At 39.6% G+C, this 72,089-nt stretch overlaps 2 protein-coding genes across 2 annotated transcripts; one reads left to right on the top strand and one right to left on the bottom strand.

Moving 5' to 3' along the window:
* The first annotated feature begins 3,636 nt into the window (after positions 1-3,636).
* Positions 3,637-54,644, top strand: fmnl1b (formin-like 1b). The gene is given in 28 exon segments (XM_039789282.1): positions 3,637-4,349; positions 4,352-4,470; positions 19,207-19,290; positions 20,157-20,240; positions 22,070-22,143; positions 24,168-24,251; positions 24,412-24,555; positions 26,740-26,827; positions 27,569-27,645; positions 28,728-28,821; positions 32,884-32,958; positions 34,119-34,229; positions 34,386-34,535; positions 34,848-34,949; positions 36,363-36,606; positions 38,539-38,715; positions 39,309-39,419; positions 40,372-40,496; positions 41,362-41,564; positions 42,098-42,332; positions 42,973-43,041; positions 44,949-45,029; positions 45,202-45,331; positions 46,296-46,459; positions 49,182-49,283; positions 49,446-49,538; positions 51,123-51,237; positions 52,979-54,644. Coding segments are annotated over 28 exon segments (3,267 nt in total). The 5' UTR covers positions 3,637-4,318; the 3' UTR covers positions 53,080-54,644.
* An 11,076-nt stretch (positions 54,645-65,720) lies between these two features.
* Positions 65,721-68,487, bottom strand: LOC120551475. The gene is made up of 2 exons (XM_039788940.1): positions 68,378-68,487; positions 65,721-67,165 (listed from the first exon to the last, which is right to left on the bottom strand). The coding sequence occupies exon 2, from the start codon at positions 66,994-66,996 to the stop codon at positions 66,004-66,006; it is 993 nt and encodes a 330-aa protein (XP_039644874.1). The 5' UTR covers positions 66,997-67,165; positions 68,378-68,487; the 3' UTR covers positions 65,721-66,003.
* Positions 68,488-72,089: the final 3,602 nt, after the last annotated feature.

Consider the following 72,089-nt stretch of genomic DNA (forward strand, 5'->3'; position numbering starts at 1 on the left):
GTTGAGTCTTCAAGGACAGACAGTGCAGTTATCTCCCTGCCAGTGTGCAGTGTGTTTAAAAATACATTGTATTCAATGGAGAAAAACAGGTGTTTTTATTTCAAAAGAATACATTTTAAAACTGTAATTGTAATAACTGAAGGTTATTATACCATCCGAATCTTATACCGACCCATGCCTAATGGATATATGTGTACATGTTTGTTTGCATCCGGTCCTTTCTTCTCTTGTGGTAGTTTTTGGAAGCACCACTCAAACTTGTCTCAAGTTCAGTTTGTCCCAGTATCTGTTAGAAACCTCACACCACATGAACTTCTCATCACTTGTATCCAACTTACTGTTAACCCGGTGAGCACAGTTCCTCCCCTGAATGTGTCAAACTTCATTATGTGCCCTGTGTGCTGCTGACCGGTTGTTGCCAGACACACAGGTATCAGTGTGACGCTCATTATTTATTAGCGTCTGCGTCCACCCTTCCAGTAACACTCACCTCACATTCTGTAACCAACAACATGCTTACTAACCAGAGTCCTTTGGCCCACTGTGTCATCGCTGCTACACAACTTATGATTGAGATTAAGTGTGTGATCCTCTTTAGCGGCCACGCTACAGCTGTGGTCTGTTAGTACGCAGGGTGTTAGGAGTTTCTGATGACGCATGTTGGTATGAATGAGGCTTTGATCACACAGGGATCTGGTTCTGTGAGCTGCCAACCTTTGGCTGTTTGTTTGTAACCTGTTTGCTTTTGGAAAGACGCCTGCTGCTGCTGCTGCTGCTGCTGCTGTTGCTTTCATTTACAGTTTGGAACTCCAACTTGATGCTTTTCATAATTAGTTTAAATGAGAGCTCACGTCCTGTACTTTAGAGCTGCAAAGATGAATCGATAAGTTGTCAACTATTAAATTAATCACCAAGGATTTTGATAATCGATTAATCGATTGAAAGGTGCAATATGTTATATATTTACTGTATTATTTAGAGGTTATATCAGAATAGTATCACATGGTTTCATTTTCAAGAAACACCATATTTTTGTTGTACTGCACATTGCTGCAGCTCCTCTTTTCACCCTGTGTTTTGAGCTCTCTGTTTTAGCTACAGAGTGAGACCTCTCACTGCTGTTCTATCGTTGTTGGGATTCGCACATGCGCAGTAGCTAGGTAAGGACTACTAGCCAGTCAGAAGCAGAGTATGAGGGCATGCCCTGACAGTACCTAGGTAAGGACTACTAGCCAGTCAGAAGCAGAGTATGAGGGTGTGCCCTGACAGTACCTAGGTAAGGACTACTAGCCAGTCAGAAGCAGAGTATGAGGGTGTGCCCTGACAGTAGCTAGGTAAGGACTACTAGCCAGTCAGAAGCAGAGTATGAGGGTGTGCCCTGACAGTAGCTAGGTAAGGACTACTAGCCAGTCAGAAGCACAGTATGAGGGTGTGCCCTGACAGTACCTAGGTAAGGACTACTAGCCAGTCAGAAGCAGAGTATGAGGGCTTGCCCTGACAGTACCTAGGTAAGGACTACTAGCCAGTCAGGAGCAGAGTATGAGGAGGGCGTGCCATGCTAGCAGCTAGGCGAGCATTATAACGTGTGTTCCAAAGTGACCATGTTTGTCTCTGAAGTAAAGGCTGGACTACAATAGAGCTGTTTGGAGCAGTTGGTGAACAGTGTTTTCTGTTGGAGATGGTAAGTCCCTTTGGGGGGGACTTTGGGCTTTTTCACTTTGTAAACCTATAACATGCACAAAAAAGATATATAACACAATAAAGGAAATGGAAAAAGCCAAAAATCATAATATGAGCACTTTAAGGAAATATGCTAAGTTGAAATACTATGTTTTCTAACAATGCTAAAGCCAGTATTTTCTTCTTTTGAAATTTCCGTTCCATGACGCAATGTGTGTTTGTGTTTTGGCCTGTGTGTTGTTGGCTAAATATTGGAGATGCTTTAAAATTTGGAGACATCTTAGAGCCGAAAAAGACACACAGTTGACTAATGTCCTCCTAAACAGGTAAGCGTTGAACTTCATTAATTTATGTCACAGCTAACGTAGGGATAGACATTTTCAGTCAACATTCATGTGCTCACATTAAATTATATAGAGTAACGCTACGCTGAAGTGTTCCTGACTGGTGCAAACGCCGCTATGCTAATACACGCTAACTGCTAACGTAGGATCCATGACATATGCCAGAAACCACAAGTTTGACTTCCTCATAATGGAAACATGCAATGTAACTTTGGCAAAACACCCCGTAGCCTGAATTGTTGGATTGGGACACCGTGTTCTTAGCTAACGTTATGTTATTGTGGCTAACGTTACCATCGCCAGCTTCACGGTTATATGTTGGACAGTAAGAGGATTCCCACTTTCTTACAAACTGGCATGCAACCATAATGTGTAATGTACTGACTGTACAGTGACAAGCTGTATAACGGGGTCTGGAAGTAGTAGTAGCGACTATCTCCTCCCTCCCGAAATAGTTTCCCCGCGTCTGTTCAGCGGGCGTAGCCCACAGACAGTAACTGTGCCCTGGGTAGAGACGACCGTGAGGTCGCGGTCTTTTTAGCGACTGTTGCAGTGATGTTAAGCCCAGAAAAGGTGGCTGTCAGTCGCGCACAAAGCTCCGCAAGGTCGCGGTCTTTTTAGCGGTCATTGTTGTTACAGTTAGTCGATAAAAAGTCACTGTCAGCCGCGTACAGAGCTCGCGAGAGCACAGGCTTTTATCAGCGTCAACATAGCAGCATCTAGCAACTCCGCTGCACTGTGGAGTAATGTCTGGCAATGCGAGACTAGCATCAAGCTAACGTTGACATTGTGTGACGTTGGGTTTAGCGTTCTCAACACCTGGCAACCCCCTTGAACTTCGACGCTGGGGAGGAGGGGCCGGGGGGGAGACGACTTTTTCAGTATTTAGAATTTGCAGTAACCATTTTAAACGCTAGGTGTCAGTATTACATATTGCACCTTTAAGTCATATTTTATGAAAAGAAAAGTCAAAACTTCTCTGATCTCAGCTTGTTAAATGTGAATATTTGGTAACACTTTACTTGAAGGTATCTACATAAGAGTGACATGACAGTGTCATGTGTTCATAACACTGTCATGTTTCTGACATTTTATAGACCAAACAACTAATCCATTAATCGGGAAAATAATCTACAGATTAATCGTGAATGAAAAATAATCGTTAGTTACATCCCCACTTTCTTTTAAATCATCAGTGCTGCAAATATATATACAATATATAACAAAAGAGGTGTCTGTATTCGCTCCAGAGCTAGTCACTGTCTCCCTTGCTCTGACCGTTTTATCTAACAAAATTACTCAAACTTTTTAATCGATTTATAAAAATAGTTGAAAATTAATTTAACTTAAATGTAATTAAACTAATCGATTACTCTTTGCAGCTCGTATCAGCATCTGGACATCGTGCTCAGAAATTGTGTCAGAAATATAGATTTTTGTATGTCACTGAATACATGTTTGCCTTCTTGTACATGGAGGCTTTAGGACCCAGAAGGCTCAGCTCTCTCCGTGCTCTCCGCTGTTAGGACTAATGCCACTGCTGCTGGCTTTCTGTCTCTCTCTCTCTGTCCCTGTTTCGGATAGACAGAGTGGCTGCCTGCTGGATCTCTGCCCTTCCCTCTTTTCCTCTTTTTTTTTTTTTCCTCCGGACATGGAGATCAAAGGCCCAGAGACTCCCAGCATCCAACAGCAGATGGAGGGCTGCCACAGACTACCAGCAAGCCAAACTAAGTCTCATTCCCCGAAAGCACTGCAGCTGTCGGAGTAGTTTCCTCCCGAGTTTTCTGCCCACCTGTGCAGAGGGGAAACACAGAAGTGATACCTTTTTCCTGGTTAATCTCAATGTTTTCTTCTGATCGCAGCCTCGTCCCTGCGCCCAGAGCTCCAGGCTCTGAACTCTGAGTCTCCTCCCCCTTTTTCTCTTTCACTCGTTCAGCTGTCACTCTGTCTGTCACCCTCAGGATATCCCCTTCCCTCTTTCTAGGGTTTCATAATGCATCGGGATCTCATTCAAAGGCACGGGTGGATTTCATCCCCCTGCTTTCTCCTTGTTTGAGAATATGGACGAGTATTGAGTGTTACTTCAGCATGAATCAACAGACTGGGGTCATGGCAATAAGCGAAAGGTCACAGGCCGGTGCCTCACACAGCCTCGAACTTAACTTTGAATAACTAGATACAGAAATATTGTTTTATTTTTGTCATTTTTTTGGCACTGTTTTTTAAGCTGAGTTCAGTTTTTTTTCGGAAGCAGTTTTGTATGTGTGTTTCTTGGATCTATCACATTTACAATCATGGGAAATGCAGCAGGCAGCATGGAGGTATCCCAGGGAAGGAGGGCAAGGCGGTGTCGGCCCCCCCAGGTTCCACGGGCTCCCAGAAACGAACCGCGAAACTCCCGATGCCACCTGAGGAAGAACTGGAGCGACGCTTCGGTGCAGTGCTGGTGAGTTGTGACTTTCTGTGTATGTCAGCTCTCAACGTAGAGAAGAAAAAGAGCACAAGGCACATGTCAGAACGAAACAAAAAGAATTCGGAATATGTAGGAAATGTACACGTTCTCAGGACAAGCTTATCACAGTGCCAGGTACACAATGCCACTGTGGAAAGGTACATAAGAGGTCCTTTATACTGGAGCTTGCTGCAGCAATAGGGCTTACTGCATGGTCTGCTGGAGAAAGAATGATCTGTTTACAATTTAATAAAAAAGCTGCAACTACTTTTCCTTCATCACAGTCAGAATCAAATTCAGTTCATAAAGAATCCCTCTTATATTGCATTAGTCTTTTAGAGAAGGTTAAATGTTACAAAGAGTTGTTTACATGGCTAAAAGTATGTGGACACCATGACGACACATTTTGGGTGCACTTAGTTTGGTCTAAGCCTCTTATTACCCAATCGAGAGAAATCCTAATCCTACAGTATACAGTGACATTCCAGCCAATTGTGGGCTTTCAATTTTGAGTGTTTGTCCCTTTGCTGTTTCAATGTCAATCAATAAGCACTTAGTCTATATGCTCGATGTTCCACTTCCGGGATTGCTCCGTTGCAGACGAAAATTTCGCCGGATTTCACTCATTTAGGCCGGATGTCCTTTGCCTTGGGTTTCCTTTGTGTTGGCGTTCTAACCTCCGGTGGATTTGTGAGGACTATGGTTAACTGCTCCTCAGATCTCTGCAGGGTAAATCCAGACAGCTAGCTAGACCATCTGTCCAATCTGAGTTTTCTCTCGCGCGACTAAAACAACTTTTGAACGTACACACGTTCCACCAAAACAAGTTCCTTCCCTAGGCTATTTTGCAGAGGCACCATTGCTCCGTACAGCGCTTAGACGACTGTGATTGGTTTGAAGAAATGCCAATAAACCAGAGCACGTTTTTCTCCCATCCCGGAATGCTGTGTGCAATAGCCAGACCCTCCTCCGCAGCGCTGCGGTTGAGGAAGGTCTGGCAAAGCGAGACTACTAAGCACTAAGCCTATTGAAATGCTTTATTCCAGTGTGGTGTGAAAGAACTTGACTGGTCTGCTCAGAGGCCTGACCTTAACCCCATCCAACACCGATTGTGAGCCAGACCTTATTTCCCTAAATCAGTGCCCCAACGAAAGGTCCTCCAAACTAAAATGAGAAAATAATATTAATTTCTGATTGTCACGAGTATTTTCTGATGTGAGGCCACTGCTGGCAGGATGACATGGTGTGTTTGTGCCTTCCTGTCACACATTCTTTGTATCTACTTTTGTTTCGATACAATTTACAGGTACTAGAAAGATCATGTCTACACCAACAGAAGAAGAGTTTTCTTTTCTGTTCTTTTCGTGCTGAAATTTGGATGAAATCTTTGTCTTCTTTTTCCGTTTTCAAAATGTTTTTTATCAACATCTGGTGGAAAGCCTAAGACACCAGAGGAGTGGCTGTTACAGCAGCAGATTAACGCCCCTGTTTTGGGAATGACATATCCAACAAACGCGTGGTGTTTTCTTGATGTGTCCACATACTTTTGGCCAAGTCCTGTAACTGGAGACATGAACTTACTGTAGTGTGTTGTGGACACAAGTCCGTATGAATTCAACCCTGTTTTAAGTAAAACACATTTGCGATGTCATGGAGAAGTACTGTACTACATGCAATCCTAAGCGTAACGGTGACATCTGTGATTGGTGGAGCTGGCTGTTACAATGGAAATGTTTATTGCACCTGCGAACTGGCTAATGAGCTTCTGCCACTGAAGTCTATGATTGTTTCTCTGTACGCAACCTTGTACCTTTGCCTTTTTTTGCCGTTTTCAAAGTGTTCTTTTGCACCGAATCAAATGTTTTATGGTCGCAATTCATCTCGTACCTTGGCTTGGTTCCAGGCTTAAAACTCCTTATTGAATGGAAGCATTTTCTAAAACGTCAATTGAGATACCGAATGAGGCTGTTCAAAAAGTGAGCCGTCCAATATTAACTCTATTCTGTGTGTGTCCTTGCGTTGAATGCATTTGTATTCATCATAAAACACTTGCAAGGCTTAGCGAGAAGTCTCTTTCTTCACTGGCTTCGCTGGTGCATAACAGCCACCTGTAGATGAGTGGAATAGTGTGACACCATTGGCTCCATAGCCAGGTTCAACGTCTAGTGGAAAGCCTAAGACACCAGAGGAGTGGCTGTTAACAGCAGCATATTAACGCCCCCCCCCCCCGGTTTGAGAATGACATATTCAACCAACGTGGTGTTTTGTTGATGTGTCCACATGCTTTCGGCCAAGTCCTGTAACTGGAGACGTTAACTTACTTCAGCTGATTGGCCTCGTGGTCAGTAGCAGTGGGCTGTGGTTGTACTTATTGTAAATCACTCACGCTGAGCCATTTAACCAATTCGTGAAGAGGGGGGGGGGGTGGACATAGGGGAGCTTCTACAGAGGGAAAATGTTGGACATGGCGTATGACTTGCTAGTGGTACCATGGTTCTGTGAATATGATCCTGTCATATACACTGAACAATGGTAATTGTAATTTTGCTTTCTGTTAGTTTTTTTTGTCTCTCATAGTATAAGAGTTGTGTTTGTTGTGGGTTGGGTCAGGGGGGAGGGACTTGTCAAATGGAAGTTTTATCATAAGCAAACCTAAATCAATAAAGACATTGTTTAAAAAGAAAAGATAATCATTTAATCCTTGGTTTTGTTCATTGAAGGAGGGCTTCAGGTTTTTGTAATAAAGTATACAAACATGCTAGATGTAAATTCTACTGTTTTATTGCCTGGCTTTCTACGACTCAAAGTAGTCGGGGGCGACCTCTAGCTCACCCAGTAAGAGCGTGCGCCCCATAGGCCGAGTCCTTTGCAGCGGCCCGGGTTTGAGTCCGACCTGCGGCCCTTTTCTGCGTGTCATCCCCCCATCTCTCTCTCTCCCACCTTTCCTGTCTATCCACTGTCACTATCAAATAAAGGGAAAAACCCCAAAAGAGAACATTAAAAAAAATGTTGTCGTATGCTACAAGCATTCCTCAACCGTAACTTGATTTTCTCTTCATTGCTTCCTTCCCTGAGCTGTTGGTTGACATCATGTGCGACTGGCCTCATGCCTCCGTGGTGACAGTCAGAAGAAAAACAAGGGCGAGCCAGATTTGAGTCTGACAACGCAGCTATGTTCAACTTGTGGCCGGGCCACTTCCTCCGTGATGGACTGCATTCCTTTTGTCATTCGTCTCCGAGCCTCTGAGGTGCATGATGGTATGTGAAATCATGTCGAGCGCTGATCTGTGATTTGATGTGAGCAATGAAACGTAAACAAACAGGCCTGAGGTTTATTGTCGGCGAGCGTACTTAACAGGAAACAGCCTCCCACTTACCCTCCTGAAGGTGAATGGCAATCAATTAAAGCCCTGATTAATGCTGCTCCCTTCCACTGAGGCAGTTCAATCAATGAGTGGGAGCATAAAACACTCCCTGTTAGCGCAGAACCCAAAACTCTCATTATCTCTGCTGAAGAGCTAATAGGGTGGGGTTTTTTTTCAATAGGAAATCTCTGAACCATACACTGTGAAAGCCTGACATTTTCTGATGATTTAAATTTGGTTAAATTCACCCATTCAATTATATTTTCAATCATATTATATTCCTACCCATTCTGGCCCCCTAAAAATGAACAGGCGTGTCATCTAAAGCTGAAATACATGACAGTACATGGCCAAAAGTATGTGGACGCCTGAACTGTGCATCCATATGTGGTAGGTGAACATCTCATTTCATTACTCTGTACACAGTGTTCCAGTTCATCCCAAAGGTGTTGGATGGTGTTGAGGTCATAGCTCTGTGCAGACCATTTAAGTCATTCGTGGTCTATCGGTGGATTTCTGAGGACTATGGTTAACTGCTCCTCAGATCTCTGCAGGGTAAATCCAGACAGCTAGCTAGACTATCTGTCCAATCTGAGTTTTCTGTTGCACGACTAAAACTACTTTTGTACGCACACGTTCCACCAAAACAAGTTCCTTCCCGAGGCTATTTTGCAGAGGTACAGTAGCGCCTCCGGCGCTTAGCACCGCCCACGACAATTGTGATTGGTTTATAGACGAGCCAATAAACCAGAGCGTGTTCTTCTCCCATCCTGGACTCACCAGACTTTCCTCCGTCAAACCATTTCTTTATGGAGCTGGCTTTGTGCAACGAGAGCGCTGTCATGTTGAAACATGAAAGAAGAACACAAACCGTTGCCACAAAGTTTGAAGCTGAACTTTGAACTAAGGAGTGAGGACCAAACCAAGTACAGTACACCCAAAGTGTGTCGTCAGTAGTGTCTACATACTTTTGGGCATACCGTATAGTGTATAACTCTGTAACGTTTAACCTTCTCTAAAAACAATCTAATGACATATAAAAGTGATTCTTTATAAACATGGTATTCTAAGCTGATGCATTTATCTTTTTATGCTGTAGCATTAAGATTTACCATCACTAGAACTGAGAGGGCCCAAACCATGAAAAACAGACCCACATGAAAAGAAATTTACAACAAAACGAATGTGGATCAGGGTCTACTCATCCTTCTGGCCACATAATGCAGTGCAGTAGCACAGAGGTTCCCAAACTTTTTCTGCACGGCCCTCCTTTGGTAGTACAGATATTTTCAAGACTGATTCTAGTTGAAACAGCCTGTTTGTTCACATAATGTTGATATGATATCTATCTCCTCATCTAATACAGATAATATTCCTGTCTCCTGTTTTGCATGGAGAAAGGTGTTTACATATGTTTGTTTACTTGCAGTGCATATCCATATTTTACATAATAATTGGAATTGGAATATGTGTTGCAGCGGACCGGTGTGTGTGTGTGTGTGTGTGTGTGTGTGTGTGTGTGGAGGTGTTTGTGGGGTCATGGGATGGCCGCTGCAATGAATTAATGTGACAACTGCATACCTCTGGTGCCAACTGCTGCAGGTTTTTCTGCTTTCAGCATGTGTGTGGCTGCATTGGTGTGTGTTTGTATGAGTGTGCGGCCTTTTTATGCGCAAGGGGGGGAAAAAAAAAACAACGGCGTCACTCTGCAGCAGTTTAACTGCACACTGCATCTGAAATCATTTCTCCTCCCCACCCTGTGCTGAACACATTCCCAGCGAGCTTTTTGCTACATCACTATTGTATCCCACCAAATATATACAGTAAGATGATCTTCCTCAACAACCCCCCTCCCCCTCATCCAGTCGCCCCTCCATCTTCTGCTGAGTCTGCAGGGCAAATCTCCTCTGTTAAATGGAGAAGATACTCTGTCTGCATACAAACCAGCCGTGTGTGTGTGTGTGTGTGTGTGTGTGTGTGTGTGTGTGTGTGTGTGTGAGAGAGAGAGAGAGGAATTAAAAAAAATAACTTTTTCTTAATCATGAGTATAATGGACACTGTTGATTTTTATTCATTTTGAACATGCAAGAACTAAAGAAGCCCCCTTATATAAGCATTTTCTGAAATGTGTGTGTGTGAGAGGAAGTAAAAGTGAGGGATGCCGCAAACTGTCACTGGTTTCATCCTGCAGAGGCTCAAAGGGACAAGAGAGAGAGAGAGAGAGAGAGAGAGAGAAAGTGGCAGACTTCCCTCTGAGGTTTAGATCTGGAGGGTGGAGGATAGTGTGTGTGATTGCTGGCACATTTGCATGTATCTGCAGTGTCTATGTGCGGTAGAAGCCAGTGGGTTTCATTTGTGAGCAGCTTCGGTTGATGCTTTATTGATATTGAATATTGAATGCGTCTTGATGCCACTGCAGTGTTTTCAAACTGAGAGAACCAAAACCTAAATCTGCTCAGTACTGGACATGAGTCCGATAACTAACGTGTTCAAAGGCTTCGGTCACATCCAAATTTACATGGAGCCCTTTTCCCTCAGTGTTTTACATAACACTTTGCATATTTCCCAACAGGGAATGCGGCAGTGGGTGGAATTGTAAATGTACATCTGTGTACTATTTGTGTAGTGTATTTACAGACTGAGACAGAAAGAAAAAGGACAGAACGTTGAATCACTTTTAGCTGGTTAAGAAGTTGAGATATTTTAATATAGTGATGGTGTGATAAGTGATAAAGTTACTATATGTAACTTTTAAATGTTTCTGAAACTGTGTAATGGTCCATCTGATGATCATAAATGACCTGTAACAGCAAACGAGACTAACAGTGAAAAGAAGAATATAGTTTTTTATTAGTGCCTCTGCCCGGGTCCGATTTTTCCTGCAAAGTCACAAAATAATCTACGGCAGGTAGACGGCGCTAAAGTAACACATTCTGAAGGGTCACAGATTTTGTCTGAACACCGGAGAAGCCTGTAAATCCAGCCAGGTAAAAGGTAGCAGGAGATGTCTTTATTTAGTCCTAATTGTATTTTAATTTCATTTTAGAAGTTATCTGTTGTAGTTATGGCTGATACTGGGGCAGGGCCATCGCAGAAAAGAATGAAATTTAATGAACCACTAAAAGGTAAAGTGAAAGAGGATGGCCAAAACCGAGTCAATCAGGTCAGGCTTTGAGCAGATGGAGACAATTACGGGATTGTAAATGATTCAAAAACGTCCCAGAATTGGCCCTTAGGTATCATATGTCTATTCCATTCATAAAATAACTTTACAATGCGCGATGAGGTTGTACGTCAGTAGCCGACATTAAATGACGTCCCCCCTTCCTTTTAAAGCGGACCTTTTAGTCCGTGTTTGTGTTGGCTTACTGTTTCCTTGTCCCTTGTCTCCCTGTACTTGTGTAAAGTCAATGGGTTCAATGAAATGCGCTATATAAGTTATTACTGCGTTGGTTGCTACAACAATCTCTTAAAGGAAAAATCCGTTCGTCGCTCGACTGATCGTGACTGTTTTCCCAAGATGGCGCCTGCCTGTATACGTGAACGGTACTGTCTTTATAAACTATCTTTTTAATAAACTGTCTGTACACTTATAAAGTTACCGTGGAGGTGCGGTGCTATTTGAGCCTTGATAGTTGTATAGAAATAGCGATTTCTTTTTACTTTATCCGTGCCTCGACGACTAGCGCTATAAGCTAATTAGCGGTTTGAGCTAAAACTGGTCACATTCGATTAGCATGAAAACAAATCCCAGAGAACGGTCGACTCGGTACACATGTGTTATTAACCCCTAGGGTCATTTTGCGCCGGATTTGTCCTTTAATGCTTTGGTTCGTGACAGTGATAACGTTAACCGGTTTCTCTCACGATACATCCAAATTAGGCTAAGTTACCGTATGACGCACAGAAATGCAACGATGCGTCTGTAACTTATTCTCTTATTGTAAATTAATGATTTTCTGTTTGACCAATACATTCATTGTGACTATGACTTCTCGGTAACGCTAACTCAGTACTGTACAGTGCTCAATACAGCACCTTTACCACAGCAGGTGTGGTAAAAACTAGCGATGCACCAAATCCAGATTTTTGGGGCCAAATACTGAATCCACTGGTTAAGATTTTGCCGAAGCCGAATACCAAATCCTCCTCCCATCCTCAGTCCATGAACCCATTAACACATGAATGAAGTCAACAGGGACTGTCCTTCCTTTGCCGTACCTGAAGTTGCTGCATTCTGGCTGCTGTCTGGAGATTCCTTCGTGCACAACTCGTATTCTTTCAGATGTTTCAGACCAGATGTTGTAACAGCGGCCATGTTGTGTATAGTTTAGGGTCCTCGCCACCACCAGACCAATCAGCATTGAACAGATTGAACATGTAGCTGGACTTGAACGGTCTTCTTTTGACTGAAAGTTCTGCCAAACAACAACTTTTTCTGCTCACCAGTTCCATGTCCACTTTCTCACAGCCTGCTGCATTGAACGCTCCACCTACGTAAACACCTTCCCGTAATCAAGGAAGCATAGGGTTCGGTTCGGTGGAAAAAAATTCTAAGGTTCAGCAGAGACCGAACCACGCCAAAATGCCCAACATTCAGCCGAAGCTGAATCCTGGATTCGGTGCATCCCTAGTAAAAACACTATCACTTTTGTCCAAAGCGGCCGCTAGAATCAACACAAGCTGAAAGTTATATATAGCCACTTTAACTCGTCTGAATGAACAGAATGTTGGAGACATTATCTCTACAAATGAGTTTGAAGCCGATCTTGGCTTACACCTTTTACATTTCATTTGCTAAGAAATCAATTAGCAGGATTACGCCTACACCTGATAAAGAAATATGTCTGAAAGAAAAAATAGGGAGTGCTGCACTGGATCAAGTTTGGAAGAGGATTAGGTGCCAATGTGAAAAAAAAAAAAGTAGTTTAAAGAGTTTAAAGTGCTCATATTATACTCATTTTCAGGTTCATAATTGTATTTAGAGGTTGTATCAGAATAGGTTATATATATATATATCTCTTGTATGAAGTGAATTTGGATTTCTTTTTTTAAAGATAATTTTTTTGGGCTTTTCTCGCCTTTAATGGACAGGACAGCTAGGTGAGAGAGAGGAAGACATGCAGGAAATTGTCACAGGTCGGACTCGAACTCTGAACCTCTGTCTCGAGGCATAAACCCCTATGTGCGCCTGCTCTACCCACTGAGCCAACCTGACCACAGAAATTTTGATTTATTTTTCTATGTCTATATTGTTTTCGATATGGCACACCGCATGGCCAAAAGTCTGTATAAATGTCTGTTCTGTCACCATGTCTCTCTGAAGAACTGAACAAAGAATAGAGCCACTTTTTATTTATTTTTTAGATGATGAAACTTCAAAACAAGTGAGATCCCAAAACACAGCTGTGATTACAACTTATTGCCATAGCTGTCGCCTAAGAGAACAAAACGGTGATCTTTGAGATTTTAATTTTAAGCTTGTCTCGTTCTCCATCTCTAAATCCCCTGGCATTTTCTTAAATGTATATTACAGTGCATTCAGCAATGATGGGAACATATAACTCCGAGCTATTTCCTGCCAAATAAACATATTGATCGAGAAATGTGTTTTAATGCGATTTTAATGTGATCCATTGGAATCAGATTACATGCGAAACCGACACAGCCGTATGCTGCATGAGACGGGAGGAAGAGGGAGAGGAAGGAGAGCCCAGATTTAGCAGTAATTATTCAGCCACTGCTGCAAACGCAGCTTGTTTTCTGTTCACATGATAATTCCATTGACCCGTCAGCACGTTTAGGTATTCAGGAATGCATCACTGTGCATCGACAAAACCGTCCCACTTCTGTCTGCTGAATCCAACACATTGTCTCCCTGCTGCCAGTTTTGAGCCTCATGTTCTGTTTTCAGTGTTGTTTTAACCCTTGTGTTGTCTTCCCATCGACCACGTAACTTTTAGTTTTGTTTGGAGTCAAAATTTTAAATGAAAACTTTTCTTTCAACATTTTGTTGTTCTTTTTAGAAACTTGTCACTTTACCCGATGTTGTTGATTTTTTTTTTCCAGGTTTTTTTGTCACTATTTCCAACGTTTTTGTCGGATTTTTTTTCCAGCAATTATTTTGATTTTTCTTTGGGATGTTTTTGTTGATTTCTTTTTTTTTTCAGTGATTTTTTTTTTGTTAGATTTTTATTCCAGGTTTTTTGTCACTATTTCCGATGTTTTTTTCAATTTTTTTCCAGAATTTTTCTGATATTTCTGTCGATTTTTATTTATTTTTTTCAGGAATTTTTTTAATATTTTTGTAGATTTTTTTTCCAGCAACTTTTGGGATATTTTTTTCTCACGTTTTTGAAGCTTCTTCCAAAAAATTTTCAACCTTCTTTTTCAAATACGACAAAATTAAATAAAACACCCAAATTCAATAAAAGTAGTGAACTGATAATTTATTTTACTTGTGAAGAGTAATGGTTGTATGGAACCATCCACGTTATTTTCTCTGACAATTTGGTTGAAAGAAACCCCAAATTTCTGAAATGGAAACACTTTATTTTTTTTAAATGGGTCAAATTTGACCGGAGGACAAGAGGAGGGTTAACCTGTGCTAAATAGACTTGGCATACATGTTAACAGCAGGTGTAAAGGTCCCTGGCTTTTTAAATGCCACTTAAATCAGCATCGTTGAGAAGCAGAGTTGGATGGATTTGTAAGCCTGGAACACACTGAGGCAATTACTGTGCAGGTTGTCACGGAGAGTTGACACGCAATTTGAGCGTGACAACATGCTTTCACACTTATGGTGTGTGTGTAAAACGATCCCACGGCTGTCAGTGATGAAAATTAGACTCATTCAAATATGAAACGTGATCGTTGGGTTCCCTCACAGGTGGTATTTTGCATTTCTGACCCCACTAGAGCAGAGTGGCTTCACCTTCTCCACCAGGGACTGATGGGGTCATCTGGTCAGATGCTGACGTGCACTCCTATTGGTGCTTTGTTTGCGTGATTGGTTATGAGAAAAGCAGCTTGGATATTTTATATACCTAAAATGTCCCTGTCAGTTTAAGTGTACGCTGTATTTAGAATATTTTCAGCGCCTTACCTTGCTGCTCTCTTCAGACCCACCAGACTCCTTTAACAACAGCAACTAGCTTTTTGTTCTCACTTTACCGGTCTGGCAAGTAAAAAGAAAATGATCTACTTGCCTGAAGTCAATCTTTACTTGCCCCTGTACAATTTTGTTTTTTCTAGAGTAAAAACATTTTAAAAAACAAGGGGGAAAACCCATCAAAAAAGCTTACCGTGTTGGTACTCCTGCCAACACAGATCCAAAACTGATCCCCTTTTTCAAAAGATGATAGTCCCTTTTGTACTCATAATTATTTAATGTCATAAAGAAATACTTGAATGCAAGTTTCAGCGGCTTTAAACCTTTTCCCTTAAAGTACCAGAGTGAACTTACATAGTTTTTCTGTGATGTAACCAGCACGTATTGACCCACCCGGCTCGATTCATCAGACCTGATTTATCAGATTCACATCCAGCCTCACAACACCATTGATTTACTGTGCTAGTTGGGATTATGCAGTGCCCCTGTTTTTCAGCGCGGCACGTGTGGTGTCCACACAGTAGCTTTCTATGTGTTCCAGTATTAAGACGGCCTCGTTCATTCAGAAATAGATAACATGAATGTCTCTTTATCTCAAAAAAGTGTTTGATTGTTACAGCTGCACCTAACAATTATTTCCACTGGCGATTAATCTGTGGTTTGGTCTCTGAAATGTTAGAAAATGGTGAAAAATGTGGATCGGTGTTTGCCAAAAGCCCAAGATGACGTCCTCAAATGTCTTGTTTTGTCCACAACTCAAAAGATATTCAGTTTCCTGTCACAGAGGAGGGAAGAAACTAGAAACATATTCACATTTAACAAGCTGGAATCAGAGAAGTTTGACTTTTTCTTTTCATATAAAATGACTCAAACCGATCTTTGTTGGAAATGTCAAATAGCTAAAGGTACTTTGATGCATGCCCTTTGGGATTGTCCGGTGATCTCTGTTTTTTGGTGCAGTGTTTTAAGTTACATGCAGGGTTGGTTATCCTATAATCTGCCCAAATCACCTAGACTATGTTTACTCGGAGACAAAAGAGAAGTGCCAATGTTAAATAAACATACTTTTAGAGCGTTAAATACTGCTTTGGTAACATGCTCCCGACTCATTTTGAAATTTTGGAAGAACTCTCATGCCCCAACACTTGCAAGCAATGCTGCGTGCGAAAAGATGCTGGGAAGACTACATTGTACGAATGAAACCATGAAGGAACAATGGGACAATTTCTGCACCTACTTGTCTGCAATGTAATTTGAACAGAAATCAGCTGTTTTCAGAGATTTACATTGAACCTCACTGTTGTTGTGTTTTTGTTTTTTTTTGTTGCTGTTTCTTTGTTATAAAATAAAAAACTCAATAAATATTTGAATTATAAAAAAATAAAAAAATTACTCAAACCGTTTAATCGATTATTAAAATAGTTGGTGATTAATTTCAAGGGGAACTATGCAGTTATTTTAGCTTGGTTTAACTTAACTGAACAGCTTCGGAGTCATTGGAATGGTTATAGGACTTTTTTTTCGGCTTGAATGGTGGTCGTCTCGCTCCCCCCTAGAGTCTGTGAGCGGAAAAACCAGCCTGGCAACTTTCGGTCGGCGTCCGGAAGTATCACATGATATCAGGTCTAACAGATTGCTTCACGGCACCGCACACATACGCCCATTCAGGAACCGGCCAACAAGGTAGCAATGGAGTTTTTCACACTATCATCATGGCTGAGCCGGCAAAAAAGAAGCGAGTTTTTACGACAGCGTTGCCAAATATCTATTCCGAAGCTGTAGGGGGAGCTCCATAGAGAAACCTGCCAGCAAAAAGTGAGAAAACAGCAAAGAAACAGAAATGGCCAAAACTGCATAGCGCCCCTTTAATAGTGCACAACTAATCGTTTAAGCTCTGCAGCTCTAATGATTGTGTAATTATTTCATCTTATAAAAGACCAACTCCCATTTAACATCAGGTTATGTGGTTCAGCTGGGGCTTTTCTCTGAGGCCCGGAGGGTAAAGTAAAAGTAACCAAACGGCCGGACATTCCTCAGCTGACTACGTGAGTCCGATGGAGTCGCTCAGCTTCAGCTTAGAGAGCAGGAGGGGAACAGGAGGAACAGAAGATATGAGGAGGATATGTAACGTTTCAGCAAAGTGAGGAGATAGCTGACTGTGTGCCGTCCTTGAGTGGGTGTCTCTCGTCGACTAGCCCAGTTTGGGGGGGGTGTGTGTGAGTGTGTGAGGGAGAAAGGAATTAAAAAAATGACTTTTTCTTAATCATGAGTATAATGGACACTGTTGATTTTGATTCATTTTGAACATGTAACAACTAAAGAAGCCCCCTTATATAAGCATTTTCTGAAAATGTGTGTGTGTGTGTGTGCGTCTGTGTGTGTGTGTGTGTGTGTGTGTGTTATAATTAGTACAGCTGATGTGTGCTGGAATCTGTTATATGGTAAATCACAAGTCTTATACGATATGATACAACTTTGTCAGTTTACACTGAAATTCATTTTGCGTTCCCGAGCAGCTATGCTCAAAAAAAGAAAAGAAAAGTAGACACGAGTCAGACAACAATTACACATAGAATTTAGTAGAAAATATATATATATATGTATATATATGATTTTGATTAAATTCAGGCCGCCTGGGAATCGATTTGAGACAATATCTTTTGCTCATTTAACACAATCACTTACTGTTATATCAAAGTGTGATTTGGCACTTGTATTACTGAGCTCTTCCAGACATTTGTATGAAAAACAAACAATTATTTTTAATAAAATAATGAATTTCAAAATAAAGGCGCATCTTAAAGATGATAATGTTTCGATATGTTCACATTGAATCCATGACGCTGGATCTTTGATCATTGAATCAATGTATCGATCCAGATTGATCAGCTACACCCTGGAGTGTGTGTGTGTGTGTGTGTGTGTGTGTGTGTGTGTGTGTGTGTGTGTGTGTGTGTGTGTGTGTGTGTGTGTGTGTGTGTGTGTGTGTGTGTGTGGTGAGAGTCTTCCATCACAACTTCTCAGAAACTAAGTGAAGAATACCAAGGATGAAACTTTATCCAAGGTTTTTTTTATTTTATTTTTTTTTAAATGTATCATCCAGATAAACGGAGTTGTCGTTGACCACATCAGCTGACACAAGCATTTACTTTACTCGTGAATTGAATTATGGTCTCTTTGATCTTTGACTCCAAATTGTATATCTCACCCACCTACATTACAGGGGCATGTGGGTTTTGCTACGGCTTGGTTGAAACTGTTTGCAACAGGCTTTGAGATATGTTTTCTCTCATTTGGTGGGTGTGTCTCTCGTTTATTGGCACAGAGTGATTGACTTTTTTTATTTTTATTTTATTCAACCTTTATTTATTCAGGGAAGGTTCACTGGGAGGCAGCCTCTCTTTTGCAGGAACGCCCTGATCACATTCACACAGTTACACATTCCTACCTGGAAGCTGCCCGGTACAACCACAGTCTGACCTGCTGGCCACTGAGCAGCTCCACTGGAGCAGGTGGAGGTTAAGGGCCTTGCTCAGGGGCACCTCAGCGCTGCTCTTTCATTTCCCCACCCAGATTTTATCCTGTCGGTCTGGGGATTGAACAGACGACCTCCCGGTCACAAGCTCTCTTCTCTAACCTTTACCCAGAGCATCAGAAACATGTATGTAAACTCTTGGTAATAAACGGGCCTAGGGCGTTTTGTCGGGGCTGAAACGTGGCCCAGGACTGTGTCTGCTTAGTTTGAGGATAACGTGAGAGTTTATGGGTGCAGTATTATACCTGTCTTTGAAAATCTGAAAAATATTTCGAGAAGGCATACTAACTGTTATGTGGGAACAGTTTGTTTTAGATACTATTTACCAAAAAATGCACGTTTCCTTTTCTTCTACAGCATACATACAGTATGTGCTTTGTAAGTGACGGGTCCACAAAAGGTAGACATTTATGTTGTGGGTTTTTGTTAATACATTGCTTTATGTTTGTGTATTATTCAGGATGTCGTTGATTCTCTGTTTACGTACACATAGACTTCTTTGCATATAACTGATCAAATCATGTAAAAATGCTTAAAGCAGCAGTAGTTACCTTTCTATCATTGGCTAACTTAAGTTTAGGATTCATATCAGGCCTTCAGGCATTCATATCTAAACAATTAGTGTAAATAATGTCCATTATAAAAATATTTCCCGCTATGCAGCACGTTTACGTTTTCCGACATATTCTGCACCTTTTTCTCTCTCTCTGTGTTTTCAGAACACAATGAATCTTCCTCCAGACAAGGTGAAGATCCTCAGTCAGTATGACAACGAGAAGAAGTGGGACCTGATCTGTGACCAGGTGGGTCTGCTCTCTAGATTCACTGGCCAGTCTGTCATCATGCTCTTCTCTCTGCTTCCTTTAAAAAAATAAATTAAAAAAAGCCATTTTAAGGCACATGTTTTGTGGGCGGTGGACAGACAGTATAAGCATTTGTAGGCCAATCAATATACACTGACGCACTGAATACTAAACATCAGAAACAACTCAATCCTCGCGCACACACACACACACACGCAGATGGACACAGTGTGAATACAATGTATTTGTATTTGTGGTGTCACAGTTGAGCTCCAGGCTTCAGGAGAGTGAGCAGGAGGCTCACACAAAACACACACACACACACACACACAAAACCTCATTAATATTGTACATCGCCATAGGAACCAGCGGGAGGTCCATAACAACCTGTTACATGATTGGAGAGTGACAGAAGCCACCTGTTACTATCATACAATGGCTCACTCAAGCTTTTCTTAAATGGAAAATTATCATAATTGCACAAAAATGGAAGCCGAATGATTCCACTTTGATCTCTGTAAGCTGTCACTGGGTTTTTTTCTTCTGGTGACACGGTTTAAAAATAGATTCGGTGGCCTAAAGTAGGACTGCTTCAGCTGGACTGTGTGTTAGTGTAACGGCTGCACCTCTGTAGAGTAATTTCTGGAAGCTTGTGATCGAAATCCATTTGCATAACAGACCCTGTGTAATCAAAAACTGATTTCTGCCCTCTGGGTCCCACTTCCCTCTCACTGCAGCACTGCAATCAAATATAAGTAGAGTGTGTGTGTGTGTGTGTGTGTGTGTGTGTGTGTGTGTGTGTGTGTGTGTGTGTGTGTGTGTGTGTGTGCGTGCGCGTGCGTGCGTGTGTGTGTGTGTGTGTTCAGGAGCGTTTTCAAGTGAAGAATCCACCATCCGCCTACTTGGAGAAGCTGAGGAGTCATCTGGATCATGGAGGAGTCAGTCGGAAGGTACGACCCAACAAACTCAAGTCCCACACCTCAGTTTAAAGTTCAGTTTCTGTTTTGACGTGGAGAAAAAAAAGGCTTTTATCGCCATATTTCCGGAAAAATGTAGTTGATAAAATTCTTCACCTTCCTGTGGCGGAGAATGGAAACAGCAGTTGATACCGCCGGCATTGTGTCTGCACACTGACTTGCTTCTCAGATCTGATCTTCAGCTTTTACTGTTGACACAAATATTTGCGAGAAGTTTGACCTACCTGGAGCTGCCTTTTACACCAATGTTATCCCGTAGTCAAACAGCAACTGCAGCTCTTATGTATGGTGCCGTTAGTGATGTAAAGATGGTTTAATACACAGATTGACTCTCGTCTGAAGAAACTAAATTTGACTGAGCCTTCAAACCATCAGGAATGTGTTCTTTTGGCCGTCCGACTTGAGAAAAACTATCTATTTCCACTCAGTATTTGCCAGATAATAGTATCAGGGCTACCTGTGCCCAGCTGGTTGATCATCGCTGCTTTTGCAGAGCTGTCCATAAAAGCAAAAATACAAACAATCATTTAGGTATGTAGTCGTCTGTAACTTGGATTGTTCCACATTTCAATCACCAATCCTACTCAGTGTCCCTCTTCTTCAGTATCACTCCAGCATTTAAATAGGCATAGTAATGTTTAAACAGTACTTTGTAGATGTTAAACTGTCCAGTAAAAAACTGACACAGTGAAAAAGAAATGTAGATACCTTCAAGGAAAGGGTAACCAACATAAGAGTGATATGACGCGGTCGTGAACGTGTAATAATTATTCTGAACAAGTCATAAACGTTTATGACATAACGCTTCTTTTAGCAAGTGTCATTCAGTTTTTATCATGACAAGTTAGCGTCTCCTGCTCCAGATTCCCCAACCGTGGTCAGAAAACACAGGAGGAGGCGCTTTGTTCGACTCTAGAGTCGCTCCGAAGCTAATCGCCGTCACTCTCTCCCTTCTCCCTCGCTCTACCACCCACACACCCCATACACACACATATGCCGGCTTGACGCACACACCAGCGCACAAGTATAAACATCAGGCCACTTACGTAGGGTAGGGCGAAAGCTCTGCGTGGAGCCTCCTCAGGACCATAAAACGGCCTTTAGGGTTAGGGTGTCGTGTTCATGACAGTGTCATGTCACTCTTATATATAAATATAATTTATATTATGGTTAATTACTTTCGCTGTTATGTAATTACATATTTTTCAATCTAATTTCACGTCAATTACTTACATTACAGTATTTTTTTTGCACTATGGCCACCTCACTTTACTTAAATACTTTTTATATAATGCCACTTTACATTCATTCAGTGTTTTTTTTTTTTTTGCTCATTGTCTGTTGTTTGCCTGTTTGTTTGTTCGGTTGTTTGTTGGTTTGTTTTTATTGTGGAAAAACTGCTGCTGTAATAAGTGAATTTCCCCATTGTGGGATAAATAAAGTATTATCTAATCTAATCTTATGTAGATACCATCAAGTAAAGTGTTACCAAAATGATTAGATTTAGATTCTGGCAAGAAGCTTTCGCTGTGACTATTTAATTTCATCCATTTATGATTGATCAGGAGATCAGAAAGTATTTAGGAAAGGAATGTATTGAGCTATTAAATGACCATTGAGGAATTCTGTACTTTTTTTTTTTTTTAAATACAGTCTTTGTTGTTTGTTTCACTGTCAGGAAGCTTTTGTTTTTAATGTGATTGCTTATTAAGTCCACATCAAACTGCCCTGACATCTTCTACATTTACTGAATAATGAAGCATTTGCTGAATTCACAACTTCCCCGCGTGTGTTCCTGTCAGTTTAAGAGACGTGTCCAGGAGTCCACTCAGATCCTGAGAGAGTTGGAGATTTCCCTGAGGACCAATCACATAGGGTGAGTCGCTCTCCGATTCGCAAAGGCTTTGTCGACTTGTTCAAACCCTCGTTAGAGGACAGAAGCTGAATATATCGCACAAATTCAAGTCGGGCAAATAAATTCTGACAATCGCTTCAAAAACATCTGAGACTCTGAAGGAGATTTAAATTATGAAGATGTGTGTCTACGTGTGAATACACTATGTTACATTGGAGTGTTTAAAAAGCTTCTTGGACACATTAGTGTTGACTGCAAATCATTTTTCACACATTAAATTAAAATTGTAACACGTAACGTAGGTGATACCTGAATGGTGCTTTGCAACTTATTAAAGGTCCCATGGCATGAAAATTTCACTTTGAGGTTTTTTAACATTAATATGCGTTCCCCCAGCCTGCCTTTGGTCCCCCAGTGGCTAGAAATGGTGATAGGTTTAAACCGAGCCCTGGGTATCCTGCTCTGCCTTTGAGAAAATGAAAGCTCAGATGGGCCGATTTGTCATAAGGGGAAAGGTTACCTCCCCTTTCTCTGCTTTGCCCGCCGCCCACAGATGCCCAGAGAATTTGGCCCGCCCATGAGGAAATAGAGCTACAACCGTGGCCACAAGCTGGTCAAGGCTACATCCCCACCCTCCACCTTGCCCCCCCTCTCTTCTCCTCAATAGCTACAGACACAGAAAAGGCACATCCTAAGGAAAGCTCATTGTGCGACTGGCTCTAGTGGCTGTAGTTCTGCACCAAGGCTGAATTTCGGTAAAGAGACTTCAGATACAGTATTAGAGGACCACTAAGGCCTATATAAAAGAGACTTCAGATACAGTATTAGGGGACCACTAAGGCCTATATAAAAGAGACTTCAGATACAGTATTAGGGGACCACTAAGGCCTATATAAAGAGACTTCAGATACAGTATTAGGGGACCACTAAGGCCTATATAAAAGAGACTTCAGATACAGTATTAGGGGACCACTAATGCCTATATAAAAGAGACTTCAGATACAGTATTAGGGGACCACTAAGGTCTATATAAAAGAGACTTCAGATACAGTATTAGGGGACCACTAAGGTCTATATAAAAGAGACTTCAGATACAGTATTAGGGACCACTAAGGTTTATATAAAAGAGACTTCAGATACAGTATTAGGGGACCACTAAGGTCTATATAAAAGAGACTTCAGATACAGTATTAGGGGACCACTAAGGTCTATATAAAAGAGACTTCAGATACAGTATTAGGGGACCACTAAGGTCTATATAAAAGAGTCTTCAGATACAGTATTAGGGGACCACTAAGGTCTATATAAAAGAGACTTCAGATACAGTATTAGGGGACCACTAAGGTTTATAAAAAAGAGACTTCAGATACAGTATTAGGGGACCACTAAGGTCTATATAAAAGAGACTTCAGATACAGTATTAGGGGACCACTAAGGTTTATATAAAAGAGACTTCAGATACAGTATTAGGGGACCACTAAGGCCTTGTATATAAAACTATCCAAAGAGCACCATGTCATGGGACCTTTAATAGAACACATTTCTGGTTGGAGACCAGATGTTTGTGTCTGACAGGGCATGTTTTTCACTTTAGTTTGTGATTTACAAAAATCTGAAATGTAAGTGCAGCACCGGAGCAATCCCGGAAGTGGAACGTCATGGATATAGACTAATTAGCTTGGAAACCTGATGTACCTGTTGGGCCACAGACTAAAGAAAATGTCACCAGCCAAACCAGCAGTCAGTCTGACCTGCGGTGACATGTTGCTGTTCCTAACGCTAGACTCGGTTTATCAAAGACGCTAGCAAAGCAACGCAGTACAGAAAATAAAAAAGTAATAGGACTTGAAATACTGAACATCCAGTATTCACCAAGAAAAATCATACATTGAGTTAAATCTATTAAATTCTAATTAAACGCAAAAGAAGTATGATTTATATTTGAAATTGATGATATTGGCAGACTTTTGTTGATATATTGTTGTCCTATCACAGCGTGTTGTGAAGTTTGTGTCACTGAGTGGAAATGTATTTGCCTCTTGCAGCTGGGCTCAGGAGTTCCTAAACGAGGAGAACCAAGGCTTAGATGTTCTTGTGGATTATCTGTCCGTCGCCCACAGAGTTGTCACGTACGTATCGGCTTGAAAAACCGTTATCTGTCATTCCTGGAACAGTCGAGTCTTAACTACGTCAGTCTTATCTCCTTCCCACAGCCACAACTGTATCAAACTATCTCACGAATGCCACCTCAGGCTACATTTGTTTGAGCTCTGATTCTGTGACTCACAGGTATGACGTGGACACTTTGGAGAATGGCACGCTGCCCACAGACAAAAACAAGACTGCGGACAAGTCAGTGGAAGATCTGAACACAAGTGCCAGCAACTCACCTAGTCACAGTGCCTCGAAGGCCAGCAAGGCCTTCACAGTCAGGTACGGGGGGGGTAATGATTGATGGGTTCTAATGGTGGAGATAGAGTCGATGTCCCAGCGAGGGCTGGGCAATAAATCAATATAAATCAATATCATGCTAAGAGACCAGATATCATCTTAGATTTTGGATATCGTAATATGACATAAGTGTCTTTGCCATTGTCATTTTCTGAACTTCCCAGACTATTGTAGCTGCTCTATTATTTGCCTTTACCCACTTAGTCATTATATCCACATTACTGATGATTATTTATGAAAAATCTCATTGTGTAAATATTTTGTGAAAGCACCAATTGTCAACCCTACATCTATGACGCGATATAGATATCGAGGTATTTGGTAAAAAAACATCGCGATATTTGATTTTCTCCATATCGCCCAGCCCTAGTCCTAGCTAAGAAGGACTGAGAGATTCATCTGTCTGTATGGATATGTGTCATGTACAGGTATAGACCCAATTACAATGTTTGTTATATTATAATAACTTCCGATTGAAAACTCCTGCGTCGCGCACATACAATTTAACGGCTTTGAGCCAACAGGGGGCGAGATACAACTGGATATACTCTCATCTCCATCCGAAATACATGTTTGATGCTTTCATATGTCAACACTTTGACTAAAGTTAGCTTGGTAGCCTCGCATTGCCAGACCTTCCTCCACAGCGCTGCAAAGGAGGGTCTGGCTAGTCCACACAGCATTCTGGGATGGAAGAAAAACGTGCTCTGGTTTATTGGCATTTCTTTAAACCAATCACAATCGTCATGGGTGGCGCCAAGTGCCGCACGAAGCCGCTGTAAAATAGCCTCGGGAAGAAACTTGTTTTGGTGGAACGTGTGTACGTTCAAAAGTAGTTTTAGTCGTGCAACAGAAAACTCTGATTGGACAGATAGTCTAGCTAGCTGTCTGGATTTACCCTGCAGAGATCTGAGGAGCAGTTAACCGTAGTCCTCACAAATCCACCGGAGGTTAGAACGCCAACACAAAGACAGAGGAAGGGGACGGACATCGGCGAAAAGACATGCATCCAGCGGAATTTCCTGCGGCACCGGAGCAGTCCCTTAAGAGGAACGTCATGGATATAGACTAATTAGCTTGGAAACCTGATGTACCTGTTGGGCCACAGACTAAAGAAAATGACCAGCGGTGACATGTTGCTGTTCCTAACGCTGGACTCGGTTTATCAAAGACGCTAGCAAAGCAACGCAGTACAGAAAATAAAAAAAAGTAATAGGACTTGAAATACTGAACATCAAGTAAGAATGATGTATATTGATTATATGATTTATATTTTAAATGGATGATATTGGCGGACTTTTGTCGATGTATTGTTGTCCTATCACAGTCAGGTTATCTTCATGTTGTTAGGTGGTTTGATGTCTGAAAGCAGAAATATTTAGCTTTACAGAATTTTTTTTTTTTACTGTAGTCAGAAAACAATTTAATAAGTCCTGACAGCAAACCACACCGAACACATGAACTCTGCAGGTTTTACACACGCGCACGTGCGCACACACACACACACACACACACACACACACACACACACACACACACACACACATTCTTAGACATCTAATCTTTCTGATCTGAAGTGACTGCATTCCTGTCATAGTGCAGTGGCCTCTTGTTCAGACTGCGTGTTGTTCAAGAGTGAATGTGTGAAATGTCGGAGCGACACTCAAACCTGTCGTTAGACAAAGTGGGAGTTTCCAGTTTAACTGTGCAACTCATTTTATCCGCGTTGATCTACAACTTTGCTGTGTACCTCGCCGTGTCATAATCTGAGATAAGATGATTGATATATGGATCCAAGCGGGCACATCAAATCATGGCAGTTTTCACAAAAAAAGATCATGTGTGAGCCTACTGAGTGGTTAATGAAGATATAGTTACGCTTTACTTGAATGTATCTACATTAGAGTGACATGACACTGTCATGAACTTGTCATAATCATTATAAACAAACGTTTATGACATAACGCTTCTGTCAGTGTCATTCGGTTTTTGTCATGACAAGTTATGGAGTTAGGGTTAGGGTTCATGTGTCATGTTCATGTCACTCTTATGTAGATACCTTCAAGTAAAGTGTTACCGAATATATATATTTTAGTGTAGGTGTCAGGACAACAAAGCTGTGACTGCAGCACCTCTCACCTTCAGATTCGACTCTCTCCCAAACAGGAAAGCCCCGAGGACTTCTCGTGTTGTGAGCCAGACAGACGACGTTCATCTCTGCATCATGTGTTTACGTGCCATCATGAACTATCAGGTATTTCAAAAACACACATCGAGTAGTAAAAAAATAATGGCCTCTCATTTATTTGTCCCGTCTTGACAGAAATGTATCAAACTAGGGCTGCACAATATATCGTTTTTTTTTACTGCCATCGCGATATCAACTGGCACAATAAACACATCGAGAAAGACTGCGATGTATCACGAAAGAAACTGAGAGATTTTTTTGTGTTAGACTGCACTTTAAAATGTAACGGTCATTCTTTTTTTTTCATGGTGCCTTTTATATTCAATTCCATGTTCAATTTGTTTAATAATAGAATGTTGGAAATGATTTCCTTTCATTTGTTTTAGCAGAAATGCTGAACTGAGTACACTTTAACATCTGTTTATTTATCACAAGTAATATCGTTATCACAACATTCAACAACGTCGTTGCATATCGCATATTTTCCTCATTCGTGCAGCCTTATATTGGAGCTAGGAAAAAAAAAACATGGATAAAAAGTTAGGAATTAATGAATCATCATGATAATAATAAATACTGTATAACAGATACTGTTGATTTAGATTTATTTTGAACATGTAACAACTAAAGAAAATAATTTTTGTGTGTTTGTGTCTGTGTGTGCGTGTCTGTGGGTGTCTGTGTGTCTGTTTGTGTGTCTGTGTCTTTGTGTGTGTGTGTGTGTGTGTGTGTGTGTGTGTGTGTGTGTGCGTGCGCGCATGCGTGTGTGTGTGTGTGCGTGCGCGCGTGTGTGTGTGTGTGTGTCAGTCTGGGTTCAACCTGGTGATGAAGCACCCGTGCTGTGTCAACGAGATCACGCTCAGTCTCAACAACAGAAACCCGAGGTACGGAGCACAAACATTCTAAACTTCCTGTAAGCTAACTTTGTTATGATGACTTAATGGTACAAGATGTAATATTTCTGCATTAAAATGTCGACTATACCTTGTTATATATTTTGTTGAGTTGTCTATGTGGGGGAAACTGCAGCTATTTCTTCAGAATGACGTGAAGAAAGGTCACTAAACGTTACGTGGATAAAACTGTAATGCACAAACACATCCGTGAACACATATATTTTAATCGGCAATTGTGTTAAACAATGAAAACAACAACTCCCATAATCCCACGCCACTTCACGACGTCATCAGAGGTCCGTGTTTACATCCACTGTTCTGATTGAGAGGCTGTCAGTACCCGATCCGTTCCACCTGCACGATCCGTTCTGCGCATGTGCAAGATGACACGTATGCCATGACGTAGGCGCAGATGATAATGCTGCGTTCATGCCACCTCGTAATAACAGGCACCGCCCCACTGGTTACGTTGTTTCTGACTAGCAGCATTCAAGGGTTTTCAAGGCATTTTGAGGGTCTTTTGAAGTTTACATGCTGTCTCAGCTAGCGGTTAGCCGAATTAGCTGTTAGCTAAACTAACGTTAGCTTAACTGTGGAGGCTAATGGCAGACCGCTGCAATCAGCTAGCCAAATTAACCGTTAGCTAAACTAACATTAGCTTCCCGGTGGAGGCTAACGGCAGAACGCTATAATCACCTAGCGGTCCGCCGAATTACCTATTAGCTAACTAACGTTAGCTGGAGGCTAGCGTGTGAACATCTTGCGCATGCGCAGAACGGATCGTGCAGGTGGAAGCGGTGCCGTTATTCCGAGGTGGTGGTGGCATGAACGCAGCATTATCATCTGCGCCTACGTCATGGCATACGTGTCATCTTGCACATGCGCAGAACGGATCGTGCAGGTGGAACGGATCGGGTACTGACAGCGACCCCTAGCGGCAGAAGATGACATGTTGTACGTTTAACTTGATGTAACTCTGTCGCCGTCACAACAGACTTTGTTGAGCAGAGTTTGTGTCGGACCCCATAATACATCTGGTAGATACATAAATGTCCATCTCTGCCTCTCAGGACCAAGGCGCTGGTGCTGGAGCTGCTGGCGGCCGTGTGTTTGGTGAGAGGAGGCCATGACATCATCGTTTCCGCCTTCGACAACTTCAAAGAGGTCTTTAAACTTCTGCTAAACTGCACTCAGCCATGTTTATCTGAATCTGCTCTGGGTGTTAACGGGAGATATGCGATATGCGATAACGTTGAATATCCCGACACACACACACACACACACACACACACACACACACACAGACAAACACTCAGACACACACACACATACACACACAGAGACACACACACACACAGACACACAGAGACACAGACACACACACACAGACAAACACTCAGACACACACACAGACACACGCACACACAGACACACGAACACACACAGACATACACACACAGAGACACACACACAGACACACACAGACACACACACACAGACACAGACACACACACAGAGAGACAGACACACACAGACACAGACACACACACAGAGAGACAGACACACACAGACACACGCACACACACAGAGACAAACACACAGACATACACACACAGAGACACACACACACACACACACACACACACACACACACAGACACACACACACACACACACAGACACACACACAGAGAGACAAACACACAGACACAGACAGACACACACACAGACACACGCACACACACAGACATACACACACAGAGACACACACACACACAGAGACACACACACAGAGAGAGACACATAGACACACAGACACACACACACAAACACACAGACGCACAGACACACACACACAGACACAAACACACAGACGCACAGACACACACACACAGACACACACACACAGAGACACACAGACACACACACACACACACACACACACACACAGAGACACACATAACGTTGAACGTCCTAACTATATTATTTGCGATAAATAAACATATATTTTGCAAATTATGGATGGAATAATAGTTAATGTTTTTATTTTGCGTCTTTTGTCCTCAGAGGGTTAATGTTCATTTTTTCGACGACCTATAAGACCAGCATCAGCAGGGATGACCACGTTATTTTAAACCGGTCTTATGCTTAACATAGAAGTGGTATTAGTGTCCCAGCGCCCACATACCAGTGGCCCTTTAATGCAGTGAAAGGCAGGTTAAGGGGAACCCCAGACCCACCTGCCTCCCCTCCCCCCCTCCCGTCAGCTGCTCTGCCCAGTTGTCCCACCGCCAGACCAAACTGACTGAAGAGGCGTAAATATGTCAAACACTTGTTGAGTTGCCTCTGACCTCTCCTTGGCCGTCTCTCGTCTTTGCCTGAGAAAGCAGCAACTGTTGCCAACAGATCTCGTCCCGCGGCTGCAACAACGCCGACAGGACGGAGCATGAACCTGAACTAGGAGGAGCTATTATTAGGAAATGTCAAGGATGTTAGAAACCTGCCCTGCAACAAGCTCCGCTGTCTGCTTCTGGACTCAGACCTTGTATTTTCTTTGTAATAGCCCAGAGCTGCCAGCATCAACTATTTTATGTGTTCATTTCAGAAGCACTTAAACAACAGTTAAATTAGATTGGATTGGCTGCTATAGTTCAGTGTGCCGATGTGCTGCAATAGCAGCAGCTGGCACACTGACTATTATCCCCCATACTTATTCCGCCACATTTTTGTCCCGCTACTAGTCACGGAGTGTTGCCAACACATGCACACAAAATACATCAAAATGTGTGTAATGATCAGGAATGGTGTGCTATGTGTTTTCAAAGAGATTTGCCACACGGTTTTCCCGAAATTGGCAAAAAAACGCAGCAAAACTTCCCATAGACTTTAATGGGAAATCTTCGGGAAATCGCTTTAACATAGCTCAAAACAGCAGATTTACTGTTAGCTAGTGTTATTCGGATGTGCACCAAGTAGTCGGCACACTGTCAAAATTTCTTGCGGAATTTTCTAGTTGTCTTTTACTAGCGTCATTATTTTGAATTGAAGCGTGTACAAGTTTTAGTCAGATCATTCTCAAATTGTGGATTTATATATATACACAGTATATAAACTTGTATTCTACTCTGCTGAGGATATTTCTGTTTTTTGTTGTCATTAAAGCGGCTGTGACCTGACACAGATACATCACTTACACCATCCTAACCGTACACCTGAGGCAGAGCACATGTAAAATAAATTCAAATGCTCACGGAAACATTATGGATTAGTCTTTTATTGACGCCGGACTTCCCTTTGTCTCACACCATCAGGGGCGTAGCACAAAATTCTGGGCCCCGTAGAAAGGCATTTCCTATGTGCCCCTCCCCACATCCACAGCCATCGATTCTAGCATCTTTTTGGGCCCTCCTCACATGAGGGCCCTGGGTACTCAGTCCCATTTTTCCGCCCAGTCCGACGCCCCTGCCCGCCATAACAACATTCGAAACTCGCCTGTTCAAACTGGCCTGCTAACTCTAATACCCTCTCTGCCCGATTCCCTTTAGTCCCGCGAATTTAAAGTTTTTTTATTTGTTTTTTATCTCCCCTCCTATACCTTTTGGCTCAGCCTATGTCTGATTGTCTACAAATCCCATGAAAAGACAAAAAACACCAGTTCCTATGTCTATCTCTCGATACTTTCTGACCTTCCTACCGTGTCTGTGATAGCCCAACTCCACCGGTGAAGACGATTCAAAACCTTTTTTTAAAGGCTAAATAATCAAACAGCTAGTTACTGTAGTTTTTATCAAACAAACAGGAGGAAATAGTGGATTTGTTGGGGAGTTTTTACAGCGGCAGAAAATAATCCACATTTGGTGCTCTAGTGAATACTTGTGTGTGTGTGGGATGGAGTCAGAATCAATCTCAGAACCCATCGGCTATCGGCCAGACGATGAATTTACCTCAGGTATTTCGGGGCCAAGACTTCCTCATTCGACTGCCGGGTCCAATTAGCAACTAGAGACGTGAGAATGGAGTTGGAGTTTAGAGACAACTAATCTCTATGAACAAATATATACACATGAATGCAGAGAAATAAATTTAAAAAAGCTAAATCATTGTCAGACGATAGCTAATGGCTTCTGAGATTGTACTTCGGCCGATGCATTCCGCCTCTTTTGCTCTCTACAAGGACTGTTTACTGGTTACCTTCACTGTCTGTTTTTTTTCCTGGGATTTGTTGACGGTTAGAGAAATATAGAATAATAGAAAATGAGGTGACAAGCTCTCTGGCAACATCAGCCCTCACCTCGTCTGGTTGATTAGTGCGGCATCAGATACCACGGCGGGTACTTGAGTATCACAGAGAGTGGCGCTTGATTTGGTTCCGCAGCAACGCCGACGCGCGTGTGTGGGCGAGAGCCAGAGGGAGAAAGATGGAGGGAGCGATAGATTGGTCATAGAGTAGAGGCAGGCGGGCGCTGAGCCATGAGCTGGCTTATGTGTCCCTCTTTAGCAGAACGTGGGCATTGTTTGGGGTTGTGCAGGCTGTCGGGTTGGCGTGCTGCATTATTTAGTGGCCATGAGGGGAGACGCAGAGTAAAAGACCGCAAACACAGAGAGGCTACTACTAATGGACGAGACAGGGAATCTGCTGAGCTTTTAGTTTAGAAAACACACTTATATCCAGCCACATTTTTCTCTGTTTTTCTCTTGTTTATGTAACGGTTTGACTGCAGAACGAAGAGCAAACTCGACTGTGTGTAACATGGCAATTATCCTGCACGGTGCAGAGGCAGCACTGGTTTTATTATTGCCAATATTTCTGTTTGTCCCTGGAGTGGGTGAACCTGAAACTACACTTACAACCAACAGATTCCCAACAAACAACATCCAAATTATCCTCCAGTACTGTTTAAATAGATAGCATGCTTGCAGAAATAAAGATGATTAACACACATACATAGATAGATAGATAGATAGTTAGATAGATAGATAGATAGATAGATAGATAGATAGATAGACAAGAGAACTTGTTATTGTGAGCATACTGCCCCCATGTGTGTACATATGGAGAAGGCATAATACAATTTTAAAAGAATGTCTCGCAGGACTTTACCTAGATTTAACACATCAACAATGAACCACAAAAGGCAAAAAAACAAAAGCTCATTAATAATCTATAGTTTCCCCCTGCCTGCTGTGATCTGATTTGAATTCTCCCTCATTTGAATGTGTTTTTCAGGTGTGTGGAGAGAAAAGTCGGTTTGAGAAGCTCATGGAGTATTTCTACCACGAAGACAGCAACATCGACTTCATGGTAAAGCTGAAGAGGAATAACATAATAATAATCTCTCGGTTATACAGTCGATCATCTGAACAGACTGTGTGTGATTTCATGTGAAGCAATATTATAAACAGAGAGAGCTCTTTAACAACTTGATACTGGCAGTACAGATGCTGGTAATCAAAATATAATTGTAGTTAATCAGAATCCAATTTATTGCTTGTTAAGTACACTAGGTTTGCACATATGAGGAATTTGTTTTGGTGCAAAACATAATTCAGATTCAATTTTATTTTCATTAATCAAGCAAGTACAGAGATGTTAGCATCTAACCAGAAGTGCAAGAATCTAGCGATGTGTGTGTGTGTGTGTGTGTGTGTGTGTGTATGTATGTATATATATATGTGTATGTATGTATATATATATATATATATATATATATATATGTGTATGTGTGTATGTGTATATATATATATATATATATATGTATGTATGTATGTATGTGTATATATATATATGTATGTATGTATGTATGTATGTATGTATGTGTATATATATATATATGTATGTATGTATGTATGTATGTGTATATATATATATATATATATGTATGTATATATATATATGTATGTGTGTGTGTGTGTGTGTGTGTAAGTATATATGTGTGTGTAAGTATTGCAGCTCTGACTTAAACAAATACAGTACCAGTGAAGATATTAAATTAAATATAGATGGGAGGAAACATAAATATAGAACAGAAGGAAAGAAATATGAAAAGATATTATAAAAGATATGTACAATATATCTCAATTGAAATGGAAGAGCTGTGCAGTTTTAACCCTTGTGCTGTCTTCCCGTCAACCATGCAACTTTTAGTTTTTCTGGGTCAAAATTTATAATCTTTATAATAAAATTTTTTGGTCATCTTTTTGTTGCTTTTCACAATGTTTTTGTCAGTTGTTTTTTTTCGACGTTTGTTTTTTCCTCAATAAAAAAGTAGTACCTTCTGCCTGGTCCTTTTATGTTTATAACTTTATATACTCACATTGATCTGACTTATAAAATCATTACCGACCATAATAATCAGACCTGTAGTTGCACACTTGGACAAAATCTTTCTATTTGTAGATGAGGTGCCCTGGCAGCTACTGCATGTAAAACTAAAGGCAGTATTTCCTCTGTTTGTCCACCAGGTGGCCTGTATGCAGTTCATCAACATCGTGGTCCACTCAGTGGAAAACATGAACTTCAGAGTCCACCTGCAGTACGAGTTCACTCGTCACGGGCTGGATGACTACCTCGAGGCAAGTCACAAAGTCCTTTTTTTAAATTAAAACCTTAAAATGTAGAGGATTTATTTATCCTACAGTTTGGACTCACATTCATTTTGTGCGTTTGTAACCTTGTTAATTAGTGACAACATGGTGATGAGTCTTTAAGTGCCCTGTGTTTGTGTGCAGAGGTTGAAGTTCACAGAGAGCGACAGGCTGCTGGTGCAGATTCAGGCCTATCTGGACAATGTGTTTGATGTGGGAGCTCTGCTGGAGGACGCAGAGACCAAGAACGCTCTGCTGGAGCACCTGGAGGAGCTACAGGAGCACAACACACAGGTATACACACACACACACACAGACACACACACACAGACATACACAGACACACACACACACGCAGACGGACACAAACACAAACACAGACACACAAACGCACGCACACAGTCACACATACACACGCAGACAGACACAAACACAGACAGACACACACACACACACACACACACACAAACACAGACAGACACACACACACACAGACACACACACACACAGACAGACACACACACACAGACACACACACACACAGGTGCAGATGGCCCCAGTGTGTCTGAAGATAATCACCATGTATTTGTATTTGTGGTGTCCCAGCTGAGCTCCAGGCTTCAGGAGAGTGAGCAGGAGGCGATGGAGAAAGTGTCAGAAATGGAGAAGAAGCTCATTCAGAACACAAAGGAAGTGGAACTCCTAAAGGTAGAGTCCATTCTCCTCTTTATATTTTTTTCTTCTTTTTTTTTCTTAATTTTTTATTTTAGCACAGTAGTGTAGGTTACAAGACTTCATTCTCTGGGCTGTTCATTTCAAAAATAAAGACAACAGGAAGTTAATACAGTTGGGGAGAGGTTAAGGTCTACAGAGTGCAGAGTGTTTACATAAAACAAAGGTTGGTAAGACTGGGGAGGACTTAAAAGAAACTTGCAAATAGAAAATATTATTGAAAATGGGCGCCCAGATAGCTCAGTAGGTAGAGCGGGCGCCCATATATAGAGGTTTACTCTTCCACGCAGCGGACCAGGGTTCGACTCCAACCTGCGGCCCTTTGTTGCATGTCATTCTCCCCTTTAATTTCTTCAGCTGTCCTGTCAATAAAGGCCTAAAAATGCCTATTATTATTAAAAATCATATTATTGACAGAAAAAACTTAAGGGAAGTTTTCAAACATCATCAGTCATTTTTTCAGGGTCCTTATTGAAAATTAAAACATTACTCATTTATTCAATATCTCAATGAATTCTGTCTGTAAGGGCTTTACATATTTGACCCACTTACTCCAGAGTTTATATTTTATTTTTCTTAAGGGATAAGTACAACTTGGGTTTTATTTTCATATCTTCGACCAGCGGTTGTATCAGTTATGATGTAACTGTATGCAGCGAAGTAATTGCAGAGGACTTGGAAAACTCTGATCGATAGAAATAGCTTGAGCAGATCAAAATGTCTAAAACTAAGTAAGTCAAGTTTATTCGGAGGAGAAACAAGGATGGACAGTTTGTTGTAAACATTAACTATTATTCCATCCATAAGTACCACAATGACAGAATTTATGACTATTTTGATGATGGGTTTCATACATTTAGGGTAATAAAACAACTGAAAGCAAAAATCAAAATTCTAAATCAAAATCTTACCAGTCTGTGGTCTAATTTGTGTTAGTTTAGGGGCCGGTAAAATGTTGGGAAACAACCGTCTTAGTCAAGTCAACTTTATTTATATATCCCAATATTGTAAATCCGAAAAGTGCTGCATGAGGCTTTACAATCTGCACAGCATATGACACCCTCTGTCCTTAGACCGAAAGCATGTATGGAAGGGATATTTCAACTGCCAGGTTAAAGCTATAGTGCACAGTTTCTATCGGCCCCATGAGGAATTCTAAGTAATGACAACAACACTGTTGTTGCGTCCACATGACTTCTTTCTGTAATCACGCACACCCCCCTCCTCGAAAAACGTTTTTCCGATGTCCATGAAAGCACGGTACATAATTCTGGTGTGTTGTTTATAGGTAGTATTTCATACTTTAGGTCATTTTACTGTGATTTTGTAGTTCATACACACATAACTACTGCTGTTTCCTGATTGTGTGTATTGTATTGTGTGTTGTAGGAGAGTCTACGTGAATCCTGCTCGCAGGTGACTCTCCTGCAGCTGCGAGAGCGGGAGAGAGAGCTAGAGCGTGAGAGCGAGAGAGAGAGAGAGCGAGACAAGGATCGGTCCACCCAGGCCCTGAGGGAGCTGGAGGTTAAAGTCCAGGCTCTGGTGGAGCAGGGGCTGGTCCGGATGGAGCGCTCCGCCTCCGGAAACCTGGACGTCCAGGTGGTCCCTCTCATCCAGCACGTGATGCAGAAAGGTCAGAGCAGCTGATCTCGTCACACCTGCAGACTGAAATAATAGTTATCGCAGAAGTAATGAGAAACATCTACAGCAGAGGCTTCAAACTGTAATTACCTGAGGGCCGCTGGTCGGCTGCTTCTCTCAGGTTAATCTAAAAAAAATTTCACTCTGAAGCTGAGAAACTCGTTTTCTACTGCCCTGCATTATTAGAAGATTAATGCCGCTTAAGATTGTATTCTTGTAAAGAATCAACTTTCTTTTTGCAGATAAGACAGGAAGCAGTCACATTAAACTCCTAAAACTGTCCTCCAGGTCAAGCTTTATTTTAGGTGTTAAATGTGCCGCGGTTAAAAGTTAAATGTGAATTAATAGCTATAGTTTTTATGGTCAGATTTTGCAGCCTTGGAACTGTGGAAAAATCAAAATTGGAGATTAAAAAATTATGACTTACTTGCGGACCCGATTTAAAAAGAAATTCTTAATATTTGCTGGGCCTTGATCTACAGTCAATGTCTCTGCTCACACAACATTTTGTGACTATGATCAATTAGAAATAAGATGAATGCAAATTAGTTAAAAGCTTTCATGAAGTGGCCACATTGACTCGTAATGTCTCTAATTTCTCAGCAACCGGCACAGATTCTATTTATTGGCCCGAGTTTAATTCATACCCAGACGGCCTCCTCTTTAGGTGGTGCATGCGGTGCGATTTAAAGTCAACGCAAAGACGCGAGTGGACGTCAAATTCACCCTCCGCTGGATGACATGACGGATGAATTTAAAACAAACATTCCTTTTTGCCTGTTTGACATCAACTTGAGTGCAAAGTTCACAGCAGTTCCGATTTCTGGAAGAAATAATAATAATAATACATATATAGCACCTTTCAAAACATAGTTACAAAGTGCTTCACAATAAGCATAATTAAAAGAACATGAAAGTTAGAATAAACCAAAATAAAGTATACTATATTCTCCTCCAGCGTCCCACTTCCTCCCGCTCCCTCAGATCCTCTTCATCCATCCACCTGTCTGTCCCCTCCGCCCGTCTCACCCCCACGGGGAGCAGAGCATTCAGCCGCTCTGCTCCCCGTCTCTGGAACTCATTACCACCCCAACTCAGAAACATCGATTCATTCCCCCATTTCAAATTGCAACTCAAAACACATCTGTTTAAAACTGCCTATTCCACTTGATGTCAATTGCTCTGCCTCTTTCTGTTGTTGTTATTGTTGTGTATTCTTAAATTTTTGCTGTTTTTAAATGTTTTATGTATCCCTGTACGTTGTCCTTGAGTGCCGAGAAAGGCGCCTTTAAATAAAATGTATTATTGTTATTATTACTATATTATAATGAAATATACAACCATAGAATTGATCATTAGACATACAGAGCAAGGAATTAATTAAGTAAAAGTGCATTTAAAAAAGTATGTTTTTTTTAAAAAGAGATTTGGCACAAATCATAATGAAAACTCATTGATTACATTAAATTGCTAAGAAAGTGTAACCTACAGTAGAGTGTTTTTATAGTCAGCTCACAGCACTGAACGTGCACGAAGGCACACAATTCAACATAGTCTGTATGAAGGGTATAATTCTTTCAGAACGTTTTTAAGTACGAAATTAAGTAGTTCTTTCCAGGAAACCTTCAAGGAAATAATTATTGCTAAGATAGTGTTTTTTTGTTGAGCTCACAGCACTGAACATGCACAAATGCACACAATTCAACTCATATGAAGAACAAAGTCTCAGTTTTTCCTATAATAAGCAACAAATTAAGTAGTTATTTCCAGGAAATCTTCAAGGGAATAATTAAGAAGTTAATGTGAAATATCAGCACAGTAAAGCATTACCATGTTAACGCTTATCTTGAGTTTTGTTGACTCGACTTCATGAATGTAGAGAGATGAGAGGCTAACAATGACAGTCTCGTTGTTCCCCTGACAGCCAAAGATGAAGCAGATTCAGGTCAAGACCACGAGACCTCTCCCCCCTCCTCAGACCCTCAGCCTCCCCTCTCTCTGCAGCCGGCGACAGTGCAAGCTGCTCCACCTCCTCCTCCTCCTCCTCCTCCAGGCTCAACTGGAAGTCATCCACCTCCTCCTCCACCACCTCCACCTCTAGGTAGGGCTGCAATTACTATTATTTTCATTGTCAATTAATTGGAGGATTCTCGATTAGTTATTTGGTCTATATAATGTCAGAGAATGGTGAGAAATGTGGATCAGGGTTTTCCCTACCATTATAATTTTTAGGTGCAGCACCTTAGCCGAATAAAATAACTAAAAGACTTTCCTTAGATCTAACTATTGTAGTCGGTCCCCAGCGGACTTCTTTGACTTTAAGCTTTTTGAGTGTTATTTCTTTATTATCTGCTTCACCTTTCCAACGTTTTAGACGCAGATGTGGTAATAAAAATGCTCCAAAATGTTGTCAAACTGCTTCTTCTTTTTTATTTATTTATTTGACATTTTCTTGAGGGACGAACCCTAGACCCCCCCCCAAGATGACGTCTTCAAATGTCTCGTTTTGTTCCACAACTCAAAGATATTCAGTTTGCTGTCACAGAGGAGAGAAGAAACTAGAACATATTCGCATTTAACAAGCTGAGATCAGAGAGTTTTGATTTAGTTTTTCATAAAAAAATGACTCGCACTGGCGATCAATGTAATAGTTATCAACAACTAATCTATTAACCTTTGCAGCTCTTCTTTTAGGCTTAACTGGAACTCCTCCTCCTCCTCCTCCACCTCCACCAGCAGCTCCACCCTTCCTATTGCTAGGTGGTACGACCCAGCCATCAGGGGATGTGACTCATGGCAGCTCAGGTGAGTCCACAATCGGAGCAGGGGGGTTCCAGAGAAGAGGCAGCAGGAATATGTCAGGGCCAATGTGGCATTTTAAGCCGTATTTGGTCACTGTTGTGTGACCTAAATTCTGAAACTGTTTTAACCACCAGTATAAATAGCATTAGGTTGCCCCGTTGGTGTTTTGTGTACTTTTTTCCTAAATAATTCAGTTTTGTAGTAGCATATCTGCTAATATGATTCCCTAATGATTCCCAAACATTTTAGTTTGAGACCCTTTAATACAACCTGTCATTTAAATACTTTGTTGATGCCTAAGTGTTAAAACTATACAATATACAGTACAGGCCAAAAGTTTGGACACACCTTCTCATTCAATGTGTTTCTTTATTTTCATGACTATTTCAATTGTAGATTCTCACTGAAGGCATCAAAACTATGAATGAACACATATGGAATTATGTACTTAACAAAAAAGTGTGAAATAACTGAAAACATATCTTATATTTTAGATTCTTCAAAGTAGCCACCCTTTGCTTTTTTTGATAACTCTGCAAACCCTTGGTGTTCTCTCAATGAGCTTCATGAGGTAGTCACCTGAAATGGTTTTACCTTCACAGGTGTGCTTTGTCAGGGTTAATTAGTGGAATTATTTCCCTTATTAATAAAAAGCAAAGGGTGGCTACTTTGAAGAATCTAAAATATAAGACATGTTTTCAGTTATTTCACACTTTTTTGCTTAAGTACATACATATGTGTTCATTCATAGTTTTGATGCCTTCAGTGAGAATCTACAATGTAAATAGTCATGAAAATAAAAAGGAAACACACTGAATGAGAAGGTGTGTCCAAACTTTTGGCCTGTACTGTATTACAAAAAAAAAAAAATATTAGAGAAAAGTCCTAAAAATAAACCTGTTTTTGTAGAAAAACTTAGATTTTTTATGTCAGATAATTCTAATTTTTCTTCCAGGTTGTAAAAAGAAGAAGCCTATTCAAACCAAATACCGCATGCCCCTGTTGAACTGGCAGGCCCTTAAATCCAACCAGGTGGCAGGAACCATCTTCAACGAGCTGGACGATGAGCACGTCTTAGAGGTTGGACCAGTTCATGTTTCCACCGTCTCCGCTATGTACTGTACACACAAAACGTATCATATATCCATTTTGTCTCTCAAACTCGAGACATTCTCTAAATGTATTTATATATTTCTTTTCTTTTCCTCCAATTCCTCCAATATCACTCGTACAATAGAGCTCAACAGTGACCGCCCACTTTTGTAACAGCTCTGGTTCCTGAAGTGTTTTTCCCCATTCAATTGTTCCATTGACAATTCAAAAGTTGCTTGTATAAAAAGTTTTAAGTCTGGAACGAGCCAACCAGTTGGTTGTGACCATAAAAGATTTGATTCGGCGCAAAAGAATATTTTGAAAATGGCAAGAAAGCCAAAGGTACAAGACTGTGTAGAGAAACTATCATAGCCTTCAATGGTAGCAGCTAGCTCTAGCCGTTCGCAGGTACGGTAAACATTTCCATGGTAATGGTGAGTTGGACCGATCAGAGATGTTGCCGTTACTCTTGGGGATTGTGGGTAGTGTAGTATTTCTCCATAAGATTGTGAATAAAACATGTTTTTCTTAAAGCTATAGTGTGTAGTTTCTGTCGCCCCCATGAGGAATTCATCAATCAATCAATGGGATTTTTACTTACTTACCAGACTGTTGAGCTCTATAGACCTTTATCACAGCTGACATTTTGACTTTTCGTAGCAGGAAAAACAGGTGAAACGAACAATGGCTCTGGTCCATCAAGTGTCCCAGTTACACCTGTGCTGACCCTGCTTTAAATGAGCCAAAATGTCTGCCGTGGAAAGGGTCTATTATTGTATCAGAACAAAAATGAACCACGTCGATCAGTTTTAATTTGATCTCTGCGTTTTTTCCTGACCTCCATCTTTCTTAGGAGCTTGACATGGCGAATTTTGAGGAGCAGTTCAAGACCAAGGCCCAGGCCGCCCCTATCGAACTGGGGACCCTCAAGATGAAACTGGCCCACAAGACGCCGAGTAAAGTGTCTCTAATGGAGCCCAACCGGGCCAAAAACCTGGCCATCACCCTGCGCAAGGAAGGAATGGCTGCATCTGATATCTGCTGTGCAATCGAGACGTATGTATGAAAATCCTCAAAATAATTTGACTATAAAGCAGCATCATATATATTGTAACGGACCGTGTTGATTCTTCAGGTTAATGTGTTCATGTTAATGTTTAAATGTTACAGTGTACAGTGTTTAGAGGCAGTAGTTTGAGCCAGATTAGTGATGTTGAGTTAAACACTGAGATTTCCTCCTGTCAGTGAAGTAAGCATGTTGTGAGTTTAGATGCATATGATCTTCCTATGAGAGTGAGCCACGGCAGATTATACACCTGTAGTTGGGGGGGGTTGTTATGTCCCGCAGGAAGAGAGGAGTTCAGTTTGGAGTACGGGGAGCTAGCGAGTGGCTAGTAATATCAGATAGTTGATTGAATTGTTTCTTTGATTTGGCGTTGGCTACGGCCCACAGTCGCCTGTGTTCAGGTCAGTCATTAAACTGCAGTAAACCGGCTATACCGTCTCACCGACAGCTTATTGAGGGACGTTACAATATATGACACTGTTTTTTATTATTTTTTTTTTATTCTACACTGCCGTCCCCACAGGTACAACCAGAGAGCTCTGAGCCTGGACTTCCTCGAGCTCCTGGAGCGTTTCATCCCCACGGAGTACGAAATGAAGCTCATCCACAACTACGAGTGTGAGGGCAGGCCACCTGACGAGCTCAGCGAGGAGGACCGCTTCATGATGCGCTTCAGCAAGATCCCGCGGCTTTCCCAGCGCATCAGCACTCTCACCTTCATGGGCAATTTCCCTGAGAGCGTCCAGTTAATACAGCCGGTGAGTTCACGAGATAAACGGCGAGGAAGTGACTTAAACTGTATTTCAGAGAAGAGACCCAAGTGAGATGGGAGGCATCCAGTCCATTAGAAACTACACAGAAGACATGTATACCTCCGCCGGGAAATAGTCCCGAGATAAAAGATTGTTTTATGAGGGAAATTTTAACTCCCGTTACTTATTACTGAGAACATACGTTTTTTTGGATCCCCATGAGCTTTCACAAAGTGTTGCAAGTCTCCCTTCCAACAATTTAAATCACACAGCATCGATAAAACGTGTAAAATATAAAGATCAGAAAATAAGTGTAATGACTCAACATATGAAACAGTAACCAACAGTGGAAACAAAAATTATATGAAAAAAGTTATGATATAATACACAGCAACAGAAAAAAGTAACACATTTTAACATGTCATTGAGACAAATAAGGGAACAACACTACAAAATAGTTCAAAAGTTAAAATATAGCTTTAAGAACACACATATTTCATGCTTTATGCATTAAACAGACAAGACTTAATCTAAATTAAACATATCAGGCTACTTTAATCTGTTAGTTTTATACATTTTGTATCTGTGTTTATATATTTCGCTGAGAATCAAATAATAATCATAGAATTTCAACTCTTTCTGGCAGCAACTGAATGCCATCATCGCCGCCTCAATGTCGATCAAATCTTCCAGCAAGCTGAAGAAAATCCTCGAGGTAAGTACAGTCACTTTATGTGACTCTGACTCTGTTCTGTGAGGGATAATTAAAGTGCTCATAATATGCTTTTTGGCTTTTAACCCTTTCCTTTATTGTGTTATATATCTTTTTTGTGCATGTTATAGGTTTACAAAGTGAAAAAGCCCAAAGTCCCCCCCAAAGGGACTTACCATCTCCAACAGAAAACACTGTTCACCAACTGCTCCAAACAGCTCTATTGTAGTCCAGCCTTTACTTCAAAGACAAACATGGTCACTTTGTAACACACGTTATAATGCTCACTTAGCTGCTAGCATGGCACGCCCTCATACTCTGCTTCTGACTGGCTAGTAGTCCTTACCTAGCTACTGTCAGGGCACGCCCTCATACTCTGCTTCTGACTGGCTAGTAGTCCTTACCTAGGTACTGTCAGGGCACGCCCTCATACTCTGCTTCTGACTGGCTAGTAGTCCTTACCTAGGTACTGTCAGGGCACGCCCTCATACTCTGCTTCTGACTGGCTAGTAGTCCTTACCTAGGTACTGTCAGGGCACGCCCTCATACTCTGCTTCTGACTGGCTAGTAGTCCTTACCTAGCTACTGAGCATGTGCGACTCCCAACAAAGATGGAACAGAAGTGAGATGCCTCACTATGTAGCTAAAACAAAGAGCTCAACACACAGGGTGAAAAGAGGAGCTGTGGGAAAGTGCAGTACATCAAAAAATATGGTGTTTTAAACCATGTAAACTTATTCTGATATAACCTCATTAATTAAAAACTAATTTTGAACCTGGAAATGAGCATAATATGAGCACTTTAATTAAGCTGAAAGGAATCTAAATTATCGCTAAGATGTCGGTTTATTAATAATTGCATTTAATTTCAAGTCCCTGCATGCATATGTTATTTTTCCTCATGTAAAGGGAGCAATGGTATATTGTTTGCTGCAAACCTAAATTACAAAACATAGTCTTTTAAAAGGTAACTGTAAAGTATGTGAATGTAAAACGTGAACCAGAGTCAAAGATCTGTGTGCACATTTACGTTTATTAGCTGTAAAAACAGCTATTCTCTCCCTGAAGAGAATGGCCGTTTGTGAGTCTGAAGACCATTTTATGTTTCATTGTTGTTTACATGATGATTTAAAGGGTGACACTTCGTCAAATGTCCCTCCTTTCCAGTGACTTTCTCCGTTTGAATAATTAGAAAATACTAGTGTTTTAGGAAGGAACCTTCTGTTATATCCCTTGTACTTTGGGAGTGGAAGGAGACGGAGGAGAAGGAGTTCTTAAAGGTGCCCTGCCACACAATACAATTTTTACTTGCATTTTTTGAAATATGTCAGGTCCATATGTGTTTGTGTTATGTCGTGAATGTGAAAATGAACTGCTACCTCCTCTGTCAGCTCTAGCCACTGAACAGAAATAAGCGGAGAAATCAGGCCAATCACAAAAGCTGGTCAGTCTGACATCATGTTGCCTGAGCTCATTACTATTCATTAGCTCGCCCAGTTGGGCTGGGTAAAGGATTCTGACAGCCAGGCTCTCATTGGCTAGCTGTTAGCCAATCAGAGTCAAGCAGCTTAGCTCGTTGAATATTAATGAGAACTGGCAGAAATCGAGCTGAGTCTTCCTGCCGGCTTTCTATACCACGCTAGAATGGCTTGAAACAAGGTAACCAAGGCATTTTTTCCACAAAGAAATGTTACAGAGTCCATGGTAGAAGTTCAGACATTACCACAAAGTAATTAAATACGTGGCAGGGCACCTTTAACTTAAAATATTGTATCCAAGAAGTTGTAAGTTAAGAAGTTAAAAATGTTCTTTTCTGACAAAGGTCAAACTTTAAGTCTGTGTGGGCTTTGCTCCTCTATGCGCAATTACTCAATGATTGACGTTTTATTGTTTCTGTTTATAATGTAAAGATCATATTAGCGTTCGGAAACTACATGAACAGCAGCAAGCGAGGGGCAGCGTACGGCTTCCGCCTGCAGAGTTTAGACTTGGTGAGTAAAAAAGGACAAAAGAAATCTAAAAATACTACAACTACAAACAGATTTTGCACTGAAACACACAAATGTCACTTAGTATTACATTTATATAAGTAATCTAACAATCTTTTAGACAAGTCTCATTTTTGTCTGTTGTCTTTTGTTGTTTTCTGCTCCCTATCCCAAGCTGTTAGACACCAAATCTACAGACCGAAAGCAGACGTTGCTGCACTTCATCGTCAGCATCATCCAGGAGAAATACCCGCAGGTCCAGGCCTTCTACACAGAGCTGCACTTCCTGGACAAGGCGGCGCTGGGTGAGGACATGAACAGAGGTGTCGGGGGACGTAGCAGCAGCCGTTGATCGTAGTAGGAGTCAGTAGCCTCAGACACCAGACTTATTCTTAAAGCTTTAGTGCCTAACTTTTTGATATTAATAAACGTCCGTTACATTCAAGCCATCGCCAAATGAGTCGCTATAAAGCTAATTAAGACTATCATCTCCACACAACTCTCTCTGGATTTCTCAGTAGGACTATGTTCAGAAGATTGTGGCGTCCGGTGACTTTCCCGCGCAGAAACTTGAGTGAAGATGATGCCCTCTTCTGAAGAGTCCATCATGTTTTTTAATCCTCCGTGTCCTCCTTGGCTACTAGCAACTGTGTGGAGGAGGAGGGGAGTGTTTGTATCATGTCTACACGCCGACAGTTTAGTTGTCATTACTTAGAATTCCTCATGGGGGCATCAGAAATTACGCACTATAGCTTTAAATATATATATATATATATATATATATATATATATATACACACATATCCACACACAGAGGTGTAAACAGTTGTGAAACAGTCAAAGTATATAAAGAGAAAGGTGCAGTAATAAAGTAAATCCTGAGCCTGCAGGATGAAGCTGTCCTTGAGCCTGGTGGTGCGGCAGCTAATTTGGGGTGACTTTGGTCTTTCCATTGTGTTTTGGGTAGATACCCCAAAATAAAAGTATTGTATGGTTGTAAATTCAATCACACAAAGACACTTAATCCCACTTGTGCAGATATGAATGTGTCAAATGTCAAATGTTAATGAGGAGTTATGACAGTAGGAACATCACTTTATTCATAATTTATTATAAATCCTTAGTTCATGTTATCTATCCTTTCACCCTGATGCCACAGTGTGACCCCGACATCAGCATTAGCACCATATAATCTAATTAATGTTCTATCAGCACTGATGAGCATGCTAGCTCTTAAATGACGGAGCTCCCCGTCTCGTCCCTTTGTAGTTTCTCTGGACAGCATCCTGCAGGATGTGCGAGCTCTGGAGCGCGGCATGGAGGTGAGCAGGAGGGAGCTCAGCGTGGAAAAAGACAATCCTGTTCTCCAGACCTTTCTCAGCAGCAACACTGAGCTGCTCCACTCGCTCACAGCAGACGGAAAAACTGCCCAGGTCAGCTTTAATAACCAATATAAACTCTACTCATATTTCCCTTTTTTTTGCCATATTATACTATGACTTTTATGACTTTTTTCGACATACTGTACTATGACTTTTATGACTTTTTCGACATACTATACTATGACTTTTTCGACATACTATACTATGACTTTTATGAATTTTTCGACATACTATACTATGACTTTTTATGACTTTTTCGACATACTATACTATGACTTTTATGACTTTTTCGACATACTATACTATGACTTTTATGAATTTTTCGACATACTATACTATGACTTTTATGAATTTTTCGACATACTATACTATGACTTTTTCGACATACTATACTATGACTTTTATACGGTGGCCGGGAAGTGCAATGCAACATTACAAAGAATGAAACACTTTTACATTTTGGAAAACAAATTTACATTTTGGAAAACAAATTTACATTTTGGAAAACAAATTTACATTTTGGAAAACAAAATAACATTTTAGAAAACAAATTTACATTTTAGAAAACAAATTTACATTTTGGAAAACAAATTTACATTTTGGAAAACAAAATAACATTTTAGAAAACAAATTTACATTTTGGAAAACAAAATAACATTTTAGAAAACAAATTTACATTTTGGAAAACAAAATAACATTTTCGAAAACAAATTTACATTTTAGAAAACAAATTTACATTTTGGAAAACAAAATAACATTTTAGAAAACAAATTTACATTTTCGAAAACAAATTAACAAGATGCAAAACACTTTTACCAGTCCCGAAACAAATTTACAAATGACAGATTCTTCACGGAAAGGGAATGTACCACATTCCGAAGTGATGAGGTTTTGTATACATGTCGCCTTGACTACGGCAGTTATGGATCGAATGCGTCAATAGAGCCGCCATCTTGGAACAGGGAGGCACGCCTTATATACTGTCTATGGGCCGTCCTTAATGCATCAGGCGTCAATGTGGCAAAGGTCTAACGGAAATAAAATCACTATAAATCGTCAAAATCTCATGCGATGTTCTAATTTTTTTTAAACAAAAGACAAAGAGACTAATTAATGTGTTAATACAAAGAATATTTATTATAATCAGTTCACAGATATGAGTACAAACGGAAACTTCACCCTTCTGAACTAAGAGGTTCTGCTGCAAAGTGAAGTTTAAACAGACTGAAATGTCCAGGCTCACTCCCCCACTAATGATTCATTTATTTCTGCATGTATTTATTTATTTAACGAGACTTTAAGTCGTGTTTTCGTCGTCCACAGTCCGAGTCCCGCCAGACTCCCTTTAGGAAACCTGTGATTTAAACTTCAGCAGGCTGTGACAGTCCGCTCCGTTTAGTCCTGGATCTGATTCTCCTGGGCTTCCCTTCCCTCCAGCGGGCCCAGCAATACGGCCTGGGTCTCCAGCTGCGTGGTGTCGGTTTTGGCTCCCAGGAATGGGCAGTGAGCTCCAGGTCCTGCAGCTGCAGACGGACTCAGCTGCCCCCTGCTGGAACTTCGATCCGGCCGCGGCTGTCGATACGTTCCCTGTTTTTCCAATGTTTCCGTCAGGTCCGCGTCATATAAAAACTCCAAACACCGACCCACGTAAAGTCACCATAAACTTCATTCACGCCATATACTCACTCACAACAACACAAATTGACTGGCGCTCACCAACAACACCTCATCACTTCCGGTATATGGTACATTCCCCTTTCCGTGAAGAATCTGTCATTTGTAAATTTGTTTTGGGACTGGTAAAAGTGTTTTGCATCTTGTTAATTTGTTTCCTAAAATGTAAATTTGTTTTCGAAAATGTAAATTTGTTTTCTAAAATGTTATTTTGTTTTCCAAAATGTAAATTTGTTTTCTAAACGTAAATTTGTTTTCGAAAATGTTATTTTGTTTTCCAAAATGTAAATTGTTTTTCTAAAACGTAAATTTGTTTTCGAAAATGTTATTTTGTTTTCCAAAATGTAAATTTGTTTTCTAAAATGTTATTTTGTTTTCCAAAATGTAAATTTGTTTTCTAAAATGTTATTTTGTTTTCCAAAATGTAAATTTGTTTTCCAAAATGTAAATTTGTTTTCCAAAATGTAAATTTGTTTTCTAAAATGTTATTTTGTTTTCCAAAATGTAAATTTGTTTTCCAAAATGTAAATTTGTTTTCCAAAATGTAAATTTGTCTCGAGCTTTGTAAAAGTGTTTCATTCTTTGTAATGTTGCATTGCACTTCCCGGCCACCGTACTTTTATGACTTTTTCGACATACTATACTATGACTTTTTATGACTTTTTTTCGACATACTATACTATGACTTTTATGACTTTTTCGACATACTATACTATGACTTTTATGACTTGTTCGACATACTATACTATAACTTTTTCGACATACTATACTATGACTTTTATGACTTTTTTCGACATGCTATACAATGACTTTTTCGACATGCTATACAATGACTTTGTATTACTTTTTTCAAAATAATATACTATGCCTTTTTTCGACATACTACACTATGACTTTTGATTACTTTTTTCGACATGCTATACTGTGACTTTTTATGACTTTTTTGTTATGCTATACTGACTTTTATGACTTTTTCGACATACTATACTATGACTTTTTATGACTTTTTTCGTCAATTGCCACGTTTCTGGTAGTCGCATGTATTTTATTTGAGCGGAATTGAAGCTAAAGAGTATAGTTTTGTCTCTGTGTATTACAGGATGCATACGACTCTGCTGTGGAGTACTTTGGAGAGAACTCTAAGACCACTCCACCCTCTGTGTTCTTCCCTGTTTTTGTCAGGTTCATCAAAGCATACAAGGTCAGATAACGCTCCTCTTATTGATCCGTGGTCTGAATGAACCCACAGGGCCGATGTCTGCTTTACTGATAATGAAAACCTGCAAACTTACAGCCCAGTCAGTGAGCTAATTATTTGACCTTTAGATAAGTAGATGCTATTAAAATACGTCTTCTCTGATAGCAAGCTGAGCAGGAGAACGAGCAGAGGAAGAAACAGGTGCTGAACTGTGAAGCTCCATCAACTCCACCTAAAGCCGCAGTCAGTGGGAATAAGGTAACTGAATCATTTAGTTTCCTCTCAAAATACACGAGCAGCTACGTATTCATAGACCTACTGACTTACTGCTGAGCATGAAACAAATATTTTTAAGCTTTAATTATCCCCTTAGCTACCACTAAACCCAACTACTGTAGAGCTGCAACGATAAATCGAAGAGTTGTCAACGAGTTATTAGTAAAAAGAAAAGTCAAACTTCTTTGATTCCAGCTTCCTTAATGTGAATATCTTCTAGGTTCTTCATTTTATATCTTTGAGTTGTTGACAAAGCAAGACATTTGAGGACGTCATCTCGGACTGTCGATAACAGTTGCCCCAGCAAGAAGTACATCTGAATGGCTTTTTGGGGATATTTTGGCATCAGTAATCTCCAGTGTCTTTTTTTTCAATCCTTAAACCCTCTGAGTCTAAAAATTAAAAGGTGTCGTATGCTGTACGGATTGTAAAGCACTTTGAGGCAAAATTGTAATTTTTGACCACATAAATAAAATTAAAAGACTCTGGGCCCTCCCCGGCCAGCGCAAAGCCCGACGCAGTTGTCAGTTTCCCGTCCAGAGCCCGTGTCGTTTAAATAACAAATGCACCTGCACCCATCTGTGCGCCCATGGGCGTGCTGGTCTTACAGTGAGGTGTGTTCAGGTACATTCTGGGCGTGCTGGTCTTACAGTGAGGTGTGTTCAGGTGCATTCTGGGCGTGCTGGGTCTTACAGGGAGGTGTGTTCAGGTGCATTCTGGGCGTGCTGGTCTTACAGTGAGGTGTGTTCAGGTGCATTCTGGGCGTGCTGGTCTTACAGGGAGGTGTGTTCAGGTGCATTCTGGGCGTGCTGGTCTTACAGTGAGGTGTGTTCAGGTGCATTCTGGGCGTGCTGGTCTTACAGGGAGGTGTGTTCAGGTGCATTCTGGGCGTGCTGGTCTTACAGGGAGGTGTGTTCAAGTGCATTCTGGGCGTGCTGGTCTTACAGGGAGGTGTGTTCAGGTGCATTCTGGGCGTATTGCCATCTTGAGGCAGCGGGAAGTGATCGCGCCCTTCACCAACAAAAACCTGGTCTAAAGTCAATAACGCAGCATTTCATTGTTATTTTAACAGCTCATTAGTAAAATGTGCCTAGACTTATGCACAGCGCGCGCGCACACTATGCTTGTTACACAAACAGGGACACACACACACACACACACACACACACACGCAGAAGATTACAAATAAAAATATTAAGGTGCAAATCCGCCATCATAACAGCAATGCTCCAAGGTCCAAACGCGCCTGGCTTTTAAAGGGAATGGGAGATGATCTCTGATTGGTTGATTGCATGTTAGGCCCAAAACACACCTCTGATTAATGAAGACACTAAGTACAACCCTTTAGAACCAGACGCCCGGCACACAGACCCTTTTTTTCCACCGTCAAACTAGCAAAAGTGGATTCGGACACGCCCTAAACGCACCTGAGCCAGGCGCTTCACACCGTGCACTTAGATCGTTAAAATAGGGCCTTCAAGCTGTAAGAAACCAGAGTTATCCCTTAAAAGGTAAAGCATCAATGGACGAGAGGAAAGTCACACTTGGACATGCTTGATGTTTCAGATTTGCGTGACGTCCAAACTGCCACAGATGGATCTGATCGCGGAGCTGAAGAAGAAGCAGGCGTCTCCTCTGGTGAGGGAGGGGAAGGACGGAGCCATCGAGGACATCATCACAGGTACGCACATACACTGCACCGCGAAGTTGACGGTGACTGGGTTCAATGTACGAAAGATACACAGTAATACCTCCATCACCTTTCCTCTTGGGTTTCTGATTTAAAGGTTAGTTCAACATTTTGAGAAACACACTTAATTATGGTAGCTTTCTTTTCTTCCAAAAGTCAGATGAGAAGATGAAAACCACTGGAGGAGCTGAGGTAAGGACGTGGTTAGTGTAGCTTAGCATATAGACACTGAAGGCAGGTGGCAACAAGTAGCCTGGCTCTGCACAGGGTTGACGGTTCAATCCCAGGCTCCTCTGGCCACATGTCAAAGTGTCCCTGAGCAAGACACTGAATCCCAAGTAGCTCCCCGGACGCTGTATGTAAAGCTGTCCGCTGCTCCTGATACTTAGGATGGGTTAAAACGCAGAAATAGTGTGTATGTGAGAATTAAGAATAGTTGTATTTATTTTTTGAACTGAACCGACATGTAACTTCCCCCGACACTCACAGATTGTCGTTCTTACATTTCTGTTTGTGTTCAGATGAAACAAGAGCCATCGTGTTTATCAGTGAGCTTTAGAGGTCTCGGTCGGTGTATTGTTTCACTTTGGATAGAGCCGGGCTAGCTGTTTCCCTTCGCTCTCAGTGTTTATGCTAAGCTAGGCTAACCACATCGTAGCTTCCAGCTGAAATGGACGGACATGATATTGATCTTCTCGGGAAAAGAACACCAATAAGTTTTTTTTCCCCCCAATATGTTGAATTACTCCTTTAAACTAAACGTCCTGGCTGAACCTCGGGAAGATGCACTGCTGCATTATTTAACATGTCCTCCTGTTTACTCTTTCAGGAAACTCAGCTTTTTCTCTTCACTCTTTTAATGCTTACCTCACTTTCTTCTCTCCCTCTCTCTCCCTGTTTTTTCTCTGGCGTCTCCAGCTCTTAAGTCCGTGCCCTTCACGGCCCGCTCTGCCAAGCGCTCCTCTCGCCTCTACTGCGACTCCGTCTTCAGCGACGAGGTGACTTCTCCTTTAAAATCCCTCGCTGCTCTGTGTGTCTGTTTCTCTTCCACTCGGCTCTCCACGTTGCTGAACGAGAAGCGGTTTCTCTCTCTCGCTGCACCTCTGACATACTCAAAAGGAATATTTACATCTTCATCTTTAATTGAGGGAATCTCACATATGTGCTGTTAATGTCATATTACAGCCTGAAACTGAAACAGGTTTATAAGGTTTATATTCATAAACTTGATTTAAATGTTCTGTAAACATTTCTTTGAAGCACATAAAAACCTACTCTGGTCAGAAAATGTATCCTAAAACATGAGATATGGTCTCTAAATTCAGTTGAGGTGAGCAAACATGTACACGTACCCAAATAGAGATTAATGCCACCTTTTTAAAACACTATTTAACAACTATATACGACTAAAGTACACAACAGGGTGTCCACATACCTTTGGCTATATAGCGTTTATTAGAACGGTTTGTAAAAGATTGTTTCTGCTTCTTTCAAAAAGTAATATTAATCCAGAAACATCAGATACAATAAACACAGACAGGGGGTATTTTACTTTAAGTATTTTAATTAAGTAACTTTTACAGTGTGGTATTAGTACTTTTACTGCAGTAATGGATCTGAATACTTCTTCTACCACTGGACAGGACTTAAATGATCCAGACTAAAGTTTAATATCGCAACATAAATGTGTCGTCCGTCTTGTCTCAGTGTGTTTTGTTCTCTGTCTCGTCAGATTTAAGGAATCAGCCGTACAGACGGACTGACGGAGGCCGACGCAGCGCCAAGTGGAAACCAGGACAACAGCTCAACGTGTCCTCAGACATCTCCCTCTGAAAAACACTGCACACCACACTGAAAGCTTTCAACTGCAAGAGCACAACGTTTAAACCCACCGTGGCAGCCATCTTACTTCCTCGTGCATGTTTAAGAACGCGGAGGTGAACATGCATGGTTCAGAAAGTCAAACTGTTCCCTGACACACACACACACACACACACACACACACACACACACGCTCTTTGTGTTACAGCGAGGCATCTTTCTGTATAAAGTCAGAACTCGGAGACACGGGCGATACATAGCTCAGTTGTTAGAGCGGGCGCCCATATATGGAGGTTTACTCCTCGACGCAGCGGGCCCGGGTTAGACTCCGACCTGCGGCCCTTTGCTGCATGTCGTTCCCCCTCTCATGTCTTCAGCTGTCCTGTCGAATAAAGGCCTAAGAAAATGGCCCAAAAAATAATCTTAAAAAAAAAAACTTGGATACACTTGGTCAGTGACTTGTCATAGCTGGGGGCGTGGCCTGTGGCAGAGTCGCCGTGGGGGAAAACAATCCTTTCCCCTGACTGGATAACATAGCGTTAACCCAGTATGGACTACTCAAAAGCACTTTTACCGCTTGACAGAGAAAGATACATTAAAAAACTGAGCCATATTGGGTTGGATTGTCCGAACATTATAAGTGACTGGACAAAGGACCCAACGGAACGGCCAGAGGTGTCGTTTCCCCACATTTTTTGTTAATGTTAGCCACCTGATTGAGTCTCCAGGTAAGAGACAGCTAACGTTAACCGTTAGCTAATTTTAGATGATTCAATCTGACTGTTTATCAGTAACGTTATCCCAGGGTCATCAAACAGTCTGTTGTTACCCCATGTTCATTAAAGCTATACTAAAGACTAGTATGTCTAAGCATGTTAAATGAATAAATTCTGTGTAACTGTTACAGTTTATAGCAGCGACATGAGTGGTATTAAACTGTATATCAAACTTAATTTATTAAGAACGCCACACAGCAACTTTTCGGTACCAAGCAGAAAAACAACCGTAAATCTGACAAAGATTATCCACTAACAAGGTCCACGCTCATTAATTAGAATGGTTTGTTTTCCCCCACGGCAGCAATGGACATGACGTTTTAGTGGGCGTTCCCAGTAATGCCGACCAAGTCTATGATTGTTGAAACGTTCTGTGATTTGAATAATCAAATGTTTGGGTGAATATTCTCTAGGCTTGATCCTAATGACACTGAATGTCCTCTGAGCTCAGTAAAGAAAATTGCGGCTGATCTGTAACAAGAGCGCTTCATTAACGCCGCTCGGCTAAAAGTGAATCTTCAAAGGCATTAAAAACAAACTTTGACGAACAGAACACTCATAAATCATTTTAATAGTCTTCTTAAAAAATGCCCAAGACATGACTTTTTAATTGGCTTCGTTTTGAAATAGAAAGATGGACAGCGGTAATTGATGTTCTGTCTCATAGGAGGTATCAAAGATTTAGGCCGAAGATTTGTAATATATTTAAATTATTTTTAATACTGAAGTGTAAGAATGAGTCACTTCTACAGTACGTTGCTTCTGCATTTCAACAAATAAAGCATTTTATACTCTTATTGATTTACTGTCTTTTTGGTTTTTATGTATGTGTGTATTCATGGATGAAAGAATAGAGAGTGGAGTGTTGTATGGTAAAAGGTGAAACAAAGACAAGGATGGGGAGCATGGAGTATAGTCGAGTGTTGTGTGTGTGTTTTTTTTTTTTTGTGTGTGTGTGTGTGTGTGTGTGTGTGTGTGTGTGTGTGTGTGTGTGTGTGTGTGTGTGTGTGTGTGTGTGTGTGTGTGTGTGTGTGTGTGTGTGTGTGTGTGTGTGTGAGAGAGATCATCCAGTCTGTTTTCTGCAATTCCATCACTGTTTGGATCGGACACCAAACAGGACTGCAGAGGAAAACATTGGTGCCAACCTGCCCTCCATCCAGGACTTCTACTAGTCCAGAGTCAGGAAACAGGCACTGCCCTACTGTATTACTGTTTACGATCCTGTGTGTGTACTTTATGTGCATGAGAAACAAAAATCTGAAGACAAATTTCCTGTATTTGTTCACATTTACTTTGCCATTAAAGCTGATTCTGATTTTGATTCTTTGATTAAAAAAAAATTTTTTTTTTAAATAGCATGTCGGAGAAAAACATATAGTATAACATAGCTCGACATACTATACTATGACTTTTTTCAACACACTATACTATGGCATTTTCATGACTTTTTTTGTCATGCTCTATGTCTTTTTGTGACTTTTTTCGACATACTATACTTTTTCCTTTTTTGCGACATAGTATACTCTGACTTTTTTCCACATACAAAACTGACTTTTTTCCAACATACTAAAGCCTATTAAGACTAGATCCATTCCATATTTGACAGATAATCAGTTTGATGAGGTGTTGCTCAACCCACCAGACACTCCTTACACTGAGAAACCACCAGACGTATATTAATGCTGGACAGGTGGCATGCTTCAGTCAAACGATGGTCTGTAGATAACAAAGCGGCCTGCAGCATCAAGACAGTCTCAACGGGAAGATGCGTCAGGATAACCACTGGGACCTGGGACCTCCATTACCATCTGACACAACTTCTGTATACAAGAAACCCTTTACACTGATGTAGGACAAATCTGGATGGCGCAGCAATGGAGGTTTTGACACGCAGAGACGGGGAGGAACCCCCAAACTCGCGCATGTCAGACGACCGCTCTACCACCTGAGGCACAGCCTACTCTGTGCATTATATGTACTCCGTTTCATTAACTATGAATAAAGTGCTTTATTCATCAGAAGTATATATATCAGAACTATAACATGTTCTTTTACACAGACTTTTTGTGGTTACACTCTATTAAAAAGGATATATGAAAAATGTATTTGAGGGGTATAATAATAATAATAATAATTTCAAAGTCAAACTTTGTTACAGTATCGGATAATTGGATATTATGTAGAAAAAAGTCAGTTTTAAAAAGTAGTCGAAAAAAGTCACAAAAAAAGTCAAAGAATGTCGAAAAAAGTTGTAAAAAAGTCATAGTATAGTAGGTCCAAAAAAATCATAGTTTAGTAAGTCCAAAAAAGTCGTAGTAGTATGTCGAAAATAGTCATAGTATGTTGAAAAATTAAAAAAAGTCATAGTATAGTCTAGTATAGTCAAAAAGTCAAGAAAACCGACAAAGGACAGAGGAACACCAGGAGTAGAAATACACAGACCAATTAACAGGAAGACTGGACTGGACAAGACCATAATTGGGAACAGGTGAGAGCAGGACCGGAAGGAAACTAACAAGACAGGAAGTGCAGACCATATAAGGGGATGGGCGGAGACAAAGACACATGACAGACAGGTAACCACAGAACACATGGAACACAGCAACAAGCACAAATCACAACACTATACACAAAAAGGTCACAAAAGTGGCACAAAGGCAGTCAGTCACAGCAGGATCCTGACAGTATAGTATGTCAATAAAAATAAAAAGTCATAGTATATTATGTAGAAAAAAAGTCAGAAAAAAGTCATAGTATAGTATGTTGAAAAAAGGCACAAAAAGGTCAAAGTAAAGAATGTCGAAAAAAAAAAGTCATAGTATAGTATGTCGAAAAAAGGCACAAAAAAGCCATAGTGTAGTAAAGCAGCACTGGGGCCTCACAGCAAGACAGTACAGGGTTTGAATCCACAAAGTATAGTATGTCAAAAAAATTCATAGTATAGTATGTCGAGAAAATTCATATCATAGTATGTCGAAAAAAACTATGACTTTTTTCGACATACTACAATATGACTTTTCTGACTTTTTGTGTAGTATGTCGAGAAAAGTCATGTCAAAGTCTGTTTTAATTTCTTATTAAAAGTTCTTTTTTCAACGTACTATACTATGAGTTTTTGTGATTTTTTTCCGACATACTATACTATGACTTTTCTTTTACTCTTTTCGACATGCTATACTATGACTTTTTGTGACTTTATTTCGACATACTGACTTTTTTCGACATACTTAGTCTTCTTTTTACTGTTTTTGTCATACTATGCTATGACTTTTTTCGACATACTATACTATGACTTTTTGTGAGTTTTTTCGACATACTATACTATGACTTTTTGTGAGTTTTTTCGTCATACTATACTATGACTTTTTGTGAGTTTTTTCGATATGCTATAATATGGCTTTTTTGTGCCTTTTGTCAACATACTGTGATGATGCAGGGGAGAATAGGACCCAAATGCAGGGAGAGGGCAGGCAGGCAGACAGAATGTTGAACACGAGGATTTATTGGTACAAAAACAGGTAGCAAACCAACAAAAGGGATCCAAACGGCAAACAGCAAACACAAGGAGTCCAAAACTGAGGCAGGCAAAGTCCCAAAAACAAAAAAAAAAATGTTGTCGGTGTGATTCCAAAAACACACCGACAGGATACCGAAAGGATACAGACAGACTGACAGGGAAAAGACAAACGATCTAACAAGAGTCAAAGAGGCTAAATACACGAGGTAATGAGTAAACCAGGAACAGGTGAAACACATCAGGGCGGGGCAGGACAATCAGACAGGCGGGAAAACACAGGAAGTAAAACTAGACAAGACAGAAAACCAGACTTTCAAAATAAAACAGGAACCAGAAATAATCACCAACGAACAGAAATACACAATACAAACAGGAATACACAGCCTTTTCTCGACAGCTTTTTTGTGAGTTTTTTCGACATGCTATACCACGGCTTTTTTGTGCCTGTTTTTCAACATGCTATACCACGGCTTTTTTCGACATACTATACTACGGCTTTTTTCGACATACTATGGCTTTTTTCGACATACTATGGCTTTTTTCGAAATACTATACTATGACTTTTTTGTGCCTGTTTTTCGACATACTATACTATGGCTTTTTGTGACTTTTTTCGACATACTATACTATGACTTTTTACGACATACTATACTATGACTTTTTTCGACATACTATGGCTTTTTTCGAAATACTATACTATGACTTTTTTCGACATACTATACTATGACTTTTTTCGACATACTATACTATGGCTTTTTTCGACATACTATGGCTTTTTTCGAAATACTATACTATGACTTTTTTCGACATGCTATACTATGACTTTTTTGTGCCTGTTTTTCGACATACTATACTATGGCTTTTTGTGACTTTTTTCGACATACTATACTGTGACTTTTTTCGATATACTATACTATGACTTTTGTGGACATACTGTACTATGGCTTTTTTGTGCCTTTTTTCGACATGCTATACTATGACTTTTTTCGACATACTATACTATGACTTTTTTTGTGCCTTTTTTCGACATGCTATACTATGACTTTTTTCGACATACTATACTATGACTTTTTTCGACATACTATACTATGGCTTTTTTCGACATACTATGGCTTTTTTCGAAATACTATACTATGACTTTTTTCGACATGCTATACTATGACTTTTTTGTGCCTGTTTTTCGACATACTATACTATGGCTTTTTGTGACTTTTTTCGACATACTATACTGTGACTTTTTTCGATATACTATACTATGACTTTTGTGGACATACTGTACTATGGCTTTTTTGTGCCTTTTTTCGACATGCTATACTATGACTTTTTTCGACATACTATACTATGACTTTTTTTGTGCCTTTTTTCGACATGCTATTCTATGACTTTTTTCGACATACTATACTATGACTTTTTTCGACATACTATACTATGACTTTTTTGTGACTTTTTTCGACATACTATACTATGGCTTTTTTCGACATACTATACTATGACTTTTTTGTGCCTTTTTTTCGACATACTATACTATGGCTTTTTTCGACATACTATACTATGACTTTTTTTGTGCATTTTTTTCGACATGCTATACTATGACTTTTTTGAGCCTTTTTTCGACATGCTATACTATGGCTTTTTGTGAGTTTTGTCGACATACTATACTATGACTTTTTACGACATACTATACTATGACTTTTTTCGACATACTATACTATGACTTTTTTCGACATACTATGGCTTTTTTCGAAATACTATACTATGACTTTTTTCGACATACTATACTATGACTTTTTAGTCGACATACTATACTATGGCTTTTTGGTAATACTATGGCTTTTTCGAATACTATGACTTTTTTCGACGTAATACTATGACTTTTTGTGTCCTGTTTTTCGATATACTATACTATGGCTTTTTGTGACTTTTTCGACATACTATACTGTGACTTTTTTCGTTATACTATACTATGACTTTTGTGGACATGCTATGTTTTGTGGCTTTTTGTTGCCTTTTCGAGCATGCTATGACTTTTTCGATTATACTATACTATGGCTTTTATCGACATACTATACTATGGCTTTTTGTGACTTTTTTCGACATACTATACTATGGCTTTTTTCGACATACTATACTATGACTTTTTGTGCCTTTTTTTCGACATACTATACTATGGCTTTTTTCGACATATACTATGACTTTTTTTGTGCCTTTTTTTCGACATGCTATACTATGACTTTTTTTGTGCATTTTTTTCGACATGCTATACTGACTTTTTTGAGCCTTTTTTCGACATGCTATACTATGGCGTTTTGTGACTTTTTTTCGACATTCTATACTATGACTTTTTGTGAGTTTTGTCGACATACTATACTATGGCTTTTTGTGAGTTTTTTCGACATGCTATACTATGACTTTTTGTGAGTTTTGTCTACATACTATACTATGGCTTTTTGTGAGTTTTTTCGACATGCTATACTATGGCTTTTTGTGAGTTTTGTCGACATACTATACTATGACTTTTTGTGAGTTTTTTCGGGCATTCTATACTATGACTTTTTTGTGCCTTTTTTTCGACATGCTATACTATGACTTTTTTGTGCCTTTTATCGACATGCTATACTATGACTTTTTTGTGCCTTTTTTCGACATACTATACTATGGCTTTTTTGTGCCTGTTTTTCGACATACTATACTATGGCTTTTTGTGCCTTTTTCGACATACTAATACTTCGCGACTTTTTCGACATCGCTATGGCTTTTTGAAATAATACTTACTATGACTTTTTTCGACATACTAATACTATGACTTTTTCGACATACTATACTATGGCTTTTCGATTATACTATGGCTTTTTCGAAATACTACACTATGACTTTTCGACATGCTATAATATGACTTTTTTTGTGCCTGTTTTTCGACATGCTATACTATGGCTTTTTGTGACTTTTTCGACATACTATACTATGACTTTTTGTGACTTTTTCGACTATACTATGTGGCTTTTTTCGACATACTATACTATGACTTTTTTTGTGCCTTTTTTTAAACATGCTATACTATGACTTTTTTTGTGCATTTTTCGATGCTATCTATGACTTTTGAACCTTTTTTCGACATGCTAGTATGGGGGGTTTTTTTTGTGAGTTTTTCGACATGCTATACAATATGACTTTTGTGAGGTTTATGGGCAGTACTCTCTCTCGCGGCTGCAAAACTCAAAAATACTTTTGATGGTTTTTCGACATGCTATACTATAACTTTTTTTGCCTTTTACGACGAAAATGCTATACTATGACTTTTTGTGTGCTGCTTTTTCGACGTACTATTTGACTTTTTGTGCTTTTTTGGCATGCTATACTATGCCTTTTTATTGCCTTTTTGGGCACATGCTATACTATGACTTTTTGTGCCTTTTCGACATATACTATCACGACTTTTTGTGAGTTTTCGACATACTTATACTATGGCTTTTTGTTTTCGATTATACTATGAGCACTACCGACTACTATTCGCGCACCAATATTGACTTTTGTGGACACGTAATACTATGACGACATTTTATTGCCTTTTTCACATACTATCTTTATGGCATTTTGTTGCCTTTTTAGACATACTATGCACTGTGTATGGCTTTTTTTTTTGTGCCCTTTACGTTATGCTTTATCGACGAAAAGCTTCATATATGACTTTTTTTTTGTGCCTGTTTTCGACGTACTTTCTATGACTTTTTGTGACTTGTTTTCGGGCAATGCTATTCTCGTCGGCTTTTTTGTTGCCTGTTTTTCAACTACATGCTATCCACCGATTTTAGACATATATTACTATGGCTTTTTTGGTGATTGCGGCATCTTATCTTTCATAAACTTTTTTTGTGCGCTTATTTCAACATGCTATTCTTTATGAGCTTTTTACGAAATACTATACTATGGCTTTTTAGTGAGTTTTCGACTACTATAGACTTTTGTTGCTTATTTTTCCGATATTAATATACTATGGCTTTTACCATATACTATGCAGCGCGTGACTACCGACAAACTATGCTATGAAGCTTTTTCCATTACTACTTTTAGACGTATCTATGGCTATTTTTTATTACTCGAGCTATACTATGAGCTTTACCGATATACTATCTGATGTACATTTTATTAGCCTTTGTCGACATACTATGCTATGAGCTTTTGTGCCTGTTTTTCAACATGCTCACTATTACTATGATGTTTTTTTTTTGATGGCTTATGTCGATTTATATACTATTTTTTGACCTTTTTCAGACCCGACGTGCGTTATGCACTATAATATGATTTTTAGTGCCTTTTATCATAATGTTTTTTTAGACAATACTATCACTATGACTTTCATACCTACTTTGTTGCCTTTTTTCAACATACTATGAAGCTTTTTGGTGCCTTTTTTTTTTTTCAACATGCTTTACACTATGGCTTTTTTTTTTTTTTTTTTTTCAACATACCATACTAAGACTTTTTGTGCCTTTTCAACATGCTTCTTCGGCACGTTATACTATACTGCCGCCTTTTGTGCCTTTTCAACATGCTATACTATTTTCGATTACTATGGTTTTTGTGCCTGTCGACGTATACTATACTGTGGTTTTGTTGCCTTTTGAATGACTTTTTGTGGATTCGTTTTCGATAATGTTCTCGTGTTTTGATTGCCGTTAATGATACGATGGCGGGAGACGCCTGATAATCACGAGGATCTTTGATCTGATGATAAGACGGCTTTCGATGACGACAACCGACGACGAGACGAGACGACGACGAGCCGGAGACGGAGACACGACGAGGAGGACCACAGGAACGACAAGGAAAGGAAGGACACAAGGAGACACACGAGACAGGAATGGAGGAGACAAGACAAGGACACACAAGAGAGGAGATGGAGAGGAAAGATGGACAGATGGAGAGATGGAAAGGATGAAAGGAGGGAGGAAGGAGAGAGGAGGAAAGGAGAGGGAGAGAAGGAAGGAGAGAGGGAGATGATGGAAGAGAGAGAGAGGAAGGAGAGGAGGGAGGAAAAGATTTTTTTTGGGCCTTTTTCGATTGCTATACTTACATTTTTGTGCCTTTTTATCGACACATACCATACCATGGCTTTTTTGGGCCTTTTTTCGACATGCTATATTACACATGACTTTTTGTGCCTTTGTTTTCAGTATGTCGGTAATTTTTTTGGCTTTTATGACTTTTTTTCATTACAATTCATACTATACCATGACTTTTTGTGCCTTTTTTTATCGACATAATTATACTATATATTTTTTTCAACATGCTATAATTATGACCTTTTTGTGCCTTTTTTTCAACATAACTATGCTATGGCTTTTTTTTTAACATACTATACTCATATGGCTTTTTGTTGCCTTTTTTTCCACATTAACTATACTATGGCTTTTTTTCGACATACTCATACTATGACTTTTTGTGACTTTTTTCCGGACATGCCTTATACTATGGCTTTTTTGTGCCTTTTTTAGACATACTATACTATGACTTATTTTTTTTCCCTGACATACTATACTATGACTTTTTCTGTGCCTTTTTTTCGACACATGCTATTACTATGGCTTTACTTTTAGATACTATACTTGACTTTTTATTTGTGCCTTTTTTCAACATGCCATACTATGAAACTTTTTTTGGCTTTTTGCTTCAACATGCTGATACTATGGCTTTTTTGTGCCTTTTTTTTCCACATACTATAATTATGGTTTTGGGCTTTTAACATGTGCTATACTTATGGCTTTTTTACGCATACTATACTATGGCTTTTTTGGGCCTTTTTTCGACATACTATACTATGACTTTTTTTGTGCCTGTTTTTCGACATACTATACTATGGCTTTTATGACTTTTTTTCGACATACTATACTATGACTTTTTTTGTGCCTTTTTTTCGACATACTATACTATGGCTTTTTATGACTTTTTTTCGACATACTATACTATGACTTTTTTGTGCCTTTTTTTCCACATACTATACTATGGCTTTTTTTGGGCCTTTTTTCGATATTGCTATACTATGGCTTTTTTTGTGCCTTTTATCGACATACTATACTATGGCTTTTTTTGGGCCTTTTTTCGACATGCTATATTATGACTTTTTTTCGACATACTATACTATGACATTTTTTGTGAGTTCTTTTAACATACTATACTATGGCTTTTGTCGACATACTATACTATGACATTTTTTGTGCCTTTTTTTCGACACGCTATACTATGGCTTTTGTCGACATACTATACTATGACATTTTTTGTGCCTTTTTTTCGACATGCTATACTATGGCTTTTTTTCGGCCTTTTTTCGACATGCTATATTATGACTTTTTTCGACATACTATACTATGGCTTTTTGTGAGTTTTTTCGACATGCTATACTATGGCTTTTTTGTGCCTTTTATCGACATACTATACGATGGCTTTTTTTGGGCCTTTTTTCGGCATGCTATATTATGACTTTTTTCGACATGCTATACTATGGCTTTTGTCGACATACTATACTATGGCATTTTTTGTGCCTTTTTTTCGGCCTTTTTTCGACATGCTATATTATGACTTTTTTCGACATACTATACTAAGACCTTTTTGTTCTTTTTTTCGACATATTATACTATGGCTTTTTTTGTGCCTTTTTTTGTGCCTTTTTTGTGCCTTTTATGGCTTTTTTGTGCCTTTTTATGACATACTATACTATGGCTTTTTTGTGCCTTTTTATGACATGCTATACTATGACTTTTTTCAACACACTATACTATAACCTTTTTGTGACTTTTTTCGACTATACTATAATTATTTTATCGACATAATATACCATGATTCTTTTTTTTCTCTTTTTGTCATACTATAACTTTTTTCAAGATACTATACTATAACCTTTTTATGACTTTATTTCGACATACTATGATAGGACTTTTTTCGACATACTGCACTACAACTTTATTCAACCTATGTTTTAATGAAAAAATGAATAATAGGCAAATTAAATTTGAACAAATACATACACAGAAAGTACATACACAGGATTGTAAACAGTAATACAGTAGTGCAGTGCCTCTTTCCTGACTCTGGACGAGTAGAAGTCCTGGATGGAGGGCAGGTTGGCACCAATGTTTTCCTCTGCAGTCCTGACAGTCTGTTGCCCTCTGTTCCTGTTTGGTGTCTGATCCAAAAAGTGACATTCAGAAAACCGTCTGGATGATTACACACAAACTCCCGACTATACTCCATGCTCCCCATCCTTGTCTTTGTTTAACCTTTTACCATACAACACTCCACTCTCTATTCTTTCATCCATGAATACACACTCAGTACTGATTAACTGACTGCCACAACTCATGTTTTGACATTTGTTATTGTGCGTTTCAAATAAATGAATGTTTTTTTCTTCCATTTACTCCTTGTGTAGTTTTTTGAGCTGTCCATGACACAAAAAATCATTCCAGAAAGTCTTAAAACGTCATAGGCTAATATGTCGAAAAAAGTTATGGTATAGTTTTGTTGAAAAAGTAAAAAAAGTATAGTATATAGTATTCCAAAAAAAATTCATAAAAAAGACATGGTATGGTATGTCACAAAAATCGTAGTATAGTATTTTCAAAAAAAGTCACAGTACAGTATCATTAAAGGTTAAAAGGAATTGTTCAGTATTTCTTAAAAAAATAAGTTCTACTATGTCGGAAAAACATGACTTTTTTTCAGAACAAAAATATTAAAAAAAAAGTCATTGGATAGTAAGATTTATTACAGAATCAAAATCAGCTTTAATGGCCAAGTAAGTGTGAACTATTTTTTTTTGTCGCTCATACACAGAACGTGCAACACCAAAATAGACACACAGCTTAAAACAAGGACCGCAAAGCTGAACAAGGTAAACATTTGACTATGTACAGATATAAGTTTGTATTAAAAAAGTGCATATATACAAAAACTCATGCATCCACATACATAAGATACAGCTCTCCGAGTATTGTAAACAGTAAAACAGTAGTGCAGTGCCTGTTTCCTGACTCTGGACGAGTAGAAGTCCTGGATGGAGGGCAGGTTGGCACGATTGTTTTCCTCTGCAGTCTTAACTGTCTGTCGCCCTCTGTTCCTGTTTGGTGTCCGATCCAAACAGTGATGACTTGCAGTAAACAGAAAGTCATAGTAAAGTATGTCATAAGACATAATATAATATGTTGAAAAAAGAAAAAAATATCACTGTATAGTATGACAAAAAAGTCATATACTGTACATAGAAAAAAGTCATAGTATAGTATGTCGAAATAGTTATAAAAAGTCATAGTATAGCATGATGAAAAAAGTAAAAAGAATATTTCAAAAAGTCATAACAAAAAGTCCTGTTCATAAAGGCTATGAAGAGATGAATTTCTGACTAAATTCCAATGTAACAAAATGAAAGTTTATCTGAGGATAATATGAGACTTTAGTAGTCTGAGTTAGAGAAATCAGGTGATTATCGTTGAATTTTAAATTGATAAGACTACCTTTTCAGATACCCATCTTAGTGTTCTAACTCTGAAGTATTCTGTACATTTATGTATTGGCATGCGAGTGTTGTTTTAAGACAGACTCAAAAAACGTGTTCTTTAATACACTGAGGAGACTTTAAGCCTGGTGTATTTTTCAGTGTTTGCTCAGAGAAACCAAAAGTTTTTCCACTTCTGCTCTCATCTCCTCCAGTTCCTCTGTGATTTTCTGGCCTTGCCTCGCTGCGTCTTCAACACTGGAAACGAACTGTGGCAGATCTGTTGTCCTCTGAGAGTCACTGATAGTTTTTACCATTGTGATCACAGACTTCAAAGTCTTTGCAGTTTGTGCAGCTACACTGTGCACAACAACATCGGAGGCCATTTTGTTGCTAACGGTTTTCATTGTTTTCAGCTTGTTTACCAGCGGTTTGATACTTTCACTGAAATCTCTGCTTTTCTGCATCACATTCTCCTTCTTTGACTTTGTTTTCTGTTCTTTTGAATCTTTGCAATGATTCATGATATTGCCAACTACAAAAATGGAAAACCTAGTAGCGAACAATGTACCAAAGGCACAACCAAAAGCACCGCCTGCTGCACCAATGGTCCTACCAAAAATACCACCGATTGCACCACCAGTTGCACCGCCGATGGTGAACGATGCTACATCCCTCAGTACACCAGGAACTGGACTACCAGTTACTTTAGCTGCAGCGCAGACTGCACCACCCACACCACCGCAGAACACTCCACCAACTACACCGCCAAACACACTGCCGATAAAGCCCACAGTTGCCCAGACTGCATTAATATGGCCACAAAACCTGGGGCTAGTTGCAGCATTAACTGCCCCCAAAGCCCCCAAAACTCCAGCAGTAACACCACCACAAACTGCACCACTAACTCCTCCCAACAGACTTAGCAGACTTTGGAACGACTCATTCTTGATAATATCCTCTTGCATGTCATGAAGTTGTGCAACCGCCAGTGTGAAGCTCTCTGAAGTTCTCTGAAGACAATCTCTACCTTGACTGTAGATGCGTAAAAAAGATGTCAAACTTGTTATGAGTTCATCTTTTATGTCAGTTGAAGCGGTAAATACTCCGTAGGCAACAGAGGCACCTTCAACATCACATAGATTTTCCATTTTTGGTTTTTTTTTTCTTTCACGATAATCCACCTGATAACTAAGGTGTTTTCTACAACTGAAAGTTGTGTTTTTCACTTGTCAGATGTAGTTTAAGATACAAAATCAATGGTTAATTCCCAGAAATAAAACCAGGAGTTCTTGTCGTTGAAGAGGTAGAAGTATTTGCCTGAGAAGGAAAAACAGATTACAATTTAAAATCTTGTATTTATGTAGAAATATTAGTTGCAAATAAATACATTTAAAAAATGCAACATTTGACAGTAATAGTAGCACTGTATTTCGACATTGAAACTAACAGCTCCAGATGTATGGAAGCTGAAGAGAGCCACTGAAATATTTGAATGTATTAATTGAATTTGTATTTAACAAATGCATTAACAAACTTGAACCTGCAATAACCAATTATTTCTGGCCACTTGCCGAACAAGATGTAAAGACAAGATAAATATATCATCACCTTTTAAGTTTATATGGCAAACGTTTTGGCAAACATTTGCTTATTTAAACATAAAATAAAAAATAAAGTTTCATTTGAAATGTTTTATTTAACAAGCCATCTCATAATTAATCTGTTAATAATTAATATTTTACAATTTTCATTTTCATAATCGCTTTAATTTAAATGTGTGACAAGTAAACATTTAAAACTCCAATAAAGTTCTATTCACAGAGCAGTTGTTACATGTTAAATGTATTAAAATATATAAATAACCAATTCACATAAATTGAATAAAGCAAAAAAATCAATAATTTATAATTTTTTAGACAAAATAAGGGAAAAAATACTAGTGTATAAAAAGATATTTATATATCATTATATTAGTTTTTTTTTAAACCATCAATTTATCCATTTTTATTCAATACTTTAAAATCTCTATTTATTTTCCGGTGGCACACTTAAGACTCCATACAACTGTCATAGCAGGAACAGATGCAAAATAGGTTTTACTGTTTTCACAGTTGTGTGGCTCTTGCCAGTTTGGTTATTAAACTGAACTGACTGCGGCAAGAGTTTCTTCCTCATCTGCTACTTCCTTCTGTCTGAAGGAATGTCGACTCTCAACATGCTGCAGCAGTACGTTCTGTTCATTTATCTAAGTATATTTTTCAGCAGTTGTTCTGGCATTCTGCCACATCTTTGCTATCTTATTATTTTAATCTTATTTATTATTTCTAGTATATTTCTTGTACCTTTGGTTTGTGTGTGAGTGAGTATGTGTGTATGTACAGAAAAACAAATATATATATATATATATATATATATACACACAATATATATATACAAAGTAACTGTTGCATAAGAAAAAAGGCTGAATGGTTGAGTGCAAAATTTGCAAAGAATCTACAGCAGATTCAGATCAGTTTGATTTGTACTTACAGTCTGTCCTCTGTTTCCAACTTCTGTTTCCAGACGCAGGTAAAGTCACATCTGTACAGTCAGATTTTGTTCAAAGGACAAAATGGAAGCAGGAGGTGTTGGGAGTGACAGCAGGAGGCGGAGCTGTCACAGTTAAACACTTTCACTTCCAGGGGCCTCGAGGGAAAAACAGGATGCATCAAATAACTGTAAAACTGCTCAGTTTGAATCATGAAGAACAACAAATAAATAAAAAATAAAATAAATCTGCATATGAGACTCTGCAATATCATCATGAACAAACATATACTTACATATACTTACCTGAACTTCAGACTTTGAGGATGATCCTTCCTGTTAACCTGTTTATATTTTGGGCATTGTGGAGCTTTTTGATTATCTTTGCCAGTGTTGGGGAAGTTACTTTTAAAAAGTAGTGTTTGCTCCTTACTCGTTACTTCTTAAAAAAAAAGTAATCTCTTACTTTACTTAGTTACCCCCTATGGAAAGTAACTTTTTACGTTACTCGTTACTTTTACGTTACTTTTATGTTGCTTGACTTTGGGCAGAACCCAATAGAACTACATCAAGTTCTACTATGGAGGACATAACAGGTATTTCATTTGTGCTCTTTATTATAAAAAATAGTATCAATAGGCTCCTTAGGAACAACATGATAACCTCAAAATGGGTCATATGTCTCAAACTAAATAATGCCTCATCTAAATCCAACAGAAAAAAGAATAACTTAAAAATGGCAGCCGAGCTAATGGCAGTTGACGGAAGTTTCTCGCCAGGACACAGTGTACGCCTTACACTCACATTCCTCCCCTTAGTTTGGACGAGTTTGAAGTAGTGGGAATACCACCATCCCTCAAAAGTTAGCGTTGGCTGCTTCTCGCTTGCCGTGATTGTTCTGCTACCAGCCTCTGTCACGTACCGTGTGGAGCTTGTAACTATTGCGCAAGCGCGCAGCTGAGAAGGCACTGTCAGGCTAGCGTTACTACTACTACTTTTTACCTGAAAAAAATAGTTACGTTACTACACACAACACTGCTCTTTACCGATATTTCCCTCGGGATAAATAAAGCTCTATCTTATGTTACTGAGTTTTTACTGAAATTTAGTCCGTGCATCCTGAATGAAGATCAGAGGAAATTCTCTAAAAAAAAATTTAAAAACACATGCATGTACATACAGTATACATATCATATTGATAGAGATATAGGATCAGAATACAAGAAATTAATTCTTATAAATATATATAATATATATAAATAAACAACAGGTTGACTCTAAGAAAATTTAACCGCAACTATTTTGACAAATAATCATTCCAGGTTCTCAAATATGAGAATTCACTACTTGTCTTAGTCTTGAATTATAGAAAATTTAATATTTTCAGTGTTTGGACTGATAAGTCAGACAAAAATAAGACATTTGATGGCATCGCCTGGTGCTCATCGTAATGGCCATTTTCCACAGATTTGTAATGTTTTATAGACCAAACAACTAATCAATAAATGGATAAATTGATGACTCATTTGAGGCCATTCACAGATGAGACAGTCACAACCATCATGTATAAGAGGGTCACCTTTATTGTCACAAAAACACAACAGGAACGTACAAAAGCAGCAACCTTTTTTGTTTTTTGGTTGATTTTTCTCACACGAAGCAGCAACTTTTACTTTCCATACACAAAGTTGCGCTGTGTTTTGCACGGTTTAGTTGGTCTTTAGCAGTTATACTGACTTTGTAGTAGATTATCATTCTTCTTCACGATTCACAAACAACACTTACCCCACACAGCAAGCATCACTCTCAGACTGGAGGAACAGTATGCAGTTGATATACAATATCATCCTTACATCTTTCTCAATACTTATAATAATCTTTTTTTCTTTATTCTGACAGTAAAAGGGGCTTTACTGAGCCACTTAACATATTACAAAAATCTATCTTACTGTACAATTTTTGTTTAACTCTATCATACACTCACAAGTATACACAGAATTATCGACAAGATAAGTTTACCTCTGTTGACCCAGCGTGCAGATTTCCAGGAATGTATACAGTATGCATGCCATTTGGGATTTTTTTTAATTCTTCCCATCTAAAAAAAAAAAACAATCTCCACATTTTGTAATATATCATTTTTGATTTATATACACTTTTGAACACCCACAAATGGTTTGAACAATCACACATTCATCAAGAAACCATCAATAGAGTTTAATCTGTGCAGTGTACGAACACCATTGGTTATAATAGAGGAAAACAGCTACAAAATGGGGCGTCCTATCACTCACTACGTTTACACGCACATAATATTCCAGTTTTTGCTCTTATTCCGAAAAAGACGATATTCCGACTAAGCTGTGAACGTGGCTAATGAAAGTGATTATTCAACTAATATTCCCGTTTACATGTAGTCGTGCAAAATAAGATTTTTTTTTTTTTTAAAGTTTACCAGCGGTAGTGGACTTGTTGAACAGTGGAACTGCACCCCTCTGACCCAGAAAGACGTTTCACATAGACTTTGCATGGCGAAAGAAACTTCTACATTTCAGCGGATATTTTTTTTTTTTTTTGGGTACATCAACTTACCAGCCCGAACACTTGTTTAAAACGTCATGTTTTAATGACAGGCTTGTTTAAATGTCATGTTTTACATTCACTAGTAGTCCACTAGTAATCCAGAGTTAGTAAACTAGGCATGATGAGCGTGCATGATGAACACGAGCAGACCCGCGGGACTGCGCCTGTAGCTGTAATAATGGATATAGCTAATGGCTGTAATTCACCATGTGTTCTATTAGCTAATACATCCATGGTATTATCTTATGAGATAATATGGGATGTATGGATGTATGTATGCTGTAAAGCCTGTAACGTGGATGTAACGTCATTAGCGTTTTCCCAAACTGCCGGGGCTATCGGCTAGAAGCTAACATCAGCGGTAGCTAGCATCGTGGATGTATTAAGAGAACTGTAACACTGTACACATATGCCTACATAACGTTACTACAGACGTAGCTAGATACCAGCTAGCGCTAGCTACTAAGGTTAGCCTGTAGTTTCGTGAACAGAGCTTCATCTCTTATCCACGTTACAGGCTTTACAGCATACATACATCCATACAGCCCTTGGATGTATCATCAGATAAGTGTTAAACCCTAAACCTACATCGGTTCTTAGGGACATATAAGATATTAGTTAACGTTAGCTACCTAACTAGCTCCATTATTTGGCTTGACCTGCATTCTGCTTTTTTAGCTTTTGCAGTTAACCACTAAACCAGGTCGTCGAGTGATAGTGACACTTATTTTAAAATTAATTATTTTAATTAAGGAAAATGTTTTTTGTAACTTTAATACAGTGTCACTATCGCTCGCCTGGATGAGGGATGAAGCCAAGAGAAAGCTCTGTTCACAAAACTGCAGGCTAATAGTAGCTAGCGCTAGCTATTAGCACGACATAATGATTACATCTCCTTGGTTCTCTAAATACATCCATCGTTTATTTAAATAAGCATGTAAACGATCAGGAACAATGAAAACACAATGTTTAATGTTAGTGGAAAAAAATTAAACGGTGAGTTCATGAGTTCGCCACGTATACCATGGATGTATAAAGAGAACGACGCACAGTACAGGCCAAAAGTTTGGACACACCTTCTCATTCAATGTGTTTCTTTATTTTCATGACTATTTACATTGTAGATTCTCAC

Source organism: Perca fluviatilis, chromosome 21, assembly GCF_010015445.1.
Source record: "Perca fluviatilis chromosome 21, GENO_Pfluv_1.0, whole genome shotgun sequence".
Taxonomy (NCBI): Eukaryota; Metazoa; Chordata; class Actinopteri; order Perciformes; family Percidae; genus Perca; species Perca fluviatilis.

What these genes read in the sequence shown, in the direction of transcription:
- LOC120551475 (XM_039788940.1), bottom strand. Translation starts at nt 66,996, where the DNA reads ATGGAAAATCTATGTGATGTTGAAGGTGCCTCTGTTGCCTACGGAGTA.